A 72,089-nucleotide genomic window follows, 5' to 3' on the forward strand; every position below is an offset into this window, starting at 1 on the left:
GATTAGACATAATTTTATTACTTTCAATTTGTTTTCATCACAATGAAAATAAAATAACACACAACTTTACAAAAATAAATTTTTATTAAAAGCAGTAGAGTCTGAGCAGGAAGACAGTACAAAGAATGTAAACAATGTAAACATCACTACATTCAGCTCAGCTGGATTGAACGCTGAAAAACAAGTCTAAATGCTCTATGTGCCTTACTAGCAAGATACATTAATTCTATTTTACACAGACAACAATTCTAATTTTGATTAGAAAAAAATATTTTATCGAAGTCGATCCCAACGCCAAATACTGGCATCATCACAAACAGCTATAAGAATGCTGCTATCCCTGCTAAAACTGGTTTGTCGAATAGCAGCACCACATTTATGATGAGTCAGTGTTGTACATCTAGGGAAAAAAACAAGAAAAGAGGTTAAATATTATATATCATATTCTTTTTTTTTTTTTCCTTTTTTTTTTTTTTTGGTGGTACTGGGGTTCCTGGAAGCCCTTCTTCCTCCGGGCTACACTCCCAGACCTATTTTTTATATTTTTGAAACAGGGTCTCTTACGCCAGCACGGCTGGCTTCGAACCTGCGCGATCCTCCTGTCTCCGCCTCCCAAGCGCGGGGATTACAAGCATGCGCCACCATGCCCGGCTATATATCATATTCTTAAGAGTGAATAAATAATGAATGTATTTTTAGTCTCATAAAAACATTTAAATTCAGAATATATTTACTAAGAGTTCGATCTCAAACTGCACAAAATTTTGGTGTATTTTCAATTCAAGAGGTACCATATAAAAATATCCTGTCACCAGCCGGGCATGGTGGCACATGCTTGTAATCCCCGCATTCAGGAATTTGGGAGGCTGAGACTTGAGGATAGCAGTTAGCAGACAGCCTCAGCTACTTAGTGAGGCCCTCTGCAACTTAACAGAGACCCCGTTATAAAATAAAGAATAAAAAATAGGGCAGGAGGTGTAGCTTGAAGGTCGAATGCCCCTGGCGTCCATGCCTAGACCCACAAAAAAAAAAAAAAAAAAAAAAAAATCCTGTCACCAAAAAACAATCATTGAAATAGAAAAGTACTTTAATCCTTAAATGTATAAATGTTAGAATGATTTTTTTAAAAGTACTGCAACTATCAACTACTACTTCTCTACTAGCATAAAATTTTGGAGAAAAAGGCAGGAAATTTGAGTATGCTAACATTTTCTGAATACTTACTTGGCTTTATGAGGATCTTCTACTTCTAAATCCCAAACATAAAGTTTGCCAACCTGATTGCCCAATGCAAGCATCTGTGTAAACATATTTTTAAAAACATCAATTAATAAAGTCACCATGCTCTAAGTCATTCAAGCAATCCTAAGACATCTTTCTTACTTCAGAAATATCTGGGCTCCAGCCTCTGACTGCGCTCTTGACTATTTCTTTGGATCTTATATTCCTGATTTGTAAATAGGAATAAGAGCGATTAATATTTCACAGGTGTCTTGAGTAAATAAAAAGGCACTTTGCAATTCTATGAAGGGCTTTACAGTTTACATTGTTAGCATGGTACTTTTTCTGCCTTAAAAAAAATTTAGCAAAAGCTGTGGAAAGCTCTTTAAAACTTTTTTTTACATAAATTAATACCCAGTTTATTGCTACCACAAAATCCTAACAACAGATTTCCTTACAATTTTTTGGTAATTAGTTACTTTGTCTTCTACACTAATTTTTCCTCTGTTTTTCTAGGAAAAAGCTACAGGTAAAGACTTACACTCCAATCATCAAAATGTTAAAATATTAACTCTTAGTAACAGACATTATGGAATGTAACACCTAACTTCCACCACTGATATCTAACTTGCCAAATATCCAGGCACTGCAGATGGTATGCAGAGCCCATGAAGGTAGGATTTTTTAACACAAAAGGCAAAGTAATCAATGTAAAACATCAAGATAGAGTCTCAGAGGAAAAAACACGGACACAACAGGAAAAGCTAGAGTTACAGTGATTTTTTGTAAGTCAAGTAATTTCAAAATATAAAAATATGCTGCTACCTTTTGCCAGAAATCCATAGAAAACCTCATGTACCAAATGTCACACTGGCTGTAATCAAATCGCCCAAGAATAGTCACATTAGACTCACTAGGTTTAATTTTATCTATATCATCTTCCATTTTGCCAGGTTTCCAGCATACAATAGCATTTTCACAAGACTAAAAAGAGAAATGAGAAAAACAAGTATTACTTTAGAACCGAATTTTAAAAGTTAAAAATAAGCCTCTTGTCATTTTAGAATTGACAGGTCAAAGAATGTGGTTAATCCAAGGGTATATACTCATCTGTAATTATAGAGTCAATGCCCACACTTCAGTACAAGAATTCTGATCATCAACAGAATCATATTGTTTGGAATACTCATTTTGCCACTCACAATTTCTCTTCCAGATCAAAATAAGTTCAGGTGTAGATACTCTGGCCCCCAGAGATTCAAGGTGTTCTATAGCAAAGGTATAATTACCAACTCCTGTTAGAATAAAGGGCTTTTCATTATCTGGCCCCTCCTTTCTTCACTAGTTTCATCTTTCCCTAATTTCCCAACCCACTTCTAACCACAGACGACTTTTACCTTGTTAACCCTTCCTCCACAGTGTCTGCACCACCTTGCAGATAGATACTCAACAGACAGGAGAGTAGATTCCTTAAAGGGCCTTTTCAGATCAAGTTATAAACAAGGCAAGAAGAGGCACTGAAAGCAGTAGTTTAACATGTAGACACTGATATAAGATGGGGTCAAAAGGGTTGGGAAGTTACACTCTCCCATTCTGTGATACTAAATCTTTGTACACACACGTCTACCTAAGCAGTAGCTGGCAAACAAAGAGTATAATGGAGGGGAGGGGAACCCTGCAAAACTGTGTACTCTATCATATTACTATCTAGAGCTGTGGTTTGAGTACTAAGAGAATTTTTTTTTTAAATACTAGAGATTAAACTCAGAGACATTCTACCTCCATGCTACACTCCCAGCCCTGTTTGATTTTTATCAAACTTGATTTTTATCAAGACATTACATAGCGCAGTATCAACACCATAGCCCAGCATGGTGCTGGGGATTGAACCCAGGGGTATTCAACCTCTGAGCAACACTCCTTGCCTCTTTTTTTTTTGGGGGGGGGATGGAACCCAGGGGCATCTGACCTCTGAGCTACATCCCCTGCCCTATTTTTTTATTCTTTATTTTGAAATAGGGTATCATTAAGTTGCAGAGGACCTCATTAAGTAGCTGAGGCTGTTTGCGAACCATGATTCTCCAGTCTCAGCCTCCCAAATGCTGGGATTACAAGCGTGCACCACCACACCCGGCTCCTTGCCCTATTTTATTTTTTAATTTTGAAACAGGGTCTCACTAGGTTGCTGAGGCTGTCCTTGAGCCTATGATCTTCCTGCATCAGCCTCCCAAGTACTAAGATTACAGACAAGTGCCACTATGCCTGGCTATTCCTTTTATTGTGAAACAGGGTATTTGCTAAATTGTTAAGGCTGACCCTAAATCTGCCATCCTCCTGTCTCTGCCTCTCAAGTACTGGGATTACAGGTATGTGCCATCACACTTGGCTGCTAAGGGGCTTTTGACAATGTGTCTGGCCTCTAACTGATAGAGGGGATACATGCTATTCTTATGATGAACAGGCAGACTTTCCACCCCAAGACATTACATAGCGCAGTATCAACATGGTGGCACATACTTGTTTGTGGCCAGCTTCAGCAACTTTGTGAGGCCCTCCTCAACCTACTGAGACCCTGTTTCGAAATAAAAAAATAAAACAGGGTTGGGGGTGTGTAAGTCAGAGGTAGAATGATTCTAGGCGAGGCATCCCTGGTATGGTTGAAAGCAGTGTACAACACCTGTAATCCTAGTATTTGGGAATCTAACACAGGAGGATTGCTGGTTGGAGGCTAGCCCCAGCAATTTATTGAGACTGTTTCAAAATAAAAAGGACTTGGGATAATGCTCAGAGGTAGAATAATACTGGGATTAATCACCCACCCCAGAACGACAAAAAAGGCCTGTTGTAACTGCACAGTGTCCCCTAGAATTTTACAGGACAGAACAGGCAGCATAAACAGCCACAGGTGGCAGCCCTACAAGGGTTGCTATCATTTAAACAATTAAACAAAAGGGCCACAGAAAGATCAGGATGGGAAACACATTTTTCCTTCTCCACCTTTTTTGAACTTTTGAAATTCTAGTACTATCTGCTATCTGTTATATAAGTCTTAACTTCAAACTACCTTAGAGATGACTTAGCCTGACTCTTGACTAAGTGCATAATTGGATCAATAACCTGTGGAGTTTTCTCAAGACTCATCCCGGCCCCAACCCCACTGAAACAGCATCTCTAGACGGAGGTAGAATCAGGACTGTAAGACAGATCTTCAAGTGTTTCTTACTAACTTCACTGGTTTAAAAACACTGCGGGGGGAGGGGATGTAGGGGTCAATGAAACCCAAGATCTTGCACATGCTGATCAAGTACCGAGCTGCGCCCCCACCAAGACTTTTTCAATATTCAAGCCCCCCCCCCGAAAACCAAAGCACAGGGAGGTAGAAGGAATTTACCAGAGCTAAGAAGTAAGTTGCACCTCAAAATCACCTTGAGAGCTTTTAAAAGTCACAGTCCCAGGTCCTTGTGTCACATTTATTTCGTGGGGACGGGGTCTAGAAATCTGCCTTTACCATGCTCTTCCAGGGGTTTTGATACAGAGCTGTATTTGAGACCACTATTATAGTTCAGTTCAGCCTCCCACCTAAACTCAGAAATCCTTTTTCACAGTCTGATTCAATTTCTAACAACAACAACAACAACAACATGACAAAGCTACTGGCTTTTTACTGCTGCTACCAAACAATGGAGTAGATGTGCTTTTCCTTACTCACCTCACTGAATGTGGCTTATATCTAAATATCAAATATAAAGCAAACAATTCAGACCAGTTAGCAACCTGGTAACATGAGCCATAGAGGAGTATAGAGTTTCGTGTGTGTGTGCTTTAACGTGTATGTGTGTGCACGTATGTTTTAACTTATGTACCTCAGCCTGGACGATAGAGAAGGCAACAACACAAAAAATTTTAATGGATGAAGAAAAAAAAAAAAAGCCTATGTTTAATCAAAGGAATAAGAAAAGTGGCAGTCCAACAAAATTTGCAGTTAACAAATGCTCAGTCCAGCCAAATACCAAAGAAAAATCTGTGACCCATCTCCACAGAACCTACAAAGGTGCAGTGAGGATTTATTCTTAGGTCAAAACTAAGCACTTCTTGTGTACATCCTCTGGTGCTGGTATCCCTGGTAGTAAAGACTCTTCCTGTTCTATGGCTTAGCTAATATCTGAGAAGGCCAAAGACTCAGGATAACTTGCAACTCCCCACAGTGACAGTGAGAACAGCCAAGTGAGCAGTAAAGAGGAATCCTGGCCCCACAACTAGGGTGGTGTCAGCTGAGGCCCTACTTGGCACAAGGCAGTGCTCCCTTCCCTAGCTGAAAAAAGTATTACAGGAAGCCAGGCGTGATGGCGCACGCTTGTAATCCCCGCTCTTGGGAGGCTCAGACAGGAGGATCATACAGGTTTGAAGCCAGCCCCAGCTACTTAGTGAGCTCAGCAACTTAGTGAGACCCTGTTTCCAAATAAAATATAAAATAGGTAAAATAGATATGAGAGTACAGCCTGGAGGTAGAAAGCCCCTGAGTTCTACCCTCAGTACCCCCCCCCAAAAAAAAGTATTACAGAAAGAGTGAGGATGAGATAGGAGGATCACAGGTTTGCAGCCAGTCTCAGCTACTTAGTGAGGCCCTTTGCAACTCAGTGACACTCTGTTTCAAAATAAAGAATAAAAAATAGGGCTGGGGGTGTAGCTCGGAGGTAGAATGCCCCTGGGTTCCATCCCCAGTACTGCAAAAAATAAAAAATAAAGAATCAATTAGAGATGGAGGTAGAGCTCAGAGGTAGAATGCTCCTGGATTCAATCCCCAGTACTAAAGAAAAAGAAAAAGAGGAAGGCTAAAGTAATACTGAATATATAGGACTCAATCAGAAATCACTTGTCATACCAAGAATCAGAAAAATTTCAATTAAAAAAAAAAAGAAGCGGGGCACAGTGGCTCACACTTGTAATCCCAGTACTTGAGAGGCTGAGACAGGAGGATGGCAGGATCGAGGGCAGGCTCAGCAAGCAGCGAGACTGTTATCGACCTATTGAGACCCTGTTGCAAAATAAAAATAAGGCTAGGGGTGTAGCTCAGAGGTAGAACAACCTTGGGTTCAATACCACACACACACACACACACACACACACACACACACACACACACACAAAATCAATAGATTCCATCACCGAGGTAAGAGATGTCAGAAGGCTTCAATGAACATAAACACACTAGAACCAAAACAAATCTTAACAATGAAACATAAGATATATGGGAAATTGCATTATGACACAAATTAAAAACTGAATGGATGGGCTTAACAGCAGAAGGGGCTGGAAAAAGTCAAGCATTCTGAAGACAGAGCAATAGAAATTAATTTATCTCAAGAAAAAAGAAAGCAGATCTTAAAAAAAAAAAAAATCCACAAGAGTCTGAGGGACCAAATGAAAGGTCTAACATCTTGAGAACAGGGCTAAAAAAGAGAATTCAAATAATGGTTAAAAAATAATTCCAGCTGGGCGTGGTGGCACACGCTTATAATCCCCACGCTTGGGAGGCAGAGACAGGAGGATCGCAGGTTCGAAGCCAGCCGTGCTGGCTTAAGAGATCCTGTTTCCAAATAAAATATAAAATAGGTCTGGGAGTGTAGCCCGAAGGTAGAAGGGTTCCATCCCCAGTGCCAAAAAAAAAAAAATCCAAATTTAGGACAAAATATGTACCCCAAACATTAACCCACTATGAATTCAAAAACATAGTGAATTCTGAACAAAATAAATCCAAATAAATACACACCAACTCAAATCATACTCAGACCTCAAACTAAAAATACATTCATCTTTGATTTGAAAACTAAAGGCAAAGAAAAAAAAACTTGAAAGCAGAACACCTTTCAGAATATATAGAGGAAAAATTCCAATGACAGATTCCTCATCAGAAACTATGGAGGCCAGAAGAGGTAAACTTTTCAAGCACTGAAAATAGAAAACTGCAGCCACAAACATATTCATTGAATATGTCCTTAAGGAATGATGAGGAAATAAAGCCATCCTCAGATGGAGAAAAACTAAAAGAATTTGTCAACAGCAGACCTACCCTAAAAACAGCTACAAGAAGTTTCCTGTATAGGAAGGCAATTACTTAAGAAGGCATCTGGTTATAAGAAAGAACAGAAAAGGCAAAATGAGTAAATATAACACTTCCTTTTCTCTTGAGTTTTCTAAATTATGTTTGATGGTTCAAACAAAAAATATAATGCAATCTGATGTGGTTCTCATATAAATAAGACAATTATAAATGGAAGACAAAGTGAAGAAAGGGAGGCAAGAGTTATACATTTCACTTGAATTGGTAAAATGCCAATTCAATTCATGGTTACTATATATCATGGTTACTATATGATCCAAACCAACCATTACAAAAAGCTACACAAAGAAATACACTTAAAGATACTATGCATAAATAAAAATAGAATTCTAAAACATGTTCATATAACCTGTAGAAAGGGGAAAAGAACACCAGAGAAATGAAAAAAAAAATTATTATTGATGTTAAGGCTTAAAAATATATATATGGTTTAAAGATATCAATTAAGACTGGCTTATTTTTTTTCTTTATTTTTATTTTTTGTGTAACAGGGATTAAACCAATGGGCATTCTACCCCAGAGCTACACCCCCAGCCCTACTTTATTTATGTATTTATTTATGCATTTATTTATGTATTTATTTATTTAATTTATGGTGGTATACTAGGGGTGGAACCCAGGGGCTTTTCTACCTCCGGGCTATACTCCCAGACCTATTTTATACTTTACTTGGAAACAGGGTCTCACTAAGTTGCTGAAAGCCTCACTAAGTAGCTGAGGCTGGCTTCAAACCTGTTCGATCCTCCTGTGTTACCCTCCCAAGCGCTGGGATTACAAGCCTGTGCCACCACTCCCAGCTATTCTTTATTTTGAAACAAGGTTTTACTAAACTGTGGAGGGCCTCATGAAGTAGCTGAGGCTGGCTGTGAACCTGCAATCCTTCTGTCTCATCGTCTCTGAAGTACTAGGATTACAAGTACTGGGATTACAAGCATGTGCCATCAATGCCCAGCTGATAGACTGGTTTAAAAAAAATGACCTACCTAACAATATGTCATCTACAAGAAACTTACACAACTACAACATAAATAGATTAAAAAAGATTGGGTGCAGTGGTGCATCCCTGTAATCCCAGTATCTTGGGAAGCTGAGGAAAGAGGATCACAAATTGGCAGTCGGGCTCAGCAATTTAGTAAGACTCTGTCTCAAAAAATTAAAAAGGAGGGCTGGGATGTAGCTCAGTGGCAAAGCACCTGCTTGCAGGTAAGGCACTCTGGGTTCGACCCCCAGTTCCAAAAACACAACCACAACAACCACATCAACAACCACAACCACCACCAACACCACCACCACCACAACAACGGCCTCAGGAAAAAAAAAAAAAAGCGGCTGGAGATGTAGCTCAGGGTAGAGTGCCCCTGGTTCAATCCTCAGTACCACAAATAAATAGGTAAATAAAAGGTTGAAAAATAATTACTATGACAAAAGTGCCAAACCACCAAGACATAGCAAAACTAAATGCATATGCTACGCAACTCCACAGCTGCAAAAGCATATAAGAAAACTGTCAGAATAAAGAAAAAACACTTATATAGTTGGAGATTTAACCATTGTCTCAATAATTGACAAAACAGTACACGGAAAGTCAACAAGGACACAGAATTTAACATTGCCAGTGACCAACAGTACCTAATTTTCATTTATGAAACATCTTTCAACCTCCTATGAAACAGATCTAAAATATTATAAACAAAATTCTCAAAAAGTTTAAATGAACTGATTTCAATAGTTTCCCTCTTAAGGAACCTGTGAAAACTGTGCAAAATAAATTCATGTAAAATAAAAGATACAAATAAAATTAAAAACAGAAAAACCAACAAAACTATAAAAGCTAGTTCTTTAAAAGAGCAACCAAACCGACAAACCTCTAGCCAAGATTGACAAAAAAAAAAGAAAAGAAAAGAAAAGCTACCAATTTCAAGAATGAAACTGAAATTTTTTTTAATCAGGAGAGATCCAAAAGGTATCAAAAAGGAATACCACAAACAATTCTGTCCACATAAATTTTATCATATATGTAAAATGGATCAATTCTTCAAATAGCACAAATTACAATGACTTACCCAATATGACATAATTTAAGTAGTGCAATAAATATTAAGAAAATTGAATTTATAATTTTAAAAATTCTCCTTAAAAATTTATAGGCCAGGTAAATTTAACCAACCATTTAAAAAATTAACACCAGCTCCATATAACCTCTTCTTGAAAACAGAAGACAAAACACTGCCAATTCATTTTATATAACTGGTATTACTGATACCCAAACCAGATAAAAACAATACCAAAAAGAAAACTTCAGACCAATATCATACTTCATGAACTGGCCATAAAAATCTTGATATTAACAAAAGGAATTCCATAGCATACAAAAGAAATTATACAGTATGATCAAGTAAGGCTCATTCCAGGTATACAAGGCTGAATTGATATTCAAAAACCAACCAATATAATCCAGTATATTAACAGGCTAGAGAATATTAAAATACATGATTTTTTTCAACTGACGAAGAAAAAGGAATTTGACAAAATACCCATTCACTAAAAAAAGCTTCAAAAATTAGGAAGAGCAGACAATTCTCAACTTGACTACCTACAAAAAGTAGTAATAACATAATTACACTTAAATGTAAGAGTGTAAATTCAAAATGTCTACTGTTACACAGTTGTTCAACATAGACCTGACAATTTGCCAATGCAATAAGAAAAAGAAAAGAAATAAAAGGCATAGAGATCAAAAAGAAAGAAGTAAAACTCAAGACAGATGAGATTAGGGTCTCCATAGGAAATCACAATTAAAAGCAACAACAAAAATAAAGTTCTTCTGGAATAAGCACTTTATGTAGGTTGCAGTATTTAACAGGAATATACAAACAACTGTATTTCTATATATTAGTGATGAACACATGGAAATGGCAATCAAAGATACAACAAAACTGGGCATGGTGGCGCACACCTGTCATCACAGCACTATGGAGGCTGAGACAGAAGGATCATGGGTTCATGACCAGCCTCAGAAACCTAGTGAGAATCTGTTTAAGAAAATAAACATACAAAGAAAAAAAAAAAAAAGGGCTAGGGGCACAGCTCAGAGGCAGAATATTACTGGGTTCAATCCCCAACACCACATTAAAAGACGATGGGTGTGGTGGCCCACGCCTGTAATCCCAGCATTTGGGAGGCTGAGATTGGAGGATCGAGATTTGCAGACAGCCTCAGCTACATACTGAGGTTCTCTAGTGAGACCCTGTTTCAAAATAAAGAATAAAAAATAGGGTAGGGGATGTAGCTCCGAGGTCAAATGCCCCTGGGGTGGGGGGGTTCCATCCCCTGACCCACAAAAAAAAAAAAAAACACAACACTATAATAGCTTAAAAAAAATTAGAAATAAATCTAACACGTGCTTGGGAGGCTGAGACAGGAGGATCACACAGGTTCAAAGCCAGCCTCAGCTACTTAGTGAGGCTCTCAGCAATTTAGTGAGACCCTGTTTCCAAATAAAATATAAAATAGGTCTGGGAGTATAGCCCAAAGGTAGAAAGCCTCTCGGTTCCACTCCCAGTACCACCAAAAAATAAATAAATACACACACTCTCCCTCCTAGCAAATTATTTTAAACATATAAAAAGTGCAAAGGAACTAGAATAACTAAAATCAACTCTGAAAAAAAAAAGGTAGTAGAAATCAATCTATCCAGGTCCAAGACTTACTATTGAGCTACAATAATGAAGTTCAATTATGCAGTGCTGACACTGAGATAGACTCAAGATCAATAGATTAGAAGCGAAAAACCAAAAACAGCCTAATAAAAGTATGGCCAAATAATTTTTGACGACATGCAAATATCTTCCTATGCCTCATACCTTAATACAGAAATTAACTCAAAGTGGATCGCACATTTAATGTAAAACATAGTAATACAAAACTTTACAAGAAAAGACAGGAGAAAATCTTTAAGGTCTAAGACTAAGTGAAGACTTAGTCCATACAACATTTAAAGCACTATCCACAACATATTTAAAAAATCAACAAACTGGATTTTATAAAAATTAAAGACATTTTCTCTGTAAAAGACTGACCCTGTTAAAAGAGGATGAAAAGACAAGCTACAGACTGGAAGAAAATATTTGAAAACTACGTATCTGACATATGATTCATATTTAGAATGTAACAGAACTCTCAAAACTCAACAGTAAATGCAAAACAAAACAGAACAAAAACCAATCCAATTAGAAAATGAGCAAAAGATACAAAGAGACATCACCAAAAAGGATATATGGATGGTAAAAAAGCACATGAAAAAGATGTTCGACATCACTAGCCATCAGGGAATGCAAATTAAGACCACGATGAGGTATCACTACACACCTATCGGAACAGCTAAAATAAAAAATAATGACAATACCAAATGCTGGCGAAGATTCGGAGACACGGGATCTCTCATACATTGCTGGTGAGAATGTAAAATGGCACGGCCACTCTGGAAAATAGTTTGGCAGTTTCTTTAAAAACTAAACAAACTTTACCATGACCCAGCAATTGCCCTCCTAGGCATTTATCCCAGAGACATGAAAAGTCCACAAAATCCTGTACAAAACTGTTCATTAGCAGCTTTATTTGTAATAGCCCAACACTGGAAACAACCAAAATAACCTATAACAGAAGGTTAAATAAACTGCAATGGGACAGCCATCACAGCATGGAATGCTACTTAGCAATAAAACAGGAGAACTCCTTAATACAGGCAACAACTTGGATGGATCTCCAGGACATTGTACTGAGTGGGGGTGGGATCTTCAAAGGTTCCAATCTACAGCAATATCCTTGAAATAACAAAATTGATGTGATGAAATAAAAAGGATCTAAACACACACATTATATCAATGTTAATTTCTGAATCTGTTATTGTATTATAGTCATGTAAATATAATCGGTGGGTTATATTGGGTATTGGTCATACTGGATGTTTCCTGCACTATCTTTGAAACTTCCTCTGAGTCCAATTATCTAAAGATCAAAAGTTTAGGGGAGGGGAGAGAGAAAAAAAGAGTAAAACTAAACCCATATAGAAAAGAAAAATAATAAATTAGGTTCTACTCTAAGAAAATGTAGAGTGCCCTGAAATCCACACAAAGAATGAAACCAGATAGCAATTTCTACAAATTTGATAATCCCAAATGTTGATACGATCACAAATAACTTCTCTAAATTGCCAGTTTAAAGATATATTTATCCCCCAGTATCTGTGAGAGATGGGTTCCAGTACCTCCACAGATAACAAAATCCATGGATGCTCAAGTACTTTACATAAAACGGTACAATATTTGCATAATACTTATACACATCTTCCCATATACTTTAATTAATTAATTAATTAAAAAATTTTTTGGTGGTACTGGGGTTCCTGGAAGCCCTTCTACCTCTGGGGTACACTCCCAGACCTATTTTTTATTTTTGGAAACAGGGTCTCTTAAGCCAGCATGGCTGGCTTCAAACCTGCGTGATCCTCCTGTCTCTGCCTCCCAAGTGCAGGGATTACAAGCGTGCACCACCACGCCCGGCTTCCCATATACTTTAAATTATCTTAGATTAATTAATATCGAACACAATGTAAATTCTATGTAAACAGTTGCTATACTGTATTGCTTAGGAAATAACGGCACACCTTCAATACAGATACAATTTGTTTTCAAATATTTTCAATCAATGTTTGGCTGAATCCAAGGATGTTGAACCCACAAATAAAGAGGGATGACTGTATACCTACATCTATCAATATGTTAGAGGCAGGGTGGGCAACTACAGCCTATGAGCCAAGTAACTCCAGCTACCTGTTTTTGTAAATAAAATTTAGTTGAAATAGACACAAACATATAAAAAACAAAACAAAAACATAAACCCCTGTTGGATTTAGTTATCAGTTATTTCGCAACATCACAGAGTATAAGGACATAAATATTGCCTTCTGAGCTAAACTTCTCTTATTGGACCATAAAGAACTATATTTCCTTAGGATGTTTTACTACTAAAATAGTTTCCAAATTTATCAAAACATGAAACTTTAAAAAGACAATTTATCATCTGTTACTCATTTTAACAAACTACATTTAGAAACCTGCTTTCTGCAGAGTTCCAACATGCATACAGGCCTGCATGTAGGTATACATGCACCATGGAAGTACACCTTAACTACAGTTTTTCCATACCTTGGAAAGTATCAAATCGCCTAACCACCGCACACAATCAACATAATTCCTATGTATATCTCTGGTGGAAAAGTCAGGAAAGTGGATTTTCTGGGAAATAAATGGCCTAGAGGAAGAATGGAAATGTAAAAAGTTAAAAGAAAAAATATAGTAGAATAACACTATTTCTCATATTTGAATTTATAAAACATTTTCGTGGTGCTAGAGATAAAAACCAGGGCTTTGTGCATAGTAGGCAAGTGTCTGTCACTGAGCTACATGCTTAGCCTGATTTATAAAACTCTGAAAACCAAAACATGATTGTTTCTAGAAAAATGAATACTTACATATGTTTATTAAAAGCTAACATCTCCATTTTTTATTTTCTTCCATTATCACCTTTTAAATTCAATTTTAATACTATAATATCTGTAAAAGCTACAGCTTCCTTTTAGTACCTATAGCCTAAAATTAATCACTTCAATCCTGGCTATCAGAGACCTGAATGCAGGGGTGAAAATTCCTTTCAGAAACATAATCAACTACCTACTCAATTTTTTTTTCAAATTCAGTATTAATAATCTATGAAAGTTAATATGCCTAGAATATATCAAAAGACAGTCATCTTTCTAGGAGCCATGAAACATCATTCCAAAGTCCACTAAGTTTAGATGAGAGTCTTGCCTTGAGCAGTAATTTCTGAAAATGATGCCTTGCTGTGATTTGACAGAAAGACATTTCCTAATAAGACATTTACTAAACACATTTCTGTATTTAAGAAACTAAAATGTGGTTCCATTTTTTTCTTTAAAGATATAAGAAATCAATGAACAAAATAAACTCTTACCAACTCTGAAGTTAGTGAATTAAGAATATACCTAATATTTCTGATCTGGGAAGGAAGTGAGTTTTTTGTGGGGTGTTGTTCCCCCTTTGGTGCCCTTGAGAGCCTTACACATGCCTGGCAAGCACTCTATCACTCAGCTGCACACCAAGCCCCGTGATTCAGTTTTTATACATAAGTAACCGTAGGAGTATATGCTATGAATTAACTGAGTCAATTCACAAGTTCTCTTAACACTTACCCTCTTATAGAAAAGGCATGCTAGACTACGTTGTCTAGAATAATCTTTCCAATTCAAATTCTAGGATCTTTTGTTAAAACATGCAAATGAGCCAGGCTTGGTGGTGGACTCTTGTAATCCCAGCATTCCTGAGGCTGAGACCAGACCTGAGGATCACAGGATCGCAGTTCGCAGACAGCCTCAGCTACTTAGTGAGGCCCTTTGTAAATCAGCGAGACCCGGTTTCAAATAAAGAATAAAAAATAGGGCAGGGGGTGTAGCTCAGAGGTCAAATGCCCTTGGGTTCCATCCCCAGACCCCCCCAAGAAAAGAAAAAAAAGGATGCAAATGTTATTTATGATTTGATAAGATTTTTAAAACTGTTATAATTACATTAAAGGCTTTTAAGCCAGTACATAATGTCATCTTACAGTTTAATCCCTCTCAAGGAGACCTGCATAACTCAATATCAATTTCTACAAACTTAAAAATAGAAATTCAATATTGTATTAGCCCCTTATGGGTGTGTTTGTGTGTGTCTGTGTGTGGTACTGGAGATTGAACCAGAGATGTTTTACACTCAGCCCCAGCGCTAGCCCTATTTTTTAATTTTTTATTTGGAAACAGGGTGTTGCTGAGGATGTCCTTAAACCTGCAATCTTCCAGTTTCAGCCCAAGTACTGAAATGATAGGAATGTGCCACCACACCCAGTTGCCTCTTCTGTTTTAAGGCAGTTTTTGTTTTTGTTTTGTGGTACTGGGGGTGGAACCAGGGGTATTCTACCTCTGAGCCACACTCCCAGCCCTATTTTGCATTCTTTACTTTGAAACAGTCTCACTGAGTTGCAAAGACCCTAAGTAGCTGAGGCTGTCCAGGAACCATGATCCTCTTGTCTCAGCCTCCTAAATGCTGGAATTACAAGCGTGCACACACGCCCAGCTAAAGTAGAAATCTTAAAATTGTATTAATTCTTGGAAGACAACTGATGTTAATGAATGCATTCAATTATTTACTGATGCTTACGAATTTATTAATAATCTGGCTTGAAAATTAGAACATAAACTCTAGTTCTTTGATTCAATAAAAATACAAAGTTATCATACATAGTCATATAATACTTATAGTGAAAATAATCTGGCTTGAAAATTAGAACATAAACTTTGGTTCTTTGCTTCAATAAAAATACAAAGTTATCATAGATAGTCATATAATACTTATAGTGAAAGTCTGAATGAATGCTTGATTTAAAAAAAGACAGTTACTAGATTAAGAACTGAAGCATTTAAAAACAATTGAAACATTTCAAAAACATAGGATAAGTTGCAAAATCCTCCACACCATAGTACCATGGCACAAGACTCCTGAATTTGAATTTTCTCTAATTATTGAAGGTAGCTTTATTTAAAGAAAGCATTATAATATCATGAATTAGAGCTAAAATCCCTTTTTAAAATAATTATATTATTCTTGAATTAGAATTTACTAATATGGCTTTTACTTTTCATTCCATTCTATTGAAATTGTTAAATACTTATAAATTTAAGAAGTCAAGCAGATATTTGCCTAAATAAAAATAAGTAAAATGTGCTAAATTGAGATGAAAACATAATTCAAAAGGGATTATGAAAACTGAAGCATAAACATTCAAAATAAAAGGCTTCCATTTAAAAGAGGTAAATTTTCTTTCTTTTCTTTTTGGTGGTACTGGGGATGGAACCCTTCTCCGGGCTACACTCCCAGACCTATTTTATATTTTTATTTGAAAACAAGGTTCGAACCTGCGGTATCCTCCGGTCTCCGCCTCCCAAGCATGGAGGATTACAGCTTTTTTTTTTTTTTAAGGTACTAGGGGTAGAACCCAGAGGCTTTCTTCCTTCGGGCTATACTCCTAGACCTAATTTTTTTAAATATTTTATTTGGAAACAGGGTGTCACTAAGTTGCTGAGAGCCTCATAAGTAGCTGAGGCTGGCTTCGAACCTGTGCGTTCCTCTTGTCTAAGCCTCCCAAGTGCAGGGATTACAAGCGTGCGCCACCATGCCTGGCTAAAAAAGGTAAATTTTATAGGAGGTAAAATTAGAACTTAAAGTTCCTAAAAGAACTTCTAAACTTAGTATGGAGTTTTATTTAACAATTCCAAGAAAAACCACATCTATTCAACAGCACAACAAAGCATATTAAGTGTTACCTGTTGGTTTTATTTGGGTTATAATCATAAGATTCCTTAATTGCATTCATCATTCTCTTTGAATTAATCCTCCAAAGTTTAAGAGAGTGATCCATGCCACAGGACATTATTTTTTCACCCAAAAGATCATAATCCTATATGTAAAAAGTAAAGTTTAAATTAAGTATATAAATTAAATTCCCAAATTATATTTATCCAAATATCACCTGATGTTCAATATAGTGAAAACTATTTCAAACCACAATGCTAACTACATTTTGGGTTTCATCTATGTAGGCCATAAGTCAAGGTTTACTACTTATAAGATTCAAGGTTTTAATTGATTTATCACTAGAGTATATGAACTTTCATAATATGAAAGAAAAAAAGTAAATTACTTAAATTTAGTTTTATCTATTCAATTTTATATTTGTCTTTTGCTTAGTTTCAAAGGTAAATAGAATTCTGAGGTAAAATAATTATTTGACATAAAAAACTGGAGAGTTATACTACTTTTCTTGTCCAATTCCAGTCAAGAAAACTAAATTAACATTTGTAATGTGAACCTACATGAGTCCTTAAACAGCTCAAATTTTACTTTCCCTTGTAAGTCAAAATATTTCAAAGTTAGATTGGTTTTAGAGTTTGCTTTTTAAATGAATAAAGTTGGAAAGGAAATAGAAAATTTTAACTTTTTAATTTGCTTTTTACTAATTTTAATATGCCCCTAACAGATCATCTATTACAACCTAATATTTCATAGGTAGACACCAAGACCTGAAAATACTATTAATTTAGCACAAGGCACACAATCGGTTAATGAAAAGCTCATTTCTATCCTTCTGGCAATGAATTCCTGTATTACAAAGAATTCTGTCTCCTGCTTTCACTTTGAGAAATAACAAAGAATTCTATTGAAGGAGGATACTTGCTTTACTAACCGGAACATTTTGTCTTAATCCAATCTTTTTTTTTTTTTTTTAGCAGCACTGGGGATGAAATTCAGGGGCATTTTACCTCAGAGCTACACCCGCAGCCCTATTTTTTATGCTTTATTTTGAAACAAAGTCTCACTGAGTTGCTGAGGGCCTCACTAAGTAGCTAAGGCTGTCCATGAACCACAAGAATTCTGTCTCCTGCTTTCACTTTGAGAAATAACAAAGAATTCTATTGAAGGAGGATACTTGCTTTACTAACCGGAACATTTTGTCTTAATCCAATCTTTTTTTTTTTTTTTTTTTTTTTAGCAGCACTGGGGATGAAATTCAGGGGCATTTTACCTCAGAGCTATACCCGCAGCCTTATTTTTTATGCTTTATTTTGAAACAAAGTCTCACTGAGTTGCTGAGGGCCTCACTAAGTAGCTGAGGCTGTCCATGAACCATGATCCTCCTGTCTCAGCCTCCAGAATGCTTGGGAATACAAGTGTAAACCACCACGCCTGGCTTCCAATCTTAATCACTGTTTTACTAGAGCTTTAGGTTTGGTGTTTATTGAATTCACAAGTCTAATTGTTGCTACTTCTAATGACTTCACCATCAATTACAACAATACATCCTACTGTGAATGTCCTATTTAATTAAGGACAGTACACTTGGTTCTCATGCACTTATAAAGCCAGATACAGAATGCTACTGCAACTTCTAGAAAATTCAAGTTGACCCCATACCCTAAGGTAGCTATGGCTTTCACAGGGCATATAAGCCTCAATCAACTATAGCAGTATTTTAGTACCTCCAATTAAAATGTTATATACTAGGCTGGGTGTGATGGCACATACCTGTAATCTCAATACTTGGAAGGCTGAGACAAGATGATCACAGGTTTCAGGCCAGCCTCAGCAACTTAGTGAGACCCTCTGCCAAAATAAAGATTAAAAAATAGGGTTGGGGGATATAACTCAGAGGTAGAAAGCCCCTGCAGTCATTCCCCAGTACCCTCCCCCACACAAGCCACATATTTAAAAATATGATGCCCCTTTAAATAATTTAATAAAAACTAAAATTACTAAAGAAATCAAGTATGATAAAGTAGTATATAAACTAAAACAATGTAAAACTCTAAAAACAATTTTATCATTATTACAATAGATCAATGAATTATATCACTATAAAGATAGTATTTGCTTATCTTTAAACATAATCAACTATTGATCTTGTATAATGCCATACCCAGGAAAGATAAGATTTGGGAAAAGGTTACTAGACCTCAATGAGAGCACAATAAAACACTTCCTAAAAAATAGCCAACTTACTTCAAAAGAAAGGAAAATGTTTCCTAATGGCTGTTTTTCCTTTAATGATTGAAAAACAAAACAAAACAAAAAAATTAACTTAGTGAATTTAGATTAAAAAGAAAATTCAGCTGGGTGTGGTGGTGCATGCTTGTAATCCCAGTACTTGGGAGGCTGAGACAGGAGGATCGCACAGGTTCGAAGCCAGCCTCAGCTACCTAGTAATGGAGGCTCTCAGCAACATAGTGAGACCCTGTTTCCAAATATAAAATATAAAATAGGTCTGGGAGTGTAGCCCAGAGGTAGAAAGCCCCTGAGTTCTATCCCTAGTACCACAAAAAAGAAAAAAAGAAGAAAAAAAGAAGTTCATAGTAATTTCCCATGAGAATGTAGACACTAGCATAGAAACTGCAGGGGTTTTGTTTGCTTTGGTGGTGCTAGGGATTGAACCCAGGGGCATTCTACATCTGAGCTATACCCCCAGCCTGATCTTTTATTCTTTATTTTGAATCAGGGTCTTACTAAGTTGCAGAGGTCCTTACTAAGAAGCTGCGGCTGGCCAAGAACCCAGATCCTCCTGTCTCAGCTTCCCAAGTACTGGGATTACAAGAGTGTGCCACCATGCCTGGCCTGGCAGGGTTTTTCTGTTTTGTTTTGTTTTTTGCACTGTGGACTGAACCCAGGAGCATTCAACTTCAGAGCTACATCCCCAGCTCTCCCACCCCCTATTTTTCATGTTAGTGCTGGGGATTGAACCCAGGAGCATTCTACCTCTGAGCTACACTCTCCCAGCCCTATTTTTTATTCTTTATTTTGAAATAGGGTCTAAGTTGCAGATTGCTCTGCTAAGTAGCTGAGGCTGGCTGCAAACCTGCAATCATCCTGTCTCAGCCTTCCAAGTACTGGGATTACAGGTGTGACTTTTAAAAAACATAGTCAATAAAGAGTTTTGCTCTATTCCTTCACTAAAATCTTATAGGTCAAAAGCAAATGAAATGACTGGCTGGTAAACTGTATGAAACAATATATTTCCTATTAAGTGATGAGTTCCTTGGGGATTGTTCAGCTATGAAAACCCAAGAGGTTACAGTCCTGCAGCTTTCAACTTACGGCACTCAGAACTTCATCTCTGTGCCCTTCTACACCTCCAAATATTGCCACCAGAGTGTCCGTTTGGATATTCCATAATCGTAAAGCATGATCTAGTATAAACATACAAAAAACTTAAGATGAGCTTTTATGTCACATGTAGAATTAACCAGTTAAATCTGAAATATTTTTCTCTTAAGAATATTTTAAACCTATTAACCTCAAATACTTCTCCTTAAATAATTTTATTAATTTAACGGAGACATGCTTTTGAGGTGAGAAAATAAGTACTTAGGGATCTGACATAAATAATTTTATATTATACCACAGGACACTTTTCCCTTCACCACATTTCCATAAACAAACTGAAGAAGACTGAACAGATTTGTAAGACTTTTACAGCAGCCAAAATATGGTAGAAAACTACATTCAACATGATATAATGTTATGGTATGATAGTCTTTTAAAAACCTTTTATCTGTAATTTGAACAATCTTTTTCTTTTTTTACAGTGCTGGGAATCAAACCCAGGGTCTTGTACATATTGGGAAGCATTTTACCACTAAACTATAACCACAATTCTATTTTTGTGTGTGTGTGTGGTACTGGGGTTCCTGGAAGCCCTTCTACCTCCGGGCTACACTCCCAGACCGATTTTATATTTTGAAACAGGGTCTCGTAAGCCAGCGCGACTGGCTTCAAACCTGTGCGATCCTCCTGTCTCCGCCTCCCAAGCGCGGGGATTACAAGCGTGCGCCACCACGCCCGGCCACAATTCTATTTTTAAAAGTCAAGAATGTATAGCAAAATAAATGTCATGTTAGAGACTTACAGGCAAGAGTATATTGCATCTATAGTGGAAATTAACAGTTGTAAAATGATTTCTTGATTCCAATCATGTATACGTTTGTGCATATACAAATAATTTTATCTTGCGTGTAAATATATATATATATACATAAAGCCCCAGTGCACTCCAAAACACAAATACTTCTATGACTCTGTTTAACATTTTGAGCAACAGCCAGACTGCATTTCAAAATGGCTACATTTACATTCCACCAGCAATACTGGGGCTGATTGCAATTTCTCCACATCCCAATCAGCATTTACTGTCAGCTTTTTAAATTATATAGCCCCCATAAATAGGTATGTAGAGGTATCTTGTTGTAGTTTTGATAGGAATTTCTCTAATGATTAATAAACACTTTTTGTCTGCTCATTAGCTATTTCTGTATATTCTTTGGAGATATGCCTACTTGGTGTGTTATGCATTCTTGATACAAGTCCCTTATTAGATAAATGATTTGTAAATATTTTTCTCCTCTTAGTAAGTTGTCTTTTTACATTCTTGAAGGTTCCTATTCATTTTGAAAAGGTTTAATTTTATTTAAATGCTCTTGCTGACACAACAGGGGAAGACCAGTGTTAAAAGTAATATTCAAGACAAGTGAGGCATTAAGGCCTACTCATTCGTACAGGATATCTGAGGCCAGGAACTGTTATCAAGGAGGAAAAGTAATCAGCTGTTCCTACAAGTGGTCATTTTCAAATGTAAATCTTAGTAGTTACAGCAAAATAACAAAAACATTTCTTATGGAAGTTTTGGGTTTTTTTTTTCCTTTTATCCTGGGGATAGGAAACAAGGCCTCACAAATTGTAGGCAAGTGCTCTACCACTGAGATACAAACCCAGCTCAAGACTTTTTAATTGAGGGACATCCTTAATCATCTGAGTTAAATGCAGGGGAGGTTAAAGATTTGACAAGTCTAAGAAAAGAATAAATTTGACTAAAATAAAGTAGAAATGTAAAAAGAAAAGGCAATGAATAGAATATAGAAATACGAGCAACCTAACTCATTTCAAAAAGCTCAGAAATTATTAAAAATTATTAAATTGCCTGTCTAAATCCAGAATAAACTTATAATGGCAGTATAGAAAGAGCAATGCAGTATCTTTCTCTTCATAAGAAATGTTTCAAAAAGTTTAGGCTGGATAAATTGGCATTTTAAAGAATTCTACAGGTATCCCTTTATAAAACAACTTTTAAAACAGAAAAGCAATATGGATTTTCATATGCGGTACTTATTAATATGACTAGATAGTAAGTAGTAAAATGCTTTTATGATTTCTTTAAAAATAAAACTGATGTACATAATTTAAAACTGATGAACAAAATAATTATTCAGGTGAAGATAAAGCTCTAGAGCTGTCACAAAGCAATACGGTAAATGAGTAAGGTGTCACACACTTCATTCTCAGTACCAATTATTATGATTCCTTTCTCTAATTTTTGGTTTGTGTACACTAATAATAGCCTGAAATTTTGCTACTCAAATTCACTATTAAAAAAAAATTCTTTGGCTTTTTTACCCTTACAAAACTATTTATCTCTTTAAAATAATTATTCCCAAAAACACAACTGGGAAAAAAAAACACATTTGCTTCTCTTACCTTTACTTACTGAGAGGAGAAGATTTGGATCTCTTGGGTGGAATTTCAGTTCATTGATAGCATTTCCATGGCCAACATAGTGCTACAATCAATTTAAAACATTACAAGTTTCATATCTCAAAATCAATAAATTCTTTTTCATTAATCTTAAGGAAATGGAAAAAAGTTTAACGTTAAGTAGTGGTTCTCAACATTGACTGCATATTAAAATCGAAACAAACTGAAGAACAGGAAAAAGATGCTCAAGTACCACTTAGAGGTAAATGTTCTGAATGGATTGGGTTAGCAGAGACTCAACTAAGAGTAGTGTTTACCAGATCCTCAGGTTATTGTAATGTGTCCCTGGGGTTAAAAACAATTAAAGAGATTTGTAAAATCTGTCTTTGTATTAGCTTCCTTTTATTCCACAGTTCATTACAAGGTGTCCTTCAATCTTCACAACTTCAAGTTTGGGTATGAAAAACTTAACATTATTCTTTTAAAGATTCCCAAATTGAGGCAAGAAAAAATATTTTAAAAAGAATGCACTGAAAATAGTAATATATTCTCACTTATTCTTTAGTTTGTATAATGCAAATGTCACAAAGGAGTCAAAAAACTTGTCTACAAAAAGCAATATGCAAAGTACAAATCTAATCAGTAATTTTAGCTATAGGTTTCATTAATTTTAAATTCAACACAGTAATATATATTCAAAAGCACCTACAATTTAACCAGAAAACCCACCTTTATACACTGCATTGTTATGGGATTAATAATCCTTATTATGCCTCTAGATCCAGCTACAGCCAGAAGAGGATGACTTGTATTGCTATCATAGGTCCATGCACAAGTGTAAAAATTTTCATCAGCCTAAGAGATGCCACAGTTAAGAAATGTAATGTTTTGGAAAAAATGTTAATGATTATATTATAATACAAGGAACCACTAAAGTTTTTAACATATATGCTAATTTTTCTTTATAAAACCAAATTTATACCATGGCTATTTTAGGTCTAAAATCCATACCAAATGGGCAAACAAAACCACAATCCCTCCACACAAATGTGTTTACTATTTAGCTGTTTGCACAATCACTCAACTCTATGATTACTGTGTTGTAGCGCCAAAATAGTCACAGACAAAATGTTAACAGTAGGCATGGCTCTGTGCCAATGGAACTTTATTTACAAAACCAGTTGGCCAGCCTGCAGGCTCTACTTTGCTGACCCTCTAAATAAAAATAAATATTCCATCTCAACTTTTACTGTGTGAGATCTTCCCAACAGAGCAATAGTTCACTTTTATCGCTATCATATAGAAAGACTGAATTGTCATATTTAGTAGGTTTTTTTAAATGTATTGAAGAAACATCTTATTACCCAGCTTTTATTGCTGTCCAATCCTTTTGCTTTTAATTATTTCCTTTTTCTTCAATAACTCATGCTTGCAATATTTTATTTCCTAAATCCCCCCCCTTTTTAAATTTTATTTATTTATTTATTATTTATTTATTTATTTAGCAGGCCTGGGGATGGAACCTCAGCTTCCCAAATGCTAGGATTAAAAGCGTGCGCCACCACGACCGGCTCCATTTTTATTTTTTCCATGTAAGCTTTGTTGATCAAGAATGACTGCCAGTCACAGCTTCTGATGAACCCAAGTTCATCATTAAACAACATTAAAATTATAAAGTTCTGAACAAGGGCAAACAAACAAATTTTAGCTAGACTCTGAAAACATTTTCTGTTATGGGACTCCTAAGGCTCCTATCTCTGGCCATAAGCACCTTTCCTGATTCTAGGAATCAGAAAAACTAAACACGAGGATTTTCTTGGGTGACAGAAACAATGGGAGTAACACTGACTAAAGTTAGAAAATTTTAAAAAAATTTGGTATATTTTTTAAAATAATTATCTTTCACCAAAGATATTAAAAACCCAGGAAAGGATACATCAGCATCCACATAAGATTGCAATAACCGGATTTCTCCTTGTGAATGACATTCATATAGGGTGACCTAATGAAAACAAAAATAAATTTCATCAAGTATAGAAACACTGAGTTTTAAGCATTGCAGTCACAATTTCATCTTAAAGACATTACAGCAGCTATTGTTTTAAAACAGCTCCTTCAAACTGAGAAATTTAGGAGACATTATAAAGCCTAACAATGTTTCATTTAATATCCATAGTATATTAAATATTTTATATTTTCTATTCTAATCATTTAAATGAATAATTTTTATCCAAGTAATTGCACCAACTCCTCAAAGTGAATAAAGTTGAAACCCCCAAAGATAACCGTGGTTTATTAACCTTTACCTAAGTCTACAACAAAAGCCTTTGATATCATAAAAACAATAAGCAAGCCGGGCATGGTGGCACATGCTTGTAATCCCAGCATTTGGAAGGCCGAGACCAGAGGACAGCCTCAGCTACTTAGCGAGACCCTCCACAACTTAGCGAGACCCTGGTTCAAGAATAAAGAATAAAAAAAGAATAAAAAAAAGGGCTGGGGGTAGCTCCCCTGGATTCCATCCCCAGTACTGGGTGGGGGGTGGGTGGGGGGGGGAGCATCTTGAGAGAGAGATATTTATCCCCATTTAAAAAATTAAGATATCACCTGAAAGTCCATGAGTATGTGTGACTTTTATGCTTTTTTGTGTCAACTTTTTTTCTTTCTTTGTGGTACTATAGAGGGAACCCTGGGGCATTGTGCCTCCAAGCTACACCCCCAGCCTTACTTTTTAGTCGTTTTTAATATTTTTGAAACAGGGTCTCACTGAGTTGCAAAGGGCCTCGCTAAGTAGCTGAGGCTGTCGGCAAACCAAGATCCTCTGGTCTCCTCTGCCTCCTGAATGCTGGGATTACAAGCCTGCACCACCACATCCAGCTTGTGTCAACTTTTTTTAATAAAAGTCTTTGGGTAAAGATCATTAGTAATATAAAAGCGTCTACAATTTGCCTAACAACAAATTGCTTTTCCTAGGACACAATTAATCAAATATTAACTTTTCCATGTATGGTGACCCTTCTCATGTCTTACTCTAAAATTTAAAAATATAAATGTTGTATAAACCTTATAATATTTTCATTTATCTTAAAGCTTATAGTTAAACAAAAAACTATAAAAACTTAATTATAGTCTATAAGAATGCTATGGAGATCCCATTTACCATCTATCACTGCCTGTTAAATTCATAAAATATAGATTTATATTCTGAAAAATATCTTATATGGTTTCTAATTAGGTATGTCTTACAAGATAATTTTGTTTTGTGTTCTTCCTTTTAAAGAAATCTTAACAGCAGGACTTTTTATAACTCAATAAACTATATAATATCCTTCAATGTCATTTTAAGTGAGAATAGGAATTCTTTTGCCTAGCTTAGAACTCTAAAATAAGCACAATTATATAATATACGGGAGCACAAATTACAACAATTCTAGAACGATCATGGCCAATTTGGTTAAATATTATAACGTCAGGTTATAGTGATGTATTAAATGTGGATTCAAATTTAAATAATAGGTGATGTTGCCAGTTACAACAACAACAACAAAAAAAGCCTCAATATTTTCTTGAAGCTGCAACACTTTTCTTCTGAATTGTTATTTTTCAAAGAATTAGGGCACTGAACAACTCCAACTAGGCTACCTAGCACACATCTTGTTATCAATTTCAGTGATAATTTTCAAATATCCAGAATTAAGAAACTTTGTCAAATAGTAAAAGCACAAGAGTATTATATGTAATTAAAACTTCCTTAAAGGAGTACCTAGTTAAAAACTACCTGAAGCCAATTTTTTTTGTGTGTGTGTGTGGTACTGGGGTTCCTGGAAGCCCTTCCACCTCCGGGCTACACTCCCAGACCTATTTTTACATTTTTATTTGGAAACAGGGTCTCCTAAGCCAGTGCGTGTGGCTGGCTTCGAACCTGCGCGATCCTCCTGTCTCTGCCTCCCAAGCGCGGGGATTACATACAAGCGTGCGCCACCACGCCCGGCTACTTGAAGCCAAATTTTACTTTTTAGAAAACATGTATAGGACTGATTTAGTCCAGAATGGATGACATGTTGTTTCTATGACTCTCAATCTATTAGAAAAAGAGAAAATAGCTTAGAAAAACTCTGCCATTTAAAAATATTGACTAAGCCGGGCGTGGTGGTGCATGCTTGTAATCCCAGCATTTGGGAGGCGGAGTCAGGAGGACCGCAGTTTGTGGATAGCCTCAGCTACTTAGTGAGGCCCTTCCAATTCGGTGAGACCCTGTATCAAAATAAAGAATAAAAAATAGTATTGGGGTGATGCTCAGAGGTAGAATGCCCCTGGTTCCATCCCTAGTACCAGGGGGGGAAAAAATTAACTAGCAGGGTGTGGTGGTGTAGGCTTGTAATCCCAGCACTTGGGAGGCTAAGACAGGAGGAACACGGTTCGCGAACAGCAGCTACTTAATGAGAGGTTGTTTCAAAATAAAGAATAAAAAAATAGGGCTGGGGGGTGTAATTCAGAGGTAGAATGCTCCTGGGTTTCATCCCTAGGACTGCAAAATAAATAAGTAAATAAAAAAAAAAATATCAAACTGTTATCAAGTTAATTCTGACTGAAATAATACCAACATAAATAGAAAAGTCTCAAAAACAGTATAGAATACATTAAAAACCACACTTTTTATTTCTCTAAAATTTTTTAGCACAATTACTAAAGAAACATTAAATTTTATTTTAATCAAATAGTACAATCTCTCAACTTCACCTCTTCCCTTTAAGGGCAGAAGTGACTTTGTTGACAACCTTTACCCAATTCGTCCAGTTCTTCCATATTTCTTTTTATGAGTACATCAACCTATTTCTAGCTGTTCAACTCAAGTCCCACTAGTGTATTACAGACTTTAAAAGGGACAAATTTTCTGAGGTGACTGCAATTTTATAAAAAAAAACACATGAAGACTCCCTGGAAAGCACCAGGGAATTTTCCTGTTCCCCATTCAATCAATAGTAAATGGAATGAATAAGTAAGTCTTCGCAATCTGTTAGTCCCTTGTTTAAGTAAAAAATTAAGTAATGGTTTATGTTAAAATGTGCCAGCATGGTTCTCTCCACCAATTTCAGATCAGGATATTTTTGGCTTCCTTACTGGCAAACTCAATGGCAGAGTGGTTGTCTAACATACTCAAGGCCCCAGGTTCTATCCGTAGCATAATCAATAAATCAATAGCAAATTCTATTGCAAATAATGAAAACATTATCAAAATTACTACTCAAATTTACTGGATTTATGCTTTTATTTATAGAGCCACTGACAATATTATTTTTAAAAATCATAGATTTCTTATCCTAGTTAAATGATAAGTAACAATTACAGATCACAAAAAAGAAAAAAGTAGCCAGGAATGGTGGACCGGGCCTGTAATCCTAGCAATTCAGGAGACAAAAAAAAAAAAAAAAAAAGCAAGTCTGAGGCCAGTCTGAGCAACTTAGCCTATCTCAAAATAAGGAAAGAAAATAGTAGAACATGTTGGCTCATGCTTGTAATCCCCCTACTTGAGAGGCTAAGACAGGTTCATAGCCAGTCTCAGATACTTAGTGAGACCCTGTTTCAAAATGAAGAATAAAAAATAGGGCTGGGGGTATAGCTTGGAGGTAGAATACCCATGGGTTCAATCTCCAGTACCACCAAAAAAAAAAAAAAAAAAAAGAGGCTGGGGATGTAGATCTATGGTATAGCATTTGCTTAGCATACTTGAGGCACTGGGTCCAATTTCTAGTACCACCAAAAAAGGGGAAAAAAGTAAAAGAGAAAGCCTTTATTTATTTGTTTATTTTTTGCAGCACTGGGATGGAACCCAGGCCCTTTCTACCTCTGGGCTATACTCCTAGGCCTATTTCTTATATTTTATTTGGAAACAGGGTCTCACTAACTTGCTGGGAGCCTCACTAAGTAGCTGAGGCTGGCTTCAAACATGCGTAATCCTTCTCCCAAAGTACTGGGATTACAAACGTGCACCACCATGCCCGGCTGAAAGCCACTTTTATAATCTCTCAAAATATTTATGGAAAAATATAAAATCTGTTGGATGAACAATTGAGAATACAGACTTATTTTCCAATCATACATATTTGTTTTAACTTGATAATTTGTTTTGTGGTACTGGGGGTGGAACCCAGAGGCTTTCTACCTCTGGGCTATACTCCCAGACCTATTTTTATATTTTATTTGGAAACAGGGTCTCACTAAGTTGCTGAGGCTGGCTTCGAACCTGTGTGATCCTCCTGTCTCAGCCTCCCAAGTGTAGGGATTACAAATGTGCACCACCACGCCCGGCTTTAACTTGATAATTTTTTTTTTTTTTTGGTGGTACTGGGGTTCCTGGAAGCCCTTCTACCTCCGGGATACACTCCCAGACCTATTTTTACATTTTTATTTGGAAACAGGGTCTCCTAAGCCAGCGCGCGCGGCTGGCTTCGAACCTGCGCGATCCTCCTGTCTCTGCCTCCCAAGCATGGGGATTACAAGCGTGTGCCACCACGCCCGGCCTTAACTTGATAATTTTTTAAAAGCTTCATTCTTATCACACTGTAAAACCAGCTACATAAAACTTCCTTCATTCCATTTCAATATTATATTAACAACAGATCCAATAATCAAGCCAAATGCCAAATAAACCTCGTAACACTCACTCGGTTGCTTCCTACAGTTGCGAAGACTAACGGATCCCCTTCTTTACTGTGCCAGTTAAACTGAACTCCAAACAATGGTTGGTTATGATCTTCCTATAAAATAATCACAAAATAAGAAAATTTAATATATCTTAAAAATCCAAAATGACAGTAAACTTACCTTTACCTTTTTAATTTTCTCCCAAATGCAATCTAATATTTTGTGTATCATTCCTAAGATGACTTTTAACAATAAAATTAAAAGATCCCTTTTATATTTGTACATCTCAACCTATGGCATATTCTAAACTTTTATATCAAAGACATCACAGCATAGGTAACAACTACTTATATATGAAAACACTTTGCTTTTACCTTTTATTTTCTTAAACCCAATCATATTCTTCTAAACCACAATACATTGAATAAAATTTGCATATGCATTTATTTAACCTCTTGGGCCATGAAGACACAATAATCCTAATTACTTTTCTGAAAAGGAAGCTAGCAAATGGTCTTAAAAAAAGAGTAGAAAAAGGTCTTGAAGAAAAGGTAGTACAGCTTCTTTGGCATTCATAAAATTTTATTAAACTTAATTCTTCCCCTGTAAAGTGACGCATACCAGACTCCATTGAAACCATTGCTTTATTAGTCTTGTAGAGATGATTTTAAATAATCCTGAATTTGGGTTTTCAAAGGAAAATATCCCAAGTTTTATAGTGAACAAGAATACTTGAACAGTGGAGACTCAGGGGAGGAAATAGACTATACCTCCACAGACATACAAGGAAGAAAAAAACACAAGAAAATTATTCACTTTTGTTTACAAAGTTTTTTTTTTTTTTTCCAGCTTTAGGACTTTACTAGAAATATCCTGGCATTTAATGCTAACTTTAAAGTTCACATGAAGGCACTATTTTTACTTTTAAAGTTTTTCATTTTATTTGAAAAGCCACAGCTTTAGTTTTTTGAAATAGTTAAGTGGCAATTAAAAACATCTTCCCAATATAGTACCTAACACTGGCAAATAAACAAATATTAATGTGACACTGTATAGACACTTTGCTTTCTTTTAATATCTGAGATTAATTTATCTCATTTTACAGGGTAGAATTTAACACACTGAGCACTTAATTTTTGATACAGACAGAAAAATGTCATGTAGCCACAGCTTAGATTTTCCCAAGACATTACATTATTTCATACATATGTAAGTGAAAATATTTTTTTCAGAAAAATATCCCCAAATATAAAAAATAGAAAGTAGCTGGGCGTGGTGGTGCACGCTTGTAACCCGTGCTTGGGAGGCAGAGACAGGAGGATCGCACAGGTTCGAAGCCAGCCGCGCACGCTGGCTTAGGAGACCCTGTTTCCAAATTTAAAAAAAAAAAATGTAAAAATAGGTCTGGGAGTGTAGCTCAGAGGTAGAAGGGCTTCCAGGAACCCCAGTACCACCAAATAAATAAATAAATAAATAAATAAATAAATAAATAAATAAATAAATAAATAAATAAAAATAGGAAGTAGATATAAAAGATCTAAATAAACTGGAGTAATCCTTTTTGTAAAGTAAATAAAAATGCTACTAATGCAGTCATTTAAATTGCCCTAACCCCACATTTTCCCCAAATAGTGAATACTTCAGTTTTTACAATCTCACACCTATTCTTTGAAAACTATTACAAATTATACAAAGGACAAAAGTTATTTTAAAAAAACAGTGCAAAGTAAGACATCTGTTTTAATTTGTACCGATTCAGTTAATGCTGATACTCATCTCTGTTTAATAACTGGTGCAAAGAGTGAGTCCTATTTTTAAGTTTTATCAGAACACAAAGAGTTAACATTTCCCAAAATCTTTTATTTGAATTAATAATCATTATAAAGTAAAATCAGCCCACAATTCTCAATATTACATTAAAACCAACAAAAAATCCAAAAATGCTAAATGTAGAATAGATTATGATATGCAGTTTGAATTATCAAAAATATATTTATAAATAAGTAAAACAAAGCTATCACAGACACCGAAACTGTAAAAAATTTTAAATCTGATAGAGTATTGTGAGTAAGAATAAAACACTGAGAATTCTGAAGCCTGAAATTCAGCACAAAGGATCTGTCTTTCCACACATACCTTAAGACTGTTGACACATTTGAAAGAATATTTGCATTTCTTTGACTTCCATTTTCCTTTTCCCCAACTTTTCCTTCCAGGTGCATTTGGTGTATTTGTAGGTGTATCAGGGCGTTCAGTGTTTGTACCACTTTCTATGCTGACAGCATCATCCTGTAGGCAGTAAATTAGGAAAAATTACATGAAACAGAAATACTGTAGTAACAAATGACTTTGTACTGGAAAGATGCTGACTGACCAAATGAAAATGTATTTTTGCCTTCAAATGAGGATGGAAAGTAATCTAATTACACATTAGAAGTTTTATAGGCATTTTACATTTCAGCAAATATGGAAACAAAATACTAATCAGAATGAAAATGGGGAGCCGGGCATGGTGGCACACGCTTTAATCCCAGAATTCAATCCCAGTATTCGGGAGGCTGAGACCTGGAGGATCGCGGTTCATGGACAGCCTCAGCTACTTAGTGAGGCCTCTGCAACTCAGTCAGACCTAGTTTCAAAATAAGGAATAAAATATAGGGCAGGGGATGTAGCTCGGAGGTCAAATGCCCCTGGGTTCCATCCCCAGACCCGCAAAAAAAAAAAAAAAAAAAAAAAGAATGATAATGGGAAAGAAATACTGAACCCAAATAATAAGGCACTGGCCTATGCTAGCTACTTTAGTATACTGGATAATTTAATCTTTATAGTTCTTTACAGAAGAAACTGTTACATAAGGAAATGTTGAGAAAGCTTGACTGTTCTCTTGCTGGCAAGGATTTCTGGGATTCTACCCCAAAACTGTGACTAATAAATCTAACTGATCTATATAATATCTGGTCTTTATGATTTGACTGCTGCTCATTTTGGAGTGTTGGGGGTGGGTGACCATTTGAGGCAGGAGTGTTAATGCTTCCCACTTTAGTTTTAAAAAATCCTGTATTTTTATAAAGGAAATCTGCTTATTTATAAAGGAAACCATTCAGAATTGTTTAAAATTGTTTAAAAAGTACAAGCCAGGTGTGGTGGTACAGGCCTGTAATCCTAGTACTTCAGAGGCTCAGACAGAAGGATCACAGGTTGAAGGACAGTCTCAGCAAGTAAAGAAACTCTCTAGAAACCCTGTTTCAAAATAAAAATAAAATAGGGCTAGAGATGCAGTTCCGAGGTACAATGCGCCTGGATTCAATCTGCAGTAACACAAAAAATAAAATAAAAACAAAACAAAAAGTCCTACAAATTCTGTCCTATTTGAAAATTGTATGTGCTTAATAATCCTAAAATAGTAATACTACTCATATGTTAGAAATCTAGGCTCTTTATAGTTAAAGTAAAATCCTCCCGAGTGCAGAAATGACTGCAGGAAGCTCTGGAAATTCTTCTGATTTATTTCTTATCTCCAGTTGAGAAGATATTATTAATAGCTGTCTAATTTCAGAAGAGGATGTCTCTACTGCCTTTGGTTATAAATTCCCATGTCTTCTTTGGAAAAATGCTTTATTTAAATCTATGAATTTAGGGTAGTAGCTCCTAAATTCATTCCAGGTAAAGCTTTTTATTTTTTTTCCTTTCAGGGAGTGCCTATTAACATTTCTGTTAAAGCACAGTCTACAAGACATTGCCTTTAGGGCCTATTTCTAAATTATCGTTTCCTAAGGCTTGTTTTATATTACAGGAGGTTAAAAATTAATGGAAGCATCAAAAGTATAATAAAATATATTAATTCACTGAAGAATACAATATTACATTTTTCCTGGGAGTTTTCAAACTTCAAAAACTTCAAAGGCTCCAAAATAAAATGCCCTTAAAAAAATTATTCTGAAACATACTGATTATCCACTGTAAAAAAAAAAAGAAGAAGAATAAGGTAGACAGGTGGCACAAAGTAAGTGCTCAAATATTTGAATCTCAATTTAATGTAAATGTAATTAGTCTTTATGGAAATAGGAAATGTAAAATCTTAAAGTCGAGTTCCTAGGTTGAAATAAGTTTCTATTTCTCCCTATTCTCCCCACCTGTCCGTTGTATTTATATAGTTATAATCAAATGCAGAAAATAATTCAGTGTATCAATGAAAAACTACGTATACCCTTCCAAATTATATTATAGAAATCTTCACTGTCTTTAACTTATTTTACAACTTTTTAAATTATAGCTTACTACTGGACATGCAAATTTTGTCATCACAAGTTTGAATATGCTTTTCTTTTGCTCAGTGGAAGTTTTTTTCCTCATTTGCAATTCATCTCTATATTCCTTTTTGTTTCACAAAAAAACTGTACTGCTTTGACTTGTCTGGTTAGTTATTTTTAACAATGTTCACTTGCCTTTTTTCTGAAAGATTTTCTAACATTAGAGAAATATTTTTTTAAAAACCCTTAATCATTTCTGTACTAAGCTTCTTTATTTTCTAAGAACTGAGCTGTCAATCAAGATGCCACACAAAACACTGTCAATAATAGGATGCACTGCTTGTGGCCTTTCATCATTACTTCTTCCCTCAAGAATAAAACCACACTGCCCATATTAGTTTTTCCAAAACTTATTTTTTTTCTGTTTGTGGTACTGGGGATTGGACGCAGGGACTTTCTACTACTGGTGTCCATCTTGATTCCTCTCAGAGGAAATGTGTTATTGACACACATGCCAATATTACTGTGATTATGACTTTGTCACTAATGAAAATCAGTATTTTTATGTCATACTGGTTAATATCACTTATCCGAAATGCTTGCAACCAGAAGTGTTTGAGTTTTTGAAGTTTCCTAAACTTCAAAATATCAATTCAAACTTTAAATGTCAAAATAAGTCTAGGTGGGAGAGTGCTTGCCTCCATGAGTAAAGCCCTTGGTTCAATCCCTATTACCTCAAAGGGGGGGGAGAGGAATATTTGCATATTCTTTACTGGTTGAGCATTCCTAATAAAAAAAATCTGAACTGCTCCAGAATTCAAAACATTTAAGCATTCTGAGTGCCAATATGACATTCAAAAATGTATCAGGGTTTTGGATTTTCAGATTAAGAATGCCAACTTGTATTATAATTCCTGTAGATATTAAAAAATATGCCTGCACTTTTAGAACCACTGCTAGAGCTTGTTACTTAATGTGTTATTAAAGAAATACATATACCACCACATCTAATTATTTTTCTCTTTTGGGGTTGTAGGGGTCAAATTCAGAGCCTCCTGCAGGCTAGACAAGTGCTTTTCCTCTAGTCCCAAAATAATTACAAAATATTTTATAATCTTATAAAGGATGTTGCTTGAGCCCTCATATACTCTTTATTTTGTATATCAAAAGTGCTATTTTGAGAGGGCGCCACAGGATTCATGAAAATATCTAAGGTACACACACAAACACAAAAAAAGTGAAAAGTCTGTATCCTCTATTTGAAAGAAACAAAACAAAAAGCTATTCCAATCATTTGGTTCTGAATAGCTTTTAGAAGGCACCAAAGAACACATTCCCCTTAGAGGTCTGCAAAAAGTAAGCTTTCACTTTATTTTTTATTTTAGACTTTATTTTAAATAAGCTTGACATTTTCATTATATCCTGACTGATTATTAAGCATGTGAAAGAGCCAGAACCACAGTCCTGTATTATGTGATCACTAAATAAGTACGGTTGTTTAAAATAGTATAGTACTTACTATGGAGCAGGTACCCCCCCCACCGAACACTTTATAACATCCCAATTAATCCTCGCACCCCACTTAACCTTTGTCTAAACACATGTGTCTTTACCCTAGTTGCCTAGAGCCTTCCAGGTCTGTTGCCTTCAAGGAAAACTTTCAAAAAAAAAAAAAAAACAACCGCCCTTCCCAATCCTTAGAAGTGGTTTGGTTCCCCTCAAGTCAGAAGCGACCCTTTCAATTAGGTTCCTCTAATTGAAAGACGCTGGGGCGCATCCCATCCCAGCAGGACAAGAGCAGGCGCAAACCCAGCTTAATAGGCCGCCCAGACCCTGGCCCGAAGTTCAACACTTTCCACTCGGGATTCCACAGGGACCCCGGGTGACGCCGCCCCGTGTTCCTGGAAAAGAATCTCGAACCGTCTCTCCCCTCCTTCCAGCTTGCCAAGAACATCCCCAACGCGCCTTTTAAACGACTTGAATCTCAGACCCACAAACTCCCCGGAACCCCGGGGGCCCAACACTTTCCCACCCTGCGCAGAGCGGCCGGCCCGGGCGCGGACCCCCGCCCGTCCCGCGGAGCCCACCTCCCCCAAGTTTGCGCGCCCTGCGCGCCCCCGCCGCGCGCCCCCGCCGCCCGCGTTTTCCCAGCGCCGGTGACACCTTCCCTCCCCCACGGCGCCGCCCCCGCGCCGCACTTTTAAAAGAACCCCAAACTTCCACTCGAGAGCCCCACGACCGCGAGGGGCCGCGCTCACATTCTCGTCTCCCGAGAGGTCCGGGTTGCTGTTCTCGTCGCTGCTCAGCTTCTGCTTCTTGGCCGCAGGCATGTCTGTTCCCGCCGGCGCTGTCGACACTTCCCTCTCGGACATATTCCTCCGCCTCCCTCCAGGTTCCTGCCGCCTCGGGCGGGGCCTCCGCCACACCGCCGTCAAGCAAGCCCGGCCGGAGCCTGCCGCAAAGCTGCCGCTGCCGCCGCCACCGCCGCCGCTCCCCCCACTGTCGCAAACCGCGCCCAGCCGCCGAGGCGGGCGTGCGTGCGACCCCGCCACACTGCTGAAAAAGGGGCGCGCGCGCGCGCCCTCCTGCGCGGCTTCCTGGCTTCTTCCCTTTTCCTCCTCCCGTCTTGCCGTCTTCCCGCCGCCCTCCCGGCAGTTTGCACGGAGACGGAGGATCCGCTGGCTTAAGAGGGCAGTCTTTCTTTAGTCCCTCTTCCCCACCACCGCCTCGAAAAGAAGAGGCGGAACTCAGAGGGATGCTCCCTCGCCCCCTCTTCCTTCCAAAGACGTTTCAGCCGCAATTGGCTCAATCCTTCGATCTCCGACCCGCTGCAAGGGAGCGAAAGTCTGTGGGATGGGCTAGACCACCATCGTCCAGGGGAGGGGGGAAGTATAAGAAGTATCCTCTTGCCCTACGTGGGTGTGCCAGATGTTCTCAGTATTGGCTGTGGAGGGTAGTATTTTCCTATGATGCACGGGGTTGTTGACAAACTAATTTTAGCTTGAGAACAGATACTGGAAAATTGGGAAAGGCTTCCCGCTTGCCACCCCTGTCTGGCAAATGGAGGGCGCCGCCGGGAGGCGCGCATGCGCCGAGGCGTGTCCTGGCCGGCGTCGGGAGCCGCCTCCCGCAGGCTCCGCCTCTCCTCCACTGCTCGCTCAGCCAGGTGTCTCCAGCCGGGCTTCCAAAGCCGGCGTTGCATTTCAAAGAGCTCCCGAGTCGTTGTCTCTGAACCTGACCTAAATTCTTGAACGAATATTTTTTTTTCTGATGTATATTTATTAGAGCGAATGATTATTCTTAACCAGTTGGTGCCAATATTGGTTAAGGTTTAAGTAGAAATAGCTATTTTTTGGTGTTAGGGATTGAGGGCATTCTACCTGCAAGACACACACACACACACACACACACACACACACACACACACACACACACACACACACACACACCAGCCCTGTTTTGTTTTGTTTTGCTTTGCTTTGCTTTGCTTTGCTTTGCTTTGCTTTGAAACGGGCTCGCTAAATTGCTGAGGCTGGCCTCAAACTAAACCTCCTGTCTCAGCCTCCCTAGTTTACAGGCGTGTACCACCACAGATTTAATTAGAACTATCTTAAATTTACATGATTCTATAATTCAATGAGTTACAGCTGAAGTTTATTTTAGCATTTAAAGGAATCAGTGATCATTTCCAATTATGTACGAGCTTGTGAAATTTAAGCGATAGGCACTCTTTCTGTACATCAAATACAATAAAAATGTTAGGCAACAAAATTGCAAAATCGTTGTATTTCACTGAAATATTTGGCTCTGTTACATCTATCTGGGCTCTTGCCAGGGGCCAAATACATTGGTGAGCCTTGTGGATTTGATGGATGGGTCATAAACCATATAACTGAATGAGTAGCAGGAAAAGGACCATGATAGCAAAAATAAAATCAAATGCAGGTGGCTCCCTTGTTTTAGAACATAATTGTGATTATATCTCTCTCTGAGTCTCAGTGTTCTCATCTATAAAATAAGGAGACAGAACATTTCTTGAGCACTCTCGATGTTGTCTATATTTTCTTTTTGCATTTCCAAATGGATTACCAGTCTAGACTGTCCCAGCCATAATATCCCAGTACATGTCTGCATGTTGCCACTCTTGACAACATCTGTTTCATTATCTGCAGTTTGCAAGTTACTCTTTTAGAGATAAGGAGAGAACTCTTAGTTGAGCCTGAGAAAAGGAAAGGAAAGCAAAGAATATGGTTTTGACAGTGAAGACTCCGGGGGAAAAAGAGGAAGCTGAAAAAAAATTAAGTTCAGGTAGGTCTTAATAATAGTGGTTACTGTTAAGCCCTTCTAGTGAGATAGACACTGCTAAGCTCTCCTCAAGGGTATAGAGTCAGCTACCAAGAAAATGAGATGTGCTTTGTAGGACATTTTCATGGACAGAGACACTCCCATTGTCAGGAACGATATTGATCAGATATAGCTCAACAGAAGCATTTCAAATCCAAATTACTGTGTGTGAGTGTGAAGGAACAGTAGGAGCTGGGAAGTGGGTGTGGACTTCTAGTCATAAAATTAGAAAAGTGATGAACATTTGGATGAAGGGCCCATATGGGAGAATGTCTTCTCAGCATTCATGTTATCTATAACAGCAAAAATATTTTTAGAGTCTTATTAAAATGTGGAGAGAGTTTAAAATTTTTTTCTGATGAGTCAGGGATAATGAAATTAGTTCATATTCTTGATTACTCATGGTAAAGAAAAAATTAATCTAAAACTTTACTAAAATTGTAAAGAAGAGCCAGGTGTTGGTGACGCACACTTGTAATCCCAGCATTCGGGAGGCTGAGACCAGAGGATTGCGTTCGGGAGGCTGAGACCGGAGGATTGCGGTTCGTGGAGAGCCTCATCTACTTAGTGAGGACCTCTGCAACTCAGTGAGACCCGGTTTCAAAATAAAGAATAAAAATAGGGCAGGGGGGTGTGGCTCGGAGGTCAAATGCCCTGGGATCCATCCCCAGACCCACAAAAAAAAAAAAAAAAAAAAAAAAAGACTTTACTGAGGACAATTGTGATAGATATAAAAATTATTGCAATAGGGAAGAGAGTTTGGACTCAAGTCTGAATACAGAAAAAACAAGTGGGGGGTTATAGTCAAAGACTGAAGTTGGGGTGGTCAGTGGTTGGAAATTATAAAGGAGATATTAAGGGCAGAGAAAATCACACTGACTTAACAGGATTCTTGCTGAAGTTAGGCCATGGTGATCAGACATCAAGGGTGGGGATTCTCTCTGAACTGGCTTAGCAGAATTCTTGCTACACTTGAACCAAGCCATCTGAAAACAGGTCCCAAGAACAAGATATATATGAGAAGAGAGATGTAGGGACTCTTGATTAAAGTTATTTTATTTTATTTTATTTTATTTTGGTACTGGGGATTGAACCCAAGAGCATACTACCACTGAGCTATACCCCCAGAACTTTTTATTTTGAAACAGAGGCTCACTAATTTACCACCACTGGTCTCAAACCTGTGATCCTCTTGTCTCAACCTCCCAAATACTGGGATTACAGGCATACACCACCACACCATCTTTAATCTTCTGACTAAAGGTTGGTGCAATGGAGAGTCTTTGTCATTAATTTAAAGTATGTAAACTATCACAGGCATTCTATTTCAAATACAGTATGGTATTAATCTCTGCCCATTAAAAATATGAAGTTTCTCAGTACTGAATTCTGCTATGAAAGATTTCAGGAACCATCATAGTTGGAGAGGTCTTATCGCTTACTTATCACTTATATAATACAAATGAGAAAGCTGAGGCTGAGGTAATTAAACAGTTTGTCTAGAGATACACAGGTCAAGCAGCAGAGCGAGGGGTCATATAATAGAATATAATCCCTATAATCCAGTCAATAGGACTGGAAAACCAAAGCACTTCTGCTTCAAGATGAAGTATCCAGCCAGGCGTGGTGGTACACACTCGTAATCCCAGTCCTTGGGAGGCTGAGACAGGAGGAGTGTAGGTTCGCAGCCATCTTCAGCTACTTTTTGAGGCCCTCTACAACCTAGTAAGACCCTGTTTCAAAATAAAGAATAAAATATATCTGGGGGTGTAACTTGGAAGTGGAATGCCCCTGGGTTCAATCCTCAGTACTGCAACAAAAACAAAAACAAAAAATTCTAGATTTATGTAATTTTCTGCACAGAGCTTGGTATGTATGTATGTATTTTGCGGTACCGGGGAAAGAACCCAGGGGTATATCTCCAAGATACAACCCCATCTCTTATTTTTTATTCTTTATTTTGAAACAGGGTCTCACGGAGTTGCAAAGGGCCTCACTAAGTAGCTGAGGCTGTCCACGAACCACCATCCTCCTGTCTCAGCCTCCCAAAAGCTGGAATTACAAGTGTGTGCCACCATGCCCGGCTAGAATTTGGTCTTTGGGCCGGGTGTGCTGGCGCATGCTTGTAATCCCCGCGCTTGGGAGGCAGAGACAGGAGGATCACACAGGTTCGAAGCCAGCCGCACGCTGGCTTAGGAGACCCTGTTTCCAAATTTTTAAAAATGTAAAAATAGGTCTGGGAGTATAGCCCGGAAATAGAAGGGCTTCCAGGAACCCCCTGCCTGCCTGCTTTCCTTCCTTCTCTTCTTTATTTCTTGTGTTTCTGGAGACTGAACCCAGTTCTAGTATGGAGTTAGACCCCTAGCCCTGTTTTTTTTTTTTTTTTTTTGAAACAGGGTCTCACTAAGTTGCTGAATCTGTGATCCTCCTGTCTCAGACATGTACCACTGTACCAGTCTCCACACAATCTTTTATATACCATCAAAGAATATCAAAAAGCTGTCTCACTTGGGACAGAAAGAGGACATAACTGGGGAAATAAAAAAGAAATGTCTGGAGTATAATTAACAGCAGCAAAAGTATTTCAATTTCTTAGTTTCGACCATGTGCTATGGTAGTATAATATGTTAACAATGAAGGAAATTGGTAAATAATCTAAAAACTCTCATACCACTTTTTTGTAAAACTGTTGCCAAATATAAACCCTTATTTAAAATACTTTTCTTATATTAGTCTATTAAGAGTTCAGTTAAGAATACCCTTTGGCTTCAAGTAGATGGTTAAGCTATCTTGGAAAATTATCTAAGATCATTTAAATAGAAAAGAAAATTAACATATTCCCTTAGCATTGTCTTCTACCAACTTGTGAACTCCATATCAGGAAATGAGTTTCAAAAGCTAAATTAAATCATTTCCACTTCCATTGAAATCTATTTCTCATTCATTCAATATTTTTATCTCTTCTGCTTCATAAATAGCAGCTGTTCATCATCATTCATGCAATCTCATATGCTTGCAGACCTAGTATTCTGTGAGCAGAGCATCATATGGCTTCTGTGAACATTTAGAAATGAATGAGAAAAAATTTACTGAACACAATTTATGTGCAAAGCAGTATGGTAATTTCAAGTGTGGGGTTCAATAAAAGAGAAAATAAGTCACAAGACCCGCCTTCAAAAAGCCTATTATTCAAGCAGGGCGTCTTGCGCTCTTGTAACCCCAGCCTTCGGGAGTCTGAGACCAGAGGATGGTGGTTCGTGGACAGCCTCAGCTACTTAGTGAGGCACGTTGCAATTCAGTGAGACTGTGTTTTAAGAAATAAAGACAGCAGGGCATGGTGGCGCACACTTGTAACCCTAGGCTTGGGAGGCAAAGACAGGAGGATAGCGCAGGTTTGAAGCCAGCCTCGCTGGTTTAAGAGACCCTGTTTCCAAATAAAAACATAAAATAGGTCTGGGAGTGTAGCCCGGAAGTAGAAGGCTTTCCAGGAACCCAAGTACCACCAAAATAAATAAATAAATAAATAAATAAATAAATAAATAAATAAATAAATAAAAGACTAGCCGGGCATGGTGGTGCACTCAAAATAAAAAGAGACTAAAAATAAAAAACATAGAGTTGGGGGTGTAGCTTGGAGGCACAATGCCCCTGGGTTCCATCCCCAGTACCACACACACACACACACACACACACACAGGCCTATTATTCAGCTGGGCATGGTGGCACATGCCTGTAATCCCAGTACTTGAGACAGGAGGACTGCAGGTTCAAAACCAGCCTCAGCAACTTATTGAGACCTTGTTTCAAAGACAAAAAATAAAAAGGGCTGGGAATATAACAAGGAGGTACAATTCCCCTTGGTTTAATCCCTAGTAAAACACACACACACACCCCTCTAATATCCTTCCAATATTAAAAAAAACTCATGTATTTAATATATACCAAGTACCCACTATGTGCCAAGACTATTACAGATGCCAAGGAGACTTGATAATCGAAGCAGATAGGGTCCTGCTGTCATGGAGCTTATTATCTAGTAAAAAAAACAACCAACCAAATAAGTGACAAATAAATGTAAAATTTACCATTTAAATCAGTGGCATGAAAGCAAGTAAGTATAAGGTCTAAGTGGCTGCTAGTCTGTATAGTATCTTTGTGTTTTGTTTACTTATTGTGGTTCTAGGGATCAAAGCCAGGAGGATTCTACCTCCAAACTACCTCCACAGCCTTTTGTAAGTTTTTGCTTTGAAACAGGTTCTCACTAGGTTGCTGAGGCTGGTCTTGAGCCAGTGATCCTCCCGTTAGCCTCCCAAGTACTAGGACTATAGGCACTGCTATAGCCGGCTTCTTTGTGCTCTTTTTAAAATGGCACTGCCATTGGCAGAAACAGCCCAGACTAGGTACAGCTTGGCAAGCTGACTATTTATTTATTTGGTAAATTAGAAAAAGATGGCTATTCTTCTAGATTGACACAGCCCTGGTCTGCATGCAAGGATTTGTGAGTCGAACATGAACTGGATTTTAGCCCCACTCCTTAGCTCTGAACCCATGTTTAGGTAAACAACACATATAAGCAAACACAGCAATCTGTCAAAGGTTTCATGGACATTTAAAGTAAGGCTTGGGAGGGTTTCCCTGAAGAACAGACAGAAGAGTGGAACTACAAGAAGAATGGGAGTTAACTAGGTGAAAGAAAAGAAAAACATTCTATGAAGTGGTAACTCATGTGCAAAAGACCCTGGAAGCAGGAATGGGGCAGATACATGCCACTGATAACCTGATCATCACTGCTGGTGAAGTACCGAAAAAGCAACTGGAATATGGTGACAGATTAAGTTAGAAAAGAAAGTAAGAATTTACCTAATGCAGGATCTTGTAGACCATCTTAAGGTTTCCGTGTTAAAATAGATCTCCTGCTGTAAGACATATAAAGAAGGCAATAGAGTGCCATTACTTTGGGCTAGAGATGTAGTTCCATGTTAGACTGCTTGCCTAGTATGTCTGAGGCTCTGAGTTCAATCACTGGCATTGCAGGAAAGAAAAATGAAAGGTATTATTTTAATTTTTGTTGGTCTTTCATTTATTCACAATGAAATTCACAGGAATGCACAGGTCTTAGTTATACAGTTCAAAGAGTTTTGATGTAGGCATACATACCCACGTAATAATACCTCATCAAGATATACACAGAATTTCCAACACTTCAGAAAGTTCTCCCATACCTCTTCCCCAGTCAAACTTCTCTCCTTCTCTTCCACAGGCAACCACTCTTCTGTTTTGCCTATATTTGTATATTAGTTTGACTTATATGAGTTTTGCCTATTGTACAAATTCACATAAATGGAATAATTCAGTATGTGCTCCATTGTGACTGGCTTTTTTGCTCAGCATACTCTTTTTGAGATTTGTAAAATGGCATTAATATTCAAAGCAAAAATATTATCTAGATCAGTGACTCTCAAATTGTAAGAGAGATAAGAATCATTCGGATAGCTTGCTAAGTCACGGTGGCCTGGGCCCATCTTCAGAGAGTCTGATATCCTAGGTTAGGGTGTAACTCTTTGGTGTGCATTAGTAAAAAGTCGCAGATGAGGCTGGTCCTGCTGATTCAAGGAACATATTGTGAGAACCCCTGATCTAGTTGATAAAAAATTAGAAATGTCTCCTAAACAGTACCTAAGAGTTTATTCACTCAACAAATTCTTTTAAAGACCTGCTGTACTCCAGACACTTTCTAGGTTACTGGGATTTAAAAATAACTAAGTCATCATGGCTCTTCTTTAGTAACTTATAGTCTGGTAAGATAAGATAAAGGTAAACCAAATAAGTATTTCTGGCTGTCTTAGTAAGTCTGTTCACTAATGGACAAAATCTTAAAGGCGAGAAAATGCATTTTCTTTCCAAAGGAGATAAACCACTAAAAATAAAAGCAAGGCTGTCTGATGGATTCCATCCAATCCTAGCAGGATTCTTTACTGCCAAACTGACTGCAAAAATTGTCAGTAAGACTTCATTGAGTGTTTTTCATGGGCCTGGTGCTGCACACACTGCTTTTTATGCAACAGGTCATTTAATCCTCTGAATTAATCTGTCTGAAGCTGATACTACCTAATCCACAATTTATGGATGAAGGAACCATAGCTCAGAGAAGTGAAGGAATTAGACAAAAACCACTGTGTAAGTGGGAGAATCAGAATTCAAACCCAGATCTGGCTGACCCAGGTGCTGACCTTTTTAAATACCAACTCTCTGGAAGAAAGCAACCTTCCTAAAGTTTAATGCTAAAAATCCTACTGAGTATTATATGAGAATATTTAACACTGTACTGTGGCAGTATGGGTAGAAGAGTCACTAATTTTAACTAGGTGACAATATGAGGAGGCTTCATGAAGAGGTGGAAATTAGCTTGGAAAGTACATTTTTTGACTGTGTTTTAGAGTTCTAAAGAGAGAGAGGCAACCAGTGGATATAAATGCTGCATTCCACGCAGTAGGAAAGTACACTCTATTGTGGATAAAGAGAAACTTAGCAGGATCAAACATAGCTTGAGTGAAATTTCCCTCATGATTATGCAATGCCTTTTCTTGCCAAGTACAGACCTCATGATTGCTAATTCAGTTTTCTGGTTTCCTTGATAATAGGGAAGAAGAGTCCTAAAGAGAGAATACTCATATTCTAGTCATTGGGGAGATACATTTCACAGCACAATTATAAAACTTTGGCATATGGTTCATAATTGGTCTTTTTTAATTTGAGAGGTGAGGTCAATCATGAAGATATTGCCTTAAGATGTTGATTTAGAAAGTAATGGATAGCCAAAGACGAGTTATCTTCTTGACAGAAGGCAGCAGGTTAAGACTAGAAGCAGGGAGATGAGCCCCGAGGGTATTTCAGTACCACAGATCCAAACTAAGGTAGTGCAATGAAGATGGAAGACAAGAGGTTATTTTCAGAGATATTTAAGAAATACAGTCAGCAGGACTCGGCACTTCATGGAATGAGATGGGCGAAGGGAGAGGGTAAAGGATGACTCAGGTTCATAGTTTGGCTGACTTCCTGGATGGTGGTACCTCTAACAAAGATAGGGAAAATGGGAAAAGTAGGTGGAATTTTTAGTTTTCAGTGTTGAGAAGGCAGACATGATATAATTTTACTCCTAAAATTCAAATACCCTTAAAGACAATCATCTCTCAATTTAAGGGAAGAATGAGCTGAAACAATGAAGATAATCCCAATGTCTTATTCTTTCAAAAGAGGATTGTGTAGGCATTAAGTGAAACAATATGTGTGGAAAAACTTAAAACATGCATTATTGAAGAAAAAAAATTGTGAAAAATAAATTTTGATTTTTGAAACAAAGAGTTTCTCCTGTTTTAAAATTACCAGTCTTCATTTTTATTTTTTTAATTTATTATTATTTTTTTTGCGGGTCTGGGGATGGAACCCAGGGGCATTCGACCTCCGAGCTACACCCCCTGCCCTATTTTTTATTCTTTATTTTGAAACTGGGTCTCACTGAGTTGCAGAGGGCCTCACTAAGTAGCTGAGGCTGTCCTCGAACTGTGATCCTCCAGGTCTCAGCCTCCCTAATGCTGGGATTACAAGCGTGCGCCACCACGCCCGGCTCAGTCTTCATTTTTAAAATGATAAGAATTTATCCACAATTTTCTCCCTATACAACAAAGAAAAAAGAATGCAGTAAAATATATTTCCATTGTCAGTAGCTATCTTTTGAGATTCTCAGTGCTCTTTTTAAATGTAAATCAAAACTGGCAACTTCCCTATTTTAAAATGCCAAGACAAAAAAAATCCAGAAAATTGCTCTAAGAGGTAGCCTTCATTGAAGCCTTGTTATATGCCAGGCACACTGAATAATTTATTTCATCTAGTCTTTACAACGTCACTGCATTACAGATGAGGAAGCTGAGACAAAGAAGTCAGATGACTAACTTGGCGCCTCCAAGGTAGTACGTGGGATATCTAGGTTTAGGTTCACACAGCCTAACTCTGGGAGTTGGGTTCTTATTCCCGCACCACGTGGCTTCCCACTGAGTGTCAGCAAGTTCTTCTCTAGGCAGATACACTTAGGTCTTGTCCTGCCTCTTTTCTTTCCTTCCTTCTTGCTTTTTGGTATTTTTGAGCATGTATTATTTTTGAATTAAGAAAAAATCATTTTAATTTAAAAAGTAATCAGATTATTTTAAATAGTCTAATTCTCGTATATTTTCTGGAAAGAACATATTTGTGCTAAATTTGGTGTGTGTGTGTGTGTATGTGTGTGCATGTGCTCATGTGTTACTAGTGACTGAGCCCAGGGGCATTCTACCTTTGGGGTACACTCCAAACCCCATCTTATTTTTTTTTATTTTGAAATAGGGTCTCACTAAGATGCTGAGGGCCTTGCTATGTTGCTGAGGCTGAATTTGAATCTGTGATCCTTCTATCTCTGCCTTCCCAATACTGGGAGTATACCTAATTTTGAGTGTGTGTGTGTGTGTGTGTGTGTGTGTGTGTGTGTGTATTACTGGGGATTGAATACAGGGGGATTCTACCTCTGAGCTACACCCCCGGCACTGTTTTATTTTTTATACTTTTATTGGTGTACTAGTCTCATACCATAACGCAGTTCACAGTGATGGAGACATACATGCACATAGCCCTTGGTGCGCTTCGCCGGCTCCATCTGCATTCCTTCCTTCCCCATACAAGGTATTGTGATGACATTGGTATTCTCACATACATACATAATGTCTATGAAAATGATTCCTTCCTTCATCCTCCCTTGCCCCACTTCCTTCCTCTAGACCATCTCCCTGGCTCCACTGAAGCTTCTCTTTCATTATCTGAAGCCCCTCTTGTATCTCGATTACTCCCTAGCTTCTGCATATTAGAGAAAACACATGACCCTTCACTTTCTGTAACTGGCTAATCTCACTTAACATAATATTCTCCAGGCCCATCCATTTTCCTGAACATGACATAATTTTGTTCTTTATTGCTGAAGAGAATTCCACTGTGTGTATATTCTATAATTTGTAATCCATTCATCTATTGATGAACACCTAAGTTGGCTCCATAACTTGGCTATTGTGAACTGTGCTGCTATGAACATGAGTATGCATATATTACTATAATATTCTGATTTCAGTCCCTTTGGAAAGATACCCAGGAGTGGTATAGCTGGATGATGTGGTGGATCCATTCCCAGTTTTCTGAGGAATCTCCACACTGATCTCCATAGTAGTTGTACTAATTTGCAATCCCACCATTGATGTATTAGAGTTCCTATTTCTCCACATCCTCATCAGCACTTATTGACTTATTGATGATTGCCATTCTGATTGGGGTTAGATAGAATCTCATTATAATATTTTGGTGTGTGAGGGGGATGGGTAGGTTGAGTGTGCATGCGCACGCATGTGTGTGCTGGGAATTCAACTCAGGGGTGTTCTACTTCTGAGGTACTCCTAGCCCTATTTTTTATTCTTTATTTTGAAACAAGGTCTCACTAGGTTGCAGAGGACCTCACTAAGTAGCTGAGGCTGGCTGTGAGCCTGGATCCTCCTGTCTTAGCCTCCCAACTACCAGGATTACAAGCATGTGCCACCACGCCGGCTTCAGTGTAGTTTTGGTTTGCACCTCCCTGATGGCTAATGATGTTGAACCTTTTTACGTGCTTATTGGCCATTTGTATCTCTTCTTTTGTGAGAAGTGTCTAGTTCAATTGTCCATTTCTTTACCGTGTTTTTTTTTAGTGTTAAGTCTTTTAAGCACTTTGCATATTCTAGATATTAGTCCTCTATCAGAGGAATAGCTGGCAAAGATCTCCCATTCTGTAGTCTCTTTCTTTAGATTATTTTTTATTTTGGAAACAGGATCTTGCTAAATTGCTTAGTCTAGCCTCAAACCTGCTATCCTCCTGTCTCAGCCTCCCAAGTAGTAGGATTAAGGTATGTGCCACTATGTCTGGACTAATTTTGATTTTAAGTATGAAGTATATTGCTGTTTTAAGGCAAATTTTTGCCTCATCTGCAGTACAAATTGTGCGATTAATTTTCTGGATATTATGACTACTATCAGATTGTCATTATCTTAAAATATAGATTAAAGGTAAGTGCCTGATTCAGAAATAAAATTTTAGGAATTAAAGCTAGGTAAACAGGAGTTTTGTTGTTGCTTAAACATTTGTAATCTTTACATTGTCTGAAATTTGTTAACCATAAGACATTCACTATTATCTATCGGTTAAAATCAGTGGCCAAATAGTTCTGATATCTGATATATAACTTAGAATCGTGGGGGCTATCCTCTTAGAAATACAAAACTAAAAAATTGGGCTTGGTAGCAAATGCTTATAATTCTACTACTTGGGGGGCTGAGACAGGAGGATCACAGGTTTGGGGACAGCCTCAGCAAGTAGTGAGACTCTCATCAACCTAGCAAGACCCTGTTTCCAAATAAATAAAGTCAGTCTGGAGGTATAGCTCAGTGGTAGAATACCCCTGGGTTTGATTCCCAGTATGAAAGAAAGAAAGAAAGAAAGAAAGTAAGAAAGAAAGAAAGAAAGAAGGAAGGAAGGAAGGAAGGAAGGAAGGAAGGAAGAAAGAAAGAAAGAAAGAAAGAAAGAAAGAAAGAAAGAAAGAAAGAAAGGGAAAGGGAGAGAGAAAGAGGTTAGTTTCCAATTTCTTTGTAAAGATTTAGTTTTCTTTTTTTCTGTGTTCATATTGGTTTATTATATGATATCTCAGGAGATTATGCTATTGGATCAGATAGTACTGTTTGTGTTAAAATAGGTCAGCATCAAGAAAGTTTTTGTGAGCCGGGCGTAGTGGCACACACTTGTCATCCCAGTACTTGGGAGGCTGAGACAGGAGGATCACAGGTTCAAAGTCAGCCTCAGCTACTTAGTGAGGCTCGCTGCAACTTAGTGAGACCTTATTTCAATATAAAAAAAAGAAAGTTGTTGTGTTGAAAGGGATAATTACATAGATTAAATTGCATAGACTTAGCTGGGAATGGTGGCACACATCTATAATACCAGTACTTTGGAAGCTGTGACAGGAGGATCACAGGTTCAAGGCCAGCCTCAGCAACTTAAACCCTGTTTCAAAACAAACAAATAAAATAGGACTGGGTGTATAACACAGAGGTAGAACCCTGCTGAGTTTAATCCTTAGTAACACATACACACTCACACACACACACAAATAGACTTTTCAAAACAATATGAGGAAATTAAAGAAAAAATCTACAAACAGAAAAGAGAATGCTCATTCTTACTGCGTTGTGTTTTATTGTGAGACAGAATAAAACAAATGGTATATTCGTTCTGAGAAAAATACAAAAAAAGAAGTAAAAAAATCCAACCTCCATAACAGGTTGCATTTGAATTCACTGACCTTGACACCAATCCACTATCAGTACATATAAACCAAAATAAGAAAAGAAATATACTTAATACAGTATATGAAAAAAATACTTGATGATTTTGGTTTGAAGATACTTGAATATTTAAAAATATGCATAGGAGAGAAACTTCAATAAGGGCAAAACAACTTTTTCCAAGAAAAGATGTGATAACCAAAATTTATATACTTTTTAAAAGAGAGGCAGGGAGCTAAATTAGAAATTATACATTTTGAACTTACTTCAACATGGGTTATTATTATTATTATTATTAATATTATTACTACTACTATTATTATTTGTGGTACTGGGGGATAGAGCCCAGGGGCATTCTACCTCGAAGCTCCACCTCCAGCCCTATTTTATTCTTTTATTTTCAAACAGGGTCTCACTAAGTTGCAGATGGCCTCACTAAGTTGCTGAGGCTGGCTGAGAACCTGTGATCCTCTCAGCCTCCTAAGTACTGGTCATTATTTTATTTCTTTGAGAGAGCAAAAGAGGATTCTGATTCTTTTAACAGAGTCTTGACAGAGCTAGTTTAAGCATGCCGAAGGTGCAGGGTGTCAAACAACTGAAGAGAATTTTTTTTGTGTGTGTGTGGTACTGGGGTTCCTGGAAGCCCTTCAACCTTAGGGCTACACTTCCAGACCTATTTTATACTTTTTTATTTGGAAACAGGGTCTCTTAAGCCAGCGCGGCTGGCTTTGAACCTGCGCGATCCTCCTGGTCTCCGCCTCCCAAGCGCGGGGATTACAAGCGTGCGCCACCGCGCCGGGCTGAAGAGGAATTTTGATGAGTCTAGCGTAAGTGAATGAGAAACATATGGATTATGTTCTCCTACATGCACATTAGTTTAGCAGTGTAGAGGAAAATATGCTTGGTAAAATACTAACTCGGAGTAGACTGCTCCTGTACATTCAATCCCCAGTACGACGACGACGACGACGATAAACATAAACTCAGAATGTTACTAAAACCTAAAATGGAGAAAATGCAGAAAGTTTAGTTACTAAACTCCCAGGGTTTAAATACACATCTGCAGCCGGGCGTGGTGGTGCACGCTTGTAATCCTAGCGCTTGGGAGGCTGAGACAGCAGGATCGCACAGGTTCAAAGCCAGCCTCAACTACTTAGTGAGGCTCTCAGCAACTTAGTGAGACCCTGTTTTCAAACAAAATATTTTTAAAAAATAGGTCTGGGAGTATAGCCTGGAGATAGAAAAGCCCCTGGGTTCCACCCCCAGGACCACTAAATAAATAAATAAATAAATAAATAAATAAATACATACATACATACATATATGCAGTGTGGGATATTAAAGTAAAAATGTAGATAAAATAATCTATCTTGAAAAGCACTAGCCGGGCTGGTGGTGCACGCTTGTAATCCCAGCATTCAGGAGGCTGAGACTGGAGGATCGCAGTTCACAGACAGCCTCAGCTACTTAGTGAGGCCCTCTGCAACTCAGTGAGACTCTGTTTCAAAATAAAGAATAAAAAATAGGGCAGGGATTGTAGCTCGGAGGTTGAATACCCTTGGTTCCATTCCCAGACCCCCAGACCCACAAAAAAAAGCACTTTTTAAAAATTAAGAAGTATTAGCTGGGGAAGCATTAATCCATGACAGTAAATGTGGACATGATGGACAGCATTGTATATAGTGAAAGGAAACTTTTCTGAGATACATTTATCTTTGTTTGAGCTAAAACTCATGCTTTTAACATAGAAGCTTAGCCCGGCATGGTGGCACATGCTGTAATCCCAGCTGGGGAGGCTGAGACAGGAGGTTCTCAGCCAGCCTCAGCTACTTAGTGAGGCCCTCACAACTCAGTGAAACCCTGCTTCAAAATAAAGAATAAAATAGGGTTGGAGGTATAGCTAAGAGGTAGAATGCCCCTGAGTTCCATCCCCAGTTCCACACACACAAAAGACAATAAACAAAAAACAAAAAACAAAACAAAACAAAAAAACAGCTTAACTCTCTCTCAGTCCAGGTAGCCTCCTCCCAAATACACAGTGCACTTCATGGATATCCGTGAAGTCATCATCCTGCCCTAGACTCTCTGAGGTTAGACATCCTTTGATTGTTGTCTACTTGTATACCCCAAACATTCAGACAAATGCCTGGCATATAATAAGAGTTAAATTAATTTTTGATGGATATGTGAATTGAGAGGGACATCATAAAGAAAACAAACTTCTATTTTTACTGAAAATGGTATAGGAGAGAAAAAGTAGTATCTTTTTCTTACCTATAGAAAGGTTCATGGCTAAGACTTTGATAACAAAGGGCAGATTAACAAAAGAAAAACATACGCATATATTTAGTATACGTTTTATGTGACATGGGCGCCGTCAACAATGAATGAGTACCCAAAGCCCTAGGGAAATTTGCATACTTTTATGGAATTTCCTGCAAAAGTATGATTGGAGAACTAAGGGAATGCTCTAATGGTGATAAACGTTAGATCATTCAGTCTTTTTGACTGTCAGAGATAGGGCAGGTTTCCTCCAAAATGAGGATCTGATGACCTACTTTCAGGTGAGGTAGTTCAGAGAATTCTTTTACAACCTGCTTCAAAGGAGAAAGGCGGGAGATCAGAGAGTGACCTTCTTGATTCTGTGTTGTTTTTTTTCCCAATTTCCTCTTGCTTAAAATGTGAAAAAGCCAAGGTGCAATATTTTAGAGTAGCATTTCCCGCACCCCATCATATGCACATAACATTTCAATTATGAAGCCTGCAGGTCAGAAAACATATATTTTGTGGCACTGAGAGTGGAACCAAGGTGCCTTCTGCCTCGGACTATACTCCCAGACCTATACTTTATTTGGAAACAAGGTCTCACTAAGTAGCTGAGGCTGGCTTCAGAGCTGTGTGATCCTCCTGTCTCAGCCTCCTAAGTGCTGGGATTACAAGTGTGCGCCACCATGCCCAGCAGAAAACATATTTTATTATTCATGTGTTCATCAACTCCTTAACATTGTACCTGGTATGCAGATCATCTCTCACACTCTATTGAAGTATAATTTACACGAAACAAAGTGCATTTATTTAAAATGTACAATTCAGAGGTTTAACACCAGTGAGCTTTGATATCATCACCAGAGCGACTAACTGCCACAGCTGAGATACAGAATATTTCTATTATCTCAGATTTTTTCATCTGTATATCTAGTGATTTCAAGACCATTTATATGAAAGACTTTTCAGCCAGGTGTGGTGGCGCACGCTTGTAATCCCAGCATTTGGGAGGCTGAGACTGAAGGATCGAGGTTCGCGGACAGCCTCAGCTACTTAGTGAGGTCTTTGCAACTCAGTGAGACCATGTTTCAAAATAAAGAATAAAAAATTGGGCAGAGGGTGTAGCTTGGAGATCAAATACCTCTGGGTTCCATCCCCAGACCCACAAAAAAAAAAAAAAAAAAAAAAAAGACTTTTCTTTCCCATTGAATGCCTTAGAAACCTTGTCAAAAACCTACTGGGCATGTATATACAGTTTTGGTTTTAGACTGTGTATTATATTTCAGTGACCTTTTCACCAATATGACATTTTATTAATTACTGTAGCTTTGTAGTAAATACTGAAATCAAATAGTCTAAGTCTCAAAATTTTGTTCTTTTCTGTTTTTTTTTTTTTTTTTCTGGGGATGGAACCCAGGAGCATTTGACCTTCAAGCAACACCCCTTGCCCTATTTTTTATTCTTTATTTTGAAATAGGGTCTCAGTAAGTTGCGGAGGGCCTCACTAAGTAACTGAGGCTGTCTGTCCTCAAACCGATCTTCCAGTCTCAGCCTCCCAAATGCTGGGATTACAAAGCGTGTGTCACCACACCCGGCTTTTTCTGTGTATTTTTAATGTCAATTAAATCATCATCTCAGGGATGATCCTACCCACCAGGATCAAGTACAACCTTTTCATGCCTCAAACTTGTCTATCCCACTATAAAAAAGAGGGTTCATGCTTTCCATACTGTTATTTTTGGTTTCTTCCCCTGCTCTAGAAGACAAATTTTCATTTGGCTAGGAGATTCTTTGACTTACCAATGGCTAAAATGTGGTTTTAAATAGTGAATATAGGAGTTATGAAGTGGTAGATGAGTTACGTCTATTCATCCTCAGATCATTTGCAAAAAGCGAGTCCTGTGTGATATTACAAAAATGGTTTGACAATGAAAATTATGACAAATAGCTGAAACATCATCTAACTTAACTTAAGCTAAGTGAAATTTCTTTACCGGGCACTCAAGTCTACCGAAGACTTCATATATGTGATGCTCTATGTCAGCTTAACAACATACATACATGTTCTATAACTTCCCTATCTTTATGCTCTGATGTTTTCTCACCTGAAATTCTTTTATCTCTCATCTTGGAATATCTAAATTTTCTCCTTTCTCAAGGCTTTTCATTATCTTCTCAACCATGACGATTGTACTTTCTCTTGATTTCCCAAGATACTCTTTTATATTGCTTGTCATGGTATTATACTATTATAATAGTTTGTATGTGTTACTATGTGTGAGACAATGTGCTGAGTATTTAACATGCATTATCAATTCTAATCATCACTGAGACATTATATGTAGATACTGTTATGCCTTAATTGACAGGTGAGGAAATTGAGACACACAGAGATTAAGTAATATATCTAAGGTCACACAACTATGAAATTTCAGAGTTAAGACTCTAAGGTCTGTTTGGCTATAGAGTCTGTGTTTTTAACAGTTATGCTGTCCTTTCTCTATATAGGGCCTATTTTTCCTGCCTTTCTCAAAATCTCTGCGATATTACTTAAGACCATCAATAATCTTGTTTGCACATGGCTGCCTGGTACTTGGAAAGATTATTTGTAAGGCCCCAGATATACCTGAATTTAAAAACCCTTAAAGAAAAAAAAGTCTTTAGTGGGATTTGGGTAGGGGTTAAATCAGCGATGAGTACATGTTTGTACACACAAGTTTTTTTACCCCAATAAGTTGTATGAATATAATGCACCAATAAAAAAAAATTAAAAAAAAAAGAAAAAAGAAAAAAAAAGTCTTTAAAGATGCCCTGTAGCTCCTGGTGAATGTACCCCTGACAAAACAGGAAGTAACTCTTTTCTTTGCCTACAGATATAAGTCATTTGAATAATGTTTTGAGTTGGCACAGTTGACATCACTAAAATAGACTTGTGTTCACGTCCTTTGGGAATTTGGTAAAACTTTTTTTTGTCAAAGAGAGCTAAAAAATAGAAAGAGGTAGGCCAATTTTTGGTTTTTTACCTTTTTTCAAATGATGAAAGTGACACATATGTATATTGGATAATTTGGAAACAAGAAAAGCACAAAGAAGAAAACTCTTCTATAATTATTCTGCCTGGAGCTAACCATTATTAATGTGAATCTTCTATTATTTTGTTCTGTGCATGTGCAGACGTAAATACATGTCTATTTGGAAAATATAAGTGATAACATGTTACAATAGCACACGGTAAATATTTTCCTGCATAGCATTATATCATGGTGATGGTCATAACTTATTTAACCTCACCCTTATTGTTTGACATTTGAATGGTTTCTGATCTTTCCGTTTGTATTCATATACTTGCATGTGCATGTTTACATTGTCTCTGAGTAGTTCCTTTGAACTGGGGAAGAAAAAGAGAAGCCAAATCATTACATGTTCAAAGTTACACTTCACTCTGGTAGAGCTGTGCCAGTTAATATTCTCAATGGGGTTAGGTTATTATTTGATAACTAAAAGATTTATAATCTCTTAGAGGCCAGATCCTGAGTTGCCAGAACTGCAGGGTTAGATCCCTCCTCTTCCCAAAGGAGGACCAATGGTTCCAGGCAATAGTGAAAAAATACCAGACAAGCGTTTCAGTGTTCATGCCAAAGTGTTAACTTTGCCACATGCCTTGCTTCCTGGTTTATGTTCCCAAGTCTATGGATCAACAGTACTAAATACCTGTACTACAAGTTCTTAACAGAACTGTCATATTTAATGCAGTTAATTAGCATTGGACAAACCCACCCCAGGCTAACCTATCTGTGGGTAGAATCCATTTTTGATTCCTCTTAAATCCACAGTGCTTTCAAACTCAGTATTTTCCAAATAAATGAAATCATTATTATCTTTCTTCTTACCATCCATAAAATACTGACTTCTTTATTTATTATTTTATTTTGCGGTACCAGGGATGGAACCCAGGGGCATTCGACCTCTGAGCTATACCCTCAGCCCTATTATTTATTTATTTATTTATTTATTTATTTATTTATGTGTGTGTGGTACTGGGGATGGAACCCAGGGGCTTTTCTACCTCTGGGTTACACTCCCAGACCTACTGGGAGTATATATATATATTATATATATATATATATACACTATATATATATATCTATCCAGACCTACTATACATATATAAACATATATATATGTATATAATTTTTTTTTGGTGATACTGGGGTTCCTGGAAACCCTTCTACCTCCGGGCTTCACTCCCAGACCTATTTTATATTTTTATTTGGAAACAGGGTCTCTTAAGCCAGTGAGGCTGGCTTTGAACCAGCGCAATCTTCCTGTCTCCACCTCCTAAGCACGGCGATTACAAGCGTGCTCCACCACGCCCGGCCTATTTTATATTTTATTTGGCAACAGGGTCTCAATAAGTTGCTGAAAGCCTCATTAAGTAGCTGAGTCTGGCTTAGAACCTGCGCGATCCTCCTGTCTCAGCCTCCCAAGTGCTGGGATTACAAGCATGCACCTCCATGCCCAGCCCTCAGTCCTGTTTTTATTCTTTATTTTGAAACAGGGTCTCACTGAGTTGCAAAGGGCCTTACTAAGTAGCTGAGGCTGTCCACGAACCACGATCCTACTGTTTCAGCCTCCCAAATGCTGGGATTACAAGCGTGCGCCACCATGCCCAGCCTGACTTCTTTAAAAGATTTAAAAAATGCCTGTTCCTGGAATTTGTTATCACAAGGACTGAGAGACTCACCTATAGTGAGAACAGAATTAGACAAACTGAAATCGGTTTCACAGGTTGGAGCTTCTGTGCACAGGCCTCTGCCTCTGGCTTACTAATTCACATAAGTAGAAAAACCTTGAAATCATCTTGTTCAAACTTGCATTTGGAACCTACATAATTGCAACACATTCATATAACTCAGTTTTATAATACACATATCACTTAAAATTTTTAAAAATCTCTGTTTACATCAGCAAGAAAATGTACTCTTTCAATAAGAATTGTGTTTAAATTTGATGAACAAGGTCTATTCTTCCACATAAAATCCCAACAAAACAAGTATTATTGTCACAATATGGAATATGGTGAAAACACTTATAAGGCTTTGCAAACCCATAATTATTGGTTTTCTAATATCCTTATAAAGAGTCTCCTATCTGTAATATTCCTTAATGTCATACTCATGAAAACTACACCACCCACAGGCAGTATATTTGCATAAAGTAAAGCTTCTTGTGTGAGGTAGAGTAAGGCTTTAAGAAGCCCCATAGTTTTCCCTCTAACAATTATGGTAGAAAAAAAGATACTACTTAATTTCAGGTTCCTGACCACACACAACCTTATGCAGAATCAATTTCTTTTTGCCTATGAATACTAAAGGAGGATATCTTAGTTCATTTTCCATTGCTATAACAAAATATCTGGGGCTGGGTAATTTATTAAAAATAGAAGTTTATTTGTTCCATGGTTCAGGACCCTGGTAAGTTTTATTTTTTATTTTATTTTTTTAATTTTTATTGGTGCATTATATTCATACATCATATTGGGGTAAAAAAAACTTGTGTGTACAGACATGTACACATCACTGATTTAACCCCTACCCAATTCCCACCCCGTTTCCTCCCCATCCCTCCCTTGCTCTGCTTAGTGGTTGACTTTGATATGTTTAAGTACATTGTGTGTTTTAGAGATTTTCCTCGGCTGGTAAGTTTTAGAGCTTGGTGCTGGCATTCGGTCAGCATCTGGTAGGGGCCTTCTTGCTGTATTATAACATGGTGGAGGACTTTGTATGGTATGAAAGAGCAAGTGTGTGTCAGCTCTGCTCTGTCTTCCTCCTCTTATAAAGCCACCGGTCCCATCACAGAGGTCCTACCTGATGCCCTTACCTAGATTCTATCCAGGTAACATCAGCTGGCGCTGATGTAGATGGGACACCTGCTTCACTTTGCACATCACTTTCCAGTTCATTTCAGTCCATCCCTTGCCAGCTTCACTCATGGTAGGCACTTGAATTTGCCATCCTACCCTAAAAGGATATAACACAACGGGCAAGTGTCTTGGACTAAAATGGCCTTACCTGACCACGAACTCCTTCTGGTGAGTCTGAAAGAGTTGATGTGCTTTTTGCTCTGAAGCAGTTGTGTGTTTCTGAAGTTCATAAGCTGAAAGTCTTTAAGTAGAACTGTAGTAAATTATGTGTAGTTTGCTGATTGAGTTGTGATCTCTAGGTCACCCCCTCCCTCTAGGGATGGCCCACAATCTCTCTTGAATGTATATATGTGTATATATACACATATATATATATTTTTGTACTGGGGGTGGAACTCAGGGGCTTTTCTACCTCTGGCCTATAATCCCAACCTATTTTATACTTTATTTGGAAACAGGGTCTCACTAAGTTGCTGAGAACCTCACTACATAGCTGGGGCTGACTTTGAACCTGTGCGATCCTCCTGTCTCAGCCTCCCAAGTGCTGGGATTACAAGTGTGCACCACCACACCCAGCTCAAATGTCTATTTCTCACTTCCCTAAATAAGCCTTTGTCTATGTCTCTAACACATGTTGAAATTCTTTTCTGCCACAGAAGTCAAGGACCCCGGTGATCCTGATTTCCTGAGTTTAGGAATCAACCTATCACCTCTCCACATAGCCATTACCTGAAAAGAGATAAGCTATAATATTTACCCCTATTCATTAAAAAGGACTGGTAGCCGGGTGTGGTGGCACACGTTTGTAATCCCAGCATTTGGGAGACTGAGACAGGAGGATCACAGTTCACAGACAGCCTCAGCTACTTAGTGAGGCCCTTTGCAACTCAGTGAGACCCTGTTTTTAAAATAAAAAATAAAAAATAGGGCTGAGCGTGTAGCTTAGAGGTAGAATGTCCCTGGGTCCCATCCTCAGTACAGAAAAAAAAAAGGACTAGTGAAATTGACCTCAGTGTTCACGGAGACTTTGAGAACAAGCAGAAAAATAAAAGGAATAAGAAGAAGAGCTAATATTTTGGTCCCTGCCTTCCAAAGTCATATAGAACCCAGGGGTGATGGGATGAAGGATATTATAACTTTGATGCCCACTGCCATTGCGATACCATCAAAAAATAGATGAATAGCTTTGTTGACCAAATAACCAGGTTTAAAATGCTGACTCAGCAACCCTAATGGCAGGCTTGGCACAATGGGCTTAGCAAAACTTTCAGGCACTTAAGGAAAAGCCACCTGATTCCCATGTTCCTGGAGCTGTGCCCTACCTTCTGACCTGACTGTAAAGAGCCCAACTCAGTAACAGGCCAGTTTCTTTGTCTCCTTTAGGTCATTTAGGATGAGACTTTTGATTCTTGGCCAGGCAGGGACAATCATCCCTTGCCGTCCGTAAGCAACTCTAGAAGACACAGACTTTTGACCCTCGGCAACCCTTAAGGCGAAGGGATCAAAGTCTCAGAATGGCGAAAATAATGTAGGATAAAAGAAATAAATAGGTAGAAAGGAGAGACATAAGGGAAATAAGAAAAATGTAACTTTAATATGGAAGCCTGTGCCAAAGTCTGTTAGACCCAGAAGTCCCTGAGGAATTTACGACAGACCCCCCCCCCCCCCAGCACTGTTCCTTAGGGAATTGTCTGTTTATCAGACAACAGGTCACACAAAAGAGGGATCTCCTTGGGACATTACTCAAGACAGCAATGTCCTCAACACTTTAGTTGTCCTTGACAGTGCAATTTAGGGCCAGGAACACTCTAAATCACATTGTGACGACTGCAGGTCATCCTCACACTCCTCCTGCTCACCCTTCTTGGAAGTCCCCTATAAAGGAAGAGTTCTGCACTCCCAAAGGGTCATTCTCTCCCTCTTGAGATGGCCTGCATTCTCCCTTAAATGTGTATTTCCTACTTTCCTAAATAAATCACTGTCTATGTCTTTGGGAGGGGGGAGTTGTGATCTCTTTCATATATGTTTTCTTTTTCTTTTATTTATTATTATTATTATTTTATTTTTATTTTTTAGTGGCACTGGGGTTCCTGGAAACCCTTCTACCTCCGGGCTACACTCCCAGACCTATTTTATATATTTTTAAAATTTGGAAATAGGATCTCTTAAGCCAGCAAGGCTGGCTTCAAACCTGTGCGATCCTCCTGTCTCTGCCTCCCAAGCACGGGGATTACAAACGTGCACCACCACGCCTGGCTTTTATTTTATTTTATTTTATTATTTTATTTTATTTTATTTGTGGTACAGGTTGATCCCAGGGGCATTATAATTCTGAGTTATATCTCCAGTCCTTTTTATTCTTTGTTTTGGAACAGGGTCTCACTAGATTGCTGAGAGTCTCATTACTTGCTGAGGCTGTCTTGAATCTATGATCCTCCTGTCTTAGCCCCCCAGGTACTGGGATTACAAGCATGTGCTGCTATGCTTGGCTTCTTTCTTCCTTTCTCCCTTTCTTTCTCCCTTTCTTTCTTTCTTTCTTTCTTTCTTTCTTTCTTTCTTTCTTTCTTTCTTTCTTTTTTTATACTCTCTCCTGGGGATGTAGTTCAGTGGCAGAGCACTTGCCTAACATGTGCAAGGGTTAGATTCTAAGAACCACAAAAGCAAAAAAAAAAACAAAACCCTGCCCTAATCTCATCCTTTTCACTGATCTCAACCTTCAAAACTTCGCTTGCCAGGAAATCTTTTCTAACCACACAAACCTGATTTAATTGGCTTTTCTCCATACTTCAATAGAACCTTTCTTCCAGTATTTTTTCTTTTTTTTTTTGTGGTACTAGAGATGGAACCCAGGGGCATTCTACCTCTGAGCAGACACTCCCAGCCCTATTTGATTTTTTTTTTTTTAATTGAAACAGGGTCTCGCTAAGTTGTTGAGGTTGTTCTTAAACCTATAATCCTTCTGTTTCAGACTCTCATGTACTGGAATTGCAGGCATTCATCAACATGCTCAGCTAGTAGAACCCTTATTTTACCTGAGCATTAATTATGAAATTGTTCTTTCTCCAAGACCCAGAGTTTTGTGAAAGCAGGTTATGTGTTGGACTCACTTCAGATCTTATATTCCTCCTGTTTCCACTTTATCATCTACGTCTCCCTTATGATAGACACATATGTTAAGCATATGGGAGGTATTCAATAAATACCCTTTGGGGGAATGAATAACTGGAATGTCTCAATCTGTAGATTGCATATCATTGGCTTTTTCAATTTTTTTCACTTTCACTTTTATTTTTCTCCAGTTTGGATGGATTAGTGCTTCCTCTTTATTCTTTCTCACTGTGTTCACTCCCGGCAGAGTAAGATGGTATTGGGGCTAGATGAGTAGAGGGGATTATAATTATTGAATGAAGACATGTTGATGTCATTAATTTATCTACTCAAGAAATTATTGGGAAATAAACTATAGTAAGATACAAGCATTACCTAATAATCTCACATTACCTTTGAAACCTTGGTTAACAACATTGGCATCATTATGACAAACTACTAATTAATTATATATACTCAAATTTATGTCCTTAAATTCATTGCCACTCTGTAGGAAAGATATATAAGGTCACTGGCACAGAGCTCCTAAACCTTGTGATGGCGGATGCTGTAATCTCAGCATTTGGGAGGCTGAGAAAGGATAGTGGTTCTCAGACAGCCTCAGCTACTTAGTGAGGCCTTTTGCAACTCCGTGAGACCTTGTTTCAAAATAAAAAAAATAAAACAATAAAAAATAGGGTTGGAGGTGTAGCTTGGAGGTAGAATGCCCTTGGATTTCATCTCCAGTACTGCAAAGAAAGAAAGAAAGAAAGAAAAAAAGACCACATGTTTGGTGTCAGAAGAAAAAAAAACTTCATCATGCCTTCATACCTGTATGATTCTGCTATCCATCATTAGCAATACCTATAAGTTAAACAGTCAGTCCCTTTAAATCCATGCTTCAATTCCCTTTACCCTATTGCCTTTCAGGCAACAATATTAGTTTACAAATATGAAAATCCCATTAGGTATCAGGCAGTATCCTAGGGTATAATGGAGAAAAACCAGACATCAGTGCCTACTTTCATGAGCCTAGAGACGAAAACAGACATCCACCAAAGAGCCACATCTACAGATGCATTTACAAATATGGTAAGTCCTATGAATGGGGGTATAAGATGCCACATTTGCTTTCATGAGAAAGATCATGAAACACTTTCCTAAGGAGGCCAACATCTAAAAACTGTAGTAAGTCAAATAGATGAAGATGTGGGAGAGGAATAAACTCAAACCTTTCTTCTTTCAAAGATTCTAAGGATTCTAAGACTGCAGGTTTTTTTTTTTTTTTTTTTTTTTTTTTTTTTTGGTACTGGGGTTCCTGGAAGCCCTTCTACCTCCAGGCTACATTCCCAGACCTATTTTTTTATATTTTTTATTTGGAAACAGGGTCTCTTAAGCCAGCGATGCTGGCTCCGAACCAGCGCGATCCTCCTGTCTCTGCCTCCCAAGAGCGGGGATTACAAGTGTGCGCCACCACGCCCGGCAGGACTGCAGGTTCTTATCTTCACTCTACTATTCAACACCCTCTTCCTGTCAATTTGTCCCACCATAATTTTATTTCTATTAAGAGCCTCTTAGAATATACTCGGAGCAAGAGCAGAAGAACACATTTCATAGGTTTTTTTTTTTTTTTTTTTACAGATAAAAATATAACATGTTTAATAAAGAAAGGCCTCTAGTTTCTGATTCTTGTGTACTGCATGAGTTTTTTTTCCCTCATGTACCCTGCTGATCCCCAACTGGGGGCACTTGGTGTTCACCCAGCCAGGCCCCAGCGATTATGAAAATAAGAGAGCCAAGACCACGAGACACAGCAGAACAGCTTAGGTTGCTGACTGGAGTACAGGGTGTCTTCATAGACGTTTAAAATGGGTTTTGAAAAATGAGGCAGGAAGGAGGACTTCCAGGAGGAGGACACCACCCACAAAGGCACAGGAGGGAGGCAACACTACATATTCACCAGGACAATGGGTATTTTGGAATTCCCTTGAAGAAGTCAGGAAAACATTATAGAAAGTGAAATTAAATCAGCTTTTCAGAAATACAAAGAACTAAACATTAGTAAATTTTAAAAGCCCCATAAGTAGAGTTTCTCATTTTTCAAGCCCTGGATAAGTGAGTTGTTACTATCTATATTCTTCTTAACCTCTACAATTGTTATAGGTTTCTGAAATAATTGTTTAATTTTCTGGCATCTATTTATTTTCCTGACATACCTTATTTAAATTCTTTCCTATATGATTAAGTTTCAACTGTTAACCTTTCTCTTTTCTTGCTTAGCATCCACAACAGTCATTGACAGTGATTTTCGTATCTTCCCAGGCCATGATGTGACTGACTGAGAGTTTAAGAATAGCTGTTTTTTTATTCTTCATTTGACTCAAAAAGTACTTCACAGTAGAATGGAAGCTTCCACTTGAAAGAGCAGGTGGCAAGACCCAGAAGGGAAAATGTTTGGTTTAATGAAACACTCAACCACTGAATAATTCTTCCAAAAATTTCTTCCCTACAGAGGAAAAATACTTACAATACCTCTGATCAAACAAATTATATGATTCTCTATAGCCATATTAGCAGGATATTAGCAGGTATCCTCTATGATTATCATCAACAAAGAAAGACACATCTTTTCTTTTTTAAATTTTGAAATGAACAGAAAGAGAAGGGACATATGTTTTCTCTAATATGCCCAAACTAGGGACTATTAGGAATACCAAAGGGGCCCAGATAATGGAGGGGAAACCTCAGCAAAGCTGAAAGAAAAGGGTAGGAGATGAAGGCGGAGGTTGATTAATGGATGACCTACATCGGAATATGTGTAGAAGTGTGAATGTAGCATGGTTAGCCTGGACACTCATTGTTGGGAGGGGGGAGGGAAAGTGGGGGTGGGTGGGAGAGGGCACCAAGCACAGTCTGAATGTATGCCATTTTCAATATGATAAAAAATAATAAATATAAAAAATCTTGTTTTGAAAAAGAGAAATTATCTCCTTTGAAACAAAATGTGCAAAGAACTAGAATTTAAAAAAATAAAAATTTGAAATGAAAGCTGGGCATGGTGGCACATGCCTGTAATCCAAATACTTGGGATGCTGAGACAGGAGGATAGCAGGTTCTAGGACAGCCTCAAAAATTAGTGAGACCTATCAACCTAGTGAGACTCTGTTTCAAAATAAAAACAAATTCGGGTTAGGGATGTAACTCAGAGGTAAGATGCCTCTGGGTTCAATCTCCAGTTTTTTGGTTTTTTTTTTAACCAAAATGTTTTTATTGCATACAAAAAGAGAAACTAACATTTATTAGCACATATACTATGCCAGGCACTGGGATAGGTACAATCTGAATACAATGTTGTTTAAACAGCTATCAGTATATCCAAGTAGAGAAAGAGTATAAAATTCCCATGTTTTGAGGTTTGTCATGCTTACAAGGCATGCCTGCAAAACTAGTACTTGGAGGCTGAGACAGGAGGATCACAGGTTTGAGGGCAGCTTCAGCAATTTAGAAAGGCTCTCGGCAACCTAGTGAGACCCTTTTTCACATTAAGAAATAGAATAGGTCTAGGAGTATGTCTTGGGGATATAATTCTTCTGGGTTAAATTCCCAGTAAAACACACACACACACACACACATACACACAATTTCAGTATGGTGAAAAATTTAAGTTCACATAAGTCACTGCTTTGGTTCTTTAGAGAAGAAACTGAGGCTCAGAAAACAGTTTAGTGGTCATTAAATTCATTAACAGCCAAGTGGGGCTTGAGCCTAGGTTCCTGACTTTCAGTCCAGTGCTCTTTCTACAACAACAACAACAACATGCTGCAATTTTTATTATACTTGTCTTCTAGTTCCCTCTTTCTCTCTCTCTCACTCTCACTCTCGCTCTCTCTCTCGCCCTCTCACCTCTATTTATCTCTCTTTTCTTTTTTTCTTCTTTTGAAAATTCAATGTGTAAAATCTCATTCTTCAGCAACTTTGTGCATGTGTAGTATTAGGACTCGAACCCATAGCCCTGTATACACTAGGCAAGTGCTCTACTATGGAGCTACACCGGCGGGCCGTTTAGCAACTCAATTCAATGTTTAATATTAGAGCTCAGATGTTGGGCTGGGCAATTGGTTGGATACAATAAGATAATACATAGATAACTAAAATACAAGGCAGCATCTGATAAGAACTTTGTAACAAGTCTATGGAATTTCTATGGGGGAAAGTGGTCAAATTATTAAAATCAGAAATGAAAAAGGAGACATCACCACAGACAGTGGGGAAATCCAGAGGATCATCAGAAACTTTTTTTCTTTCTTTTTTCTTTTTTAAAATTTTTTTTACAGTACTGGGGATTGAACCTAGGGTCATTCTAGCTCCAAGTTACAACTCAGCCGTATTTTTTATCCTTTACTTTGAAACATGGTCCCACTAGTTGTGGAGGCCCTCACTAAGTAGCTGAGGCTGGTCTTGAATCTGTGATCCTCCTGTTTCAGCCTCCCAAGAACTGGGATTATAAATGTGTGCCACCATGCCTGGCAGAAACTATTTTGAAACTTTAAATTTTAATAAACTGGAAACTATGAAAGAAATTGACAAATTTCTAGACACATACAACCTACCTAAATTAAACTAAGAAGATATAGAAAACCTAAACTGGCCAATAGCAAGCAAAGAGAGAGGAACAGCAATAAAAAGACTTCTATCAAAGAAAAACCCAGCTCCAGACAGATTAGCAACTGAATTCTACAAAAGCTTTACAGAAGAACTCAATGCAATGCTTCACAGGTTATTCCATGAAATTGAAAGAGATGGAATTATTCCAAACTCTTTCTATGAGTTCAGTATAACCTTAATTCCCATACCACATAAAGATCCTTCAATATCACTGGACAACATAGATGCAAAAATTCTAAACCAAAATACCACGCACATTGAAAACCACGTCAAGAAAATTGTACACTATGACCAAGTTGGTTTCATCCCAGGAATACAAGGCTGGTTCAGCATACATAAATCAACACATGTTATTCACCATTTAAATAGAACTAAGGACAAAAATTACATGATCATCTCAGTAGATGCTGAAAAAGTATTTGATAAAATTCAATACATATTCATGTAAAAAAAAAAAACACTACAGAGCTAGGCATGGTGGCGCATGCTTGTAATCCCAGCATTTGGGAGGCTGAGACCTGGAGGATTGTGGTTTGCAGACAGCCTCAGCTACTTAGTGAGACCCTTTGCAACTCAGTGAGACCCGGTTTCAAAAATAAAATAATAAAAAATAGGGCAGGGGGTGTAGTTTGGAGGTCAAATGCCCCTGGGTTCCATCCCCAGACCCGCAAATAAAACAAAACAAAGCAAAACAAAACAAAGCACTACAGAAAATCAGAATAGAAGAAATGTGCCTCAACGTCATGGAGGCAATATAAAATAAACTGAAAGCCAACATCACACTGAATGAGAAAAACAACAACAGGAATTCCCTTTAAAATCAGAAAAGAATTCCCTTTCAAATCAGAAAAAAGACAAGGATGCCCACTATAACTTTCAATATAGTCCTTAAGACTCTTGCCAGAACAATAAGACAAGAGAAGGATATCAAAAGAATTCAAATAAGAAAAAAATTATTTGCAGATGGCATGATTCTATATTTAGAGAGGAAAAAACTCAACAAAAAACTACACGGACAGCCTCAGCTACTTAGTGAGGCCCTCTGCAACTCAGTGAGACCGGGTTTCAAAATAAAGAATAAAAAACAGGGCAGGGGCTGTAGCTCGGAGGTTGAATGCCCCTGGGTTCCATCCCCAAACCCACAAAAAAAATTATATTGAAGGACTATAGTAAGAAAAACAGCATGGTACTGGCACAAAAACAGACACATAAAACAACAGAACAGAATAGAAGATTCAGAAACAAATCCACAAACTTAGAGCCAATTAACATTTGACAAAATTGCCAAACATACATTGGAGAAGACAGCCTTTTCAACAAATGGTGTTGGAGAAACTGGTTATTGAGTTGTAGAAAAATGGAACTAAAACCAACTGAAGATGGGTCAGTTGGACCTGAGACCTGGAAATTAGACCAGAGACTTTGAAACTAGTAGACTAGTGCATAGGTTTAACACTCAAACATATAGGCACAGGTAGAAACCCAGAACCATAAACAAACAAACAAACAAACAAAAATTAATAAATGGAATGTCATTATATTAGTGTCTGCTCATCAAAGAAAACCATCAAGTCTAAAAAGAAAGTCTACAGACTTAGAGAAGATATTTGCTAGTTATTCCTCTGATAGAAGATTAATATCTAAAATATACAAAAAAACTTATAAGACTTTACACCAAAAATCCCCAATAACCCAATCAAGAAATGGGCAATTGAACTAAATAGACACTTCACAGAGAAGTGATACAAATGGCCAGTAAATAAATTTTAAAAAGTCCAATATCATGAGCAATCAGGGAGATGCAAATCAAAACTACACTGAGATTCCATCTAACCCAAATCAGAATGGCAATCATCAAGAAGTCAAAAATACTAAATGTTGGTGAGGAGGTAGCAAAATTAGAACTCTTTTACACTGTTGGTGGCATTTTAAATTAGTTCAGCTGCTATAGAGATCAGTGTGGAGATTCCTCAGAAAACTGGGAATGGATCCATCATATGATCTGCCTATACTACTCCTAGATATCTTTCCAAAGGGACTGAAACCAGAAAACTACAGTAATTTATGCACACCCATGTTCATAGCAGCACAATTCACAATAGCCAAATTATGGAACCAACCTAGGTGTTCATCAACAGATGAATGAATTAAAAAGTTATGGGATAGACACAGAATGGAATTCTACTCAGCAATAAAGAATAACAAATTATGTCATTTGTGGAAAAATGGAAGGAGTTGGAGAACATTATGTTAAGATTAGCCACACACTGAAAGTGAGAGGTCATATGTTTTCTCTAATATGAGGAAGCTAGGAAGTAATTGAGATACCAGAGGGACTTTAGATAATTGTGGAGAACATTAGTGGTACCAGGGAGGTAGGTGGCCTAGGGAAGGGGAAGGGGAAAGAGTGAGGATCAATGAAGGAATTACTACTATCAGCTTTGTGTACAAATGTGAAAATATCAGTGTCCATCTCAGCACTCAGTATGGAGAAGAGTAAATGGGGAGGGAGCAGGAGGAGACCCACCAAGTCATGTGTGCAAGTATGTCACTGTCAACATGATTTACATCATGATGCGAGACTATAATGCACCAACAAAAGCATATGAAATAAAGATAAAAAGGCTTTATTTTTGTCTTACTGGGGATGGAACTGAGGAGCATTTTACCTCTGAGCTACACCCCCAGTGCTATTTTTTTTTTTTTGAAACAAGGTCTTGTTTAGTTGATCAGAGTGTCACTGCTTGCTGAGGCTGTCACTGAACCCATGATTCTCCTGTCTCAGCCTTGCAAGTACTGGGATTACAGGTGTGTGCCACCACACCCAGCTTGAAAAAGACTTTAATAAAGAGATAAAAGTTGAGAATAGGAAAAGAATTCCATGTAAAATGAAGGGCAATAATCAGGACACAGAAGACGGATAAATGCAAACTGGGGAGATGTCAAGTTAAATTGTTTGATTGAAAAAGTGTTTTAAACAGGAAAATAAAAGATAAGTCTGAAATAGATTGTGTTATTTATGTAGTAGGGCAAGATATTCTTTCTACTATTATCAATACTAGAGTAGCTAAAACACAAAGAGTGTGGAAGCCCATTCTGATGTTATGGAACTTGTGGACATGTCATCTAGAAACTCTGGAAAACTCACCTGGCCAAGGCTGAAGCCAAGATGAACTGGGAAGAGTCAAGAATCAAGTCCAAGGAGACCCTTACTAGCACAGTCCTACCTCTAGGGGGAGCTCAAGATTTCCATCCTATTTTCCAAAGAAAAAGACCTCTGAAAAGAAACCAGGACAAAATGGAAATTAGAAAGAACTGGGAGAAAAGAGGGAGAGAGAGAGAGAGAAAGACGGAGAGGGAAAGGGAACGATTCTGTGAGATCATGTTGGAGTGATAAAGTGATTAAGGGAACATTTTCCTCATCCATGAACTCTCAGTAGTACATTGTTTAACTCTTTTTTTTTTTTTTTAATTTTTTGGCAGTACTAGGGATGGAATCCAGGGGCATTGTACCTCCCAGCCACACCCCCAGCCCTATTTTTCAGACTTTCAGGGTTTTTTTTTTTTTGGCTTTCTTGTTTTTTATCTTTTCACCTCTTCCCTGTTTCATTACTCTTCCTTTAAAAAGGCCATTCCTTGGTCCAGCTTCATTTCTCTTCAGAGCATCAGCCCCCTGGACCCCCACTCCTCTCAATGTCACCTAAAGATATTCTAAATGGCTATGGCTAGGATATGAGTAAATGGCTACGCCCGCCCCCCAAAAAAGATATAGAGAAACTGGTAAATTTGACCTTTCTTTCTTTGATCTTGGAAACTTTTCAGGGTTTTTCAAAGTCTTAAGGGAATCAACATGAAGATCCTCATTGTGCTGAAGGTTTGAGAAGTATTGAGTAATTAATGAATGAGTTGGCTGAGCGTACAAGCACAAGCCAGCCTTCATAACGTGTTCTTTTCCATTTGTTCTTGAAAGGAAAAGAGAAAGGAGAGTAAATTGAAGACCTTATGGAAAGCATATGTCAAACATAACTGTACAGCCTTCTGAAGGCTGGCCCCAACTCGTTTAGGGGATTATAGAAATGGCCTTGTGAGATGGCAGGGCATTCTGTGGAGTCTGAGCATGTGAGGTGAAGTAGTGGGAGTGGGTGGGGACAATCACTTCAGCCACTTCTACTCACCAAATGCAATGAGTGGAAGATCAAACTCAAGCTCAAAGACCTTCAGAGATGACTGAGCTGGATTTCCCCAGCCACACCACAAAAGAAGCCCCAAATAAGGAAGGAGGCACACACTGTGGGCGACAAGAGGCTTTACCCAGCCTTCCCCACCATAAAATTCCTAAATGCTAAGCATCATTGGAAGCCCCGAATAAGGAAAATCAACACCTGTCCTTGTACACCGAAAACATATACATTATTATACCTTAATAAAGCTAGAGGAGATGGAGAAGGATGGGTGATCTGATACTGTGACTGGCATCTTAAGTAAGGGGTAGTCTTCTGGGACTGAACCTTAAACCTGCAGACTGTAACACTAACTCTGGAGAGTTGGTGAATCGTTAGACACCCCGTTTGTGCCCAGAGAGTTGGAGAATTGGTTAGTGTGATATATTTTTATTCTCTGTCTTAAGTATTGTGAGTAAAAATAGCTTACCTCCAGTTAAATATATCTGTCTAGTTGGTTACAACTAGTACAGGTATTTGGCAGAATTTTATATGTTCTCTAATTTTGTCTGTATGCACATAATCTTGAGATGCTGGGAATAATGTTAAAGCAATGGTAGGCTTGGTCTTTTAGGCTTCCTGCCCCCATCCTGAAGCTACCTCGAGGTCCCCAGCTGCAGGTCATCTAAATAGCATACAAAAGATGCTCTGGCTCTTATAACTCCAGCAATTCCAAGAGTTTTAGGAGCTGTGTGCTGGGGACCAAAAATGTGTGTGTGTGTGTGTGTGTGTGTGTGTGTGTGTGTGTGTGTGTATTGGTACTGGGGTTCCTGGAAACCCTTCTACCTCCGTGCTACACTCTCAGACCTATTTTTTTTAAATATTTTTATTTGGAAACAGGGTCTCTTAAGCCAGCACAGCTGGCTTCAAATCTGTGCGGTTTGACCTCCTGTCTCCACCTCCCAAGCGTGGGGATTACAAGCGTGCGCCATCACATCCGGCTTAAATATCATTTTTAAAATTATACTGCAGGCTGGGCGTGGTGGCGCACGCTTGTAATCCCCACGCTTGGGAGGCGGAGACAGGAGGATCATGCAGGTTCGAAGCCAGCCACGCACTGGCTTAGGAGACCCTGTTTCCAAATAAAAATGTAAAAATAGGTCTGGGAGTGTAGCCTGGAGGTAGAAGGGCTTCCAGGAACTCCAGTACCACCAAAAATAAATAAATAAATAAATAAATAAATAAATAAATAAATAAATAAATATAAAATTATACTGCAACACCATTGAAAAGCACACAAATAAAACAATATAAAATCATACTGCCAGGGTCATCTATATAGGAAAATAATGCGGCTTTCTACTTTCCAATGATGCTTAGCATTTAGGAATAATTCTAAAATTTGAGACAGATAGTTGATATAAACAGCTGAAACGGTACAAGTTTAAATCTACTCAGGTCTTACATGTGCTACATATACACTTTCATGAGGTATATTTGATGCTATGCTGTGAATAAAGGGTAGTCTGAGCTGGTTTGGTGGAGCATGCCAGCCTCAGCAACTTAGTGAGACTGTCAGCAGCCTACCAAGACTTTGTTTCCAAACAAAAAAACAAAAATTAAAAAGGGCTTTGGGTGTAGTTCAGAGGTAGACTGCTCCAGGGTTCAATCCCCAATACCTAAAAGGGGTGGGGCTAGGCTCTGCAGCTCTTAGTAGTTTGGGTTTTACTTAGAGTATCTATTCCTCCCTCAATTTTTATATTACATTCACTGGTCTCATGATGGCACCATTGTGACATATGTACAGGCCACTCTGTTCAGCTGAAATTTTCTTACAGCCTTCTCTCAAAATGGGCAGGACTCCAAGCTCACCTATCCCCTGCTCCCACTTTAGAACGACAGGCAAATAATGAAACTTCTCTGTAGGAAATTCTAACTTTTGTTATTACTATTATTAATTTTAGCTCTTTGCTTTTGTGGTAATAGGGGCTGGGCCCAGAGGCATTCTACCTCCAAACTATACTCCCAGATCATTTTTAATTTTTGATTTGAAACAGTGTCTCCCCTGTCTCCCCAGGATGCTGAGAGCCTCACTAAGTTTCTGAAGCTGGTCTTGAACCTGTGATCCTCCTGTCTCAGTCTCCTAAATACTGGGATTACAGGCTTATGCCACCATGCCTGGTTAACTCTATGTTTCACACACATTTTATTTTGGCCATTGTTTCTGGACTATTGTTCTTATGGAAACATATACCACATTGTTGCTAAACTCTTTTGTTATTTTTTAATTTGCGTCGGCTTGGGGGGTTTATTTATTTATTTATTTATTTATTTATTGTACTGGAGATTGAACCCAGAGTTTTCTGCATGTTTGGCAAGTGCTGTACCACTGAGCTATGTTCCCAGCCTGCTTTATTCCTTAATGTATCTGATGTATGTCTGATATTTTGTTGAAAAAATAACTTAGTTTTACATTTTAATGACTGGAAAAGAACATGATTTTAGTTGACATTTATTAAAATAAATAAGAAAGAAGACCATGTTCTTGTGGGTTTGTATGAAATTGGTTTTCTCTTGGTATTATACTCCTGTAACATATAGACTAAACAAAGCATTCCTGTGCTTAACAATTACCCACAAGTCTATGGCATTTACTAAATGTACAGAGGACCTACTCAGGGTCAGATATATGCCAGGCAGAGCTCACTGGACAAGACAAGACGTGTGACTAGAGCAACAACAGGCCATATTATTCTGCTTAAACTCCTTGGAGGCCTTCAAGGTCCAAACTGGCTTAGAATATTCTTCTCCAGGCAAACACAAGGCTGAAGAAGTGGG

The 72,089-nt window shown here is 37.9% G+C and overlaps 1 protein-coding gene across 3 annotated transcripts; it reads right to left on the reverse strand.

The window, feature by feature from the left end:
• Window positions 1-273: 273 nt before the first annotated feature.
• On the reverse strand, window positions 274-35,797 carry EED (embryonic ectoderm development; the record flags this gene model as incomplete). Of its 3 annotated transcripts, XM_080719734.1 has the most annotated exons (13): window positions 274-400; window positions 1,225-1,298; window positions 2,047-2,205; window positions 11,748-11,822; window positions 13,549-13,654; window positions 16,779-16,912; window positions 20,101-20,192; window positions 22,534-22,615; window positions 23,260-23,385; window positions 24,467-24,532; window positions 29,196-29,288; window positions 31,312-31,464; window positions 35,684-35,797. In XM_080719734.1, the coding sequence occupies 13 exons, from the start codon at window positions 35,795-35,797 to the stop codon at window positions 274-276; spliced, it is 1,401 nt and encodes a 466-aa protein (XP_080575860.1). The 3 variants fall into 3 exon arrangements, with proteins under 3 accessions (XP_080575860.1, XP_080575861.1, XP_080575862.1); XM_080719735.1 differs by lacking the exon at window positions 11,748-11,822; XM_080719736.1 differs by lacking the exons at window positions 11,748-11,822; window positions 13,549-13,654; window positions 16,779-16,912.
• Between the last annotated feature and the right edge of the window lie 36,292 nt (window positions 35,798-72,089).

This window comes from Muscardinus avellanarius (assembly GCF_963383645.1).
Source record: "Muscardinus avellanarius genome assembly, chromosome: 1".
NCBI lineage: Eukaryota > Metazoa > Chordata > Mammalia > Rodentia > Gliridae > Muscardinus > Muscardinus avellanarius.